This window comes from Tetrao urogallus, assembly GCF_951394365.1.
Source record: "Tetrao urogallus genome assembly, chromosome: 27".
Classification (NCBI taxonomy): domain Eukaryota; kingdom Metazoa; phylum Chordata; class Aves; order Galliformes; family Phasianidae; genus Tetrao; species Tetrao urogallus.
In genome coordinates, this window is record NC_136840.1 from 1,752,866 (window position 1) to 1,809,782 (window position 56,917).

The 56,917-nt window shown below is 46.0% G+C and overlaps 4 protein-coding genes across 5 annotated transcripts; 3 read left to right on the forward strand and 1 right to left on the reverse strand.

Moving 5' to 3' along the window:
* Positions 1 to 10,498: 10,498 nt before the first annotated feature.
* Positions 10,499 to 17,812, forward strand: POLB (DNA polymerase beta; the record flags this gene model as incomplete). Its single annotated transcript, XM_079547399.1, has 14 exons — positions 10,499 to 10,559; positions 10,651 to 10,708; positions 10,830 to 10,896; positions 11,665 to 11,739; positions 12,237 to 12,295; positions 13,447 to 13,496; positions 13,937 to 13,988; positions 14,669 to 14,723; positions 14,811 to 14,883; positions 15,115 to 15,185; positions 15,866 to 15,952; positions 16,446 to 16,510; positions 16,995 to 17,134; positions 17,718 to 17,812. The coding sequence occupies 14 exons, from the start codon at positions 10,499 to 10,501 to the stop codon at positions 17,810 to 17,812; spliced, it is 1,008 nt and encodes a 335-aa protein (XP_079403525.1).
* Positions 17,813 to 21,302: 3,490 nt separating this feature from the next.
* Positions 21,303 to 29,752, forward strand: VDAC3 (voltage dependent anion channel 3; the record flags this gene model as incomplete). Of its 2 annotated transcripts, none has more annotated exons than XM_079547398.1 (8): positions 21,303 to 21,375; positions 21,874 to 21,923; positions 24,847 to 24,999; positions 25,818 to 25,870; positions 27,181 to 27,408; positions 28,233 to 28,383; positions 29,070 to 29,127; positions 29,386 to 29,752. In XM_079547398.1, the coding sequence occupies 8 exons, from the start codon at positions 21,309 to 21,311 to the stop codon at positions 29,475 to 29,477; spliced, it is 852 nt and encodes a 283-aa protein (XP_079403524.1). In that variant the 3' UTR covers positions 29,478 to 29,752. The 2 variants fall into 2 exon arrangements, with proteins under 2 accessions (XP_079403524.1, XP_079403523.1); XM_079547397.1 differs by having other exon boundaries at positions 21,309 to 21,375; positions 28,233 to 28,272.
* Positions 29,753 to 30,632: 880 nt separating this feature from the next.
* On the reverse strand, positions 30,633 to 41,775 carry IKBKB (inhibitor of nuclear factor kappa B kinase subunit beta; the record flags this gene model as incomplete). Its single annotated transcript, XM_079547487.1, has 21 exons — positions 30,633 to 30,701; positions 31,269 to 31,359; positions 32,043 to 32,170; positions 32,361 to 32,508; positions 32,690 to 32,789; positions 33,332 to 33,381; positions 33,632 to 33,741; positions 34,577 to 34,638; positions 34,745 to 34,896; positions 35,153 to 35,276; positions 35,625 to 35,739; positions 35,964 to 36,146; positions 36,584 to 36,713; positions 37,005 to 37,112; positions 37,413 to 37,537; positions 37,917 to 38,006; positions 38,250 to 38,338; positions 39,214 to 39,283; positions 40,308 to 40,425; positions 41,509 to 41,603; positions 41,671 to 41,775. The coding sequence occupies 21 exons, from the start codon at positions 41,773 to 41,775 to the stop codon at positions 30,633 to 30,635; spliced, it is 2,262 nt and encodes a 753-aa protein (XP_079403613.1).
* Positions 41,776 to 45,828: 4,053 nt separating this feature from the next.
* On the forward strand, positions 45,829 to 54,221 carry PLAT (plasminogen activator, tissue type; the record flags this gene model as incomplete). Its single annotated transcript, XM_079547537.1, has 13 exons — positions 45,829 to 45,909; positions 46,655 to 46,694; positions 47,113 to 47,244; positions 47,605 to 47,718; positions 48,583 to 48,757; positions 49,317 to 49,408; positions 49,655 to 49,829; positions 50,166 to 50,251; positions 50,627 to 50,822; positions 51,303 to 51,439; positions 51,531 to 51,671; positions 53,210 to 53,358; positions 54,063 to 54,221. 13 exons carry the CDS (start codon positions 45,829 to 45,831, stop codon positions 54,219 to 54,221), a joined length of 1,677 nt encoding a protein of 558 aa, XP_079403663.1.
* Between the last annotated feature and the right edge of the window lie 2,696 nt (positions 54,222 to 56,917).

The following is a 56,917-nucleotide window of genomic DNA, read 5'->3' on the forward strand; positions in this document are numbered from 1 at the left end:
GGGCTGCAGAGCTGGCGGGGGGGTGTCTGCACTGAGTGCCTGTGGGAAGGCTGTCCTCATCCTTCTGGGGGTGTTCTTGCTTTTTCAGAAGTGGCGAGTCCTCAGGAGGTCCCCCAGCAGAACCAGGACCCTGCTGATACCCAAACAAGGGGGACCGAAGGAACTGACACTGCAGCAGAGGAAGGAGGTCACGATGAGCTGCTGCCTGAACTGGACAGCCAGGAAAGGGAAGAGCTGCTGCGGTGGATCGATGCCACACAGCCACCGAGCCCAGACGTCCCGAGCAGCAGGAAAACACCACCGTTCATCACAGCGCTCCCTGACTTTCCCTGGGCCAGCAGGGAGCGAAACGGAGAGGCAGAGGCAGAGGCCTGGATCAGGAGTGACCTGTTGTGCACACATCCATCGTGCTGCAGGCAGTCCCCCGGGCCGCTGCTCTACATGCCTTTCCTACCGCCCTGCAGCACATCACCAGAGCTGCCCGTGCCGACCCCCCTGGATGTCCCAGCACCTCCTTCACCCAGCACAGCACAGCTGATGGAGGAGGCGCAGCAGATGCAACCCCGGGTGCTTCTCACCCGCCTGGCACTGCCACCCGGCTGCACGTCCTGCCGTGTGCCAGGCAACCACCACCAGGGTGGCACCGAGCCGGCCGAGAGCCCGGCGCCCGCCTGCACCACCAGCGGGCAGCAGCGGCGCACTGGCAGCGGCCCAGCCAAGAAGAGGAAGCTGCCGCACGGCCAGGACGCTCCAGGGCAGAAACGCCGGCGCTAGGCGAAGCTGGGTGGGCTCGGCACAAACGGGAGCGTCTGCAGAAACCGGCCCACGTGCTGCAGCAGGAGGCAACCAACGGCCAACAGTTCAGGCTACCTGTAGCTCTGGGCTCTTCGCCGGCCCCGCGGCACACAGAGCAGCAGCAGCAGTGCTCCAGGGGCACCAGCACCGGCCCCAGCCCTACCTCTCCAAACCTGGGCTGTCCAACAACACCACCTTGGACTGGGACAACGTGGGACTATTAGATTTCATTCGTTATAATATTTTATGATATTCCATCTTCAATTACATTAAATAACATCACATCACTCAATGTTTTGTATTCACTTTGCTACATCTCTGCCTGCAGTCGTTCATGCAGCCCAAAGCCTCCCAGACCAAAGGCCCACCTTATTTGGGTGTACATGGCCGGGCTGGGGGGCTGGCGGGCTGCACCGGGGGCAGCCGAGCAGGGCCACTCTTGGGCCTGGGCAGCAGTGATGTGCTGGGGATCCGCAGCACCTGGCCCACATGGAGGCCACTGGTGCCGAGACCATCTGTCCTCTCGGCTGTGTCGGGCTGTCTGTCTGTCTGTCCTCATGTGCTCAGCGATCCTGGACAGCAGAACGGGCCTTGGCAGATTCCATGAGGCGCCTGCAGAGACAGGAACTGCTGAGGGCCCGGGGAGCCCCCCGCTCTCCTTCCTCCCGGCACCGCACAGAGCAGTGGGAATAAAGAGCTGGGATGGGGATGGGGGAGCAACTCACTGTTGTTTCTTCCGCCGCCGCCAGATGCAAATGCAGCACACAATTACCAGGATCAGAATGGGAACAAACACACCAATAGCACCTTTCAAGCAGAACATGGGGACGTCCTTAATGTAGATGCCCTTGGTGGCTTCTTCACCTCCGGCACCTGAAGGAACAATTGTGGTCACTGCTGCGCCTCGTGCCTACCTGGCGATCTCACCAGAGCTCTGACATTGCCATGAAATGCTCCAGGAGGCCACAGACACAAAACACAACAACAGAACCTCCAAGCGTCAGCCACAGAGCTCTGGGCAGGCCTCTACCTGGAGCGCCAGCTGCTGGCACGTCCTCTGTGCCTTCACGGGAGATGGGCAGTGTGTGGCTGCTGCCCTCCTGAAGCACGGCCTCGTCCACAGGCTCTCCATCTATCTCTAGAGAAAGAAGGCAGCAAAGTGGGAGGACTGTAAATGTCTGCTCTTGTCAGGAGGATGACATCCTCAGCAGGCGTTACTTCTCCAAAGACAGCAGCATTTTCTCCATATCTTTGTAGAACGCCAGATTCCCGAGTCTCCTGGTGAGCAGACAGAAATGTACCCACCAGGCACCATCTCCCCACAAAAAGTTCATCTCCTTCCTGTTTAGCATCTCCCTTGAAGCAGTGGGAGGCTGCAATGAGGTCTCCCCACAGCCCTCTGCCGTCTGGGCTCAACAGACGAAAGAACGGAAGGAATCAGAGATCAAGAACCAAAAATCACCCGATGTGCTCTTTCCCTTTGGGTTCCTTGCCAGGGGATCGCCCTGAGCTTCACAGCGCAGATCTGGCCGGGACCTGGCGAGCCTTCTGATCGTCTCTGTGGCGCTCCTCTGAAGCCTCTCTAACAGCTCCCTGTCTTTCTTGTGTTGTTGGCCCCACACCTGGGCACAGTCCTCCAGGTAGGGCCTCACCAGGGCAGAGTGACAATCTCCTCCCTGTCCCTGCTGGCCACCCCTTTTCTCATTTAGCCCAGCATACCCTTTGCTTTCCAAGCTGCAGGAACACACTGCTGGCTCTGTGGGAATACAAGAAAAACTGCTCAGGGCTGCAGAATGCTCTGCTGCCATGTAAAGCTGGATGGGAAGGTTGTGGGGCCAGATGGGACAGCTAGAAAGAGAAAACTTGTGGAGGCACTTGTGTGATGTGAGAACTCATCATAAACGATTTGGGTCGTTCACATCTGAGCCCGTGCACCAGGCGTGCAGCAAATGAAGCCGAGGCTGAGCGAGCCCGGCCCGCCAGCGCCGCCCACTGAACTGCGGAGAGATTGTTGGGCGCCCGCAGCGCTCTGCAGACAGAAGGCGAGCAGTCGGGAACTGCGGGCAGTTCGCTAACGGACGAGCAGCAAGGAAATCTGGCAGCGTTACGGTTATTTTTAACGTTTCGGAACCAGCCTGTATCTACCTCAGCGTTAGTTCCTTTTCTCGAAGGGATAAGCAACAATGTGCCCGAGTCCTCCGAAAATCCTCCGAGGTTCTCTCTGGATGGAGAGCTTTAGCACAAAAGTGGCGCGAAACTCCGGGAGGCTGCTATTACTGAGACAGAACGGCTGCTCAACTTTTACCTGGTCGGCACCAAATCGCGGAAGGGCTTAAACGCATTCGACAAGGAACAATTCCTTCCGACTATTCCCCGTCGCCCCCCCTGCCGCCCCCCTTCGGTGCAGAAAGCAGCCCAGCTCCGCATTCGACCCGCGGCTCCGACCCCACCGCCGCCCGCGGACAGGAGAAATCGCAACCCCCCATTCCCCCCCCGCCCCGCGCTGCTGCTCTCGGCTCCGTCCCCGGCGCTCGTCCCGCTCCCGCCGCGCCGCTCCCTGAGAGAACTGCTTCTTCCTTATGTCCAACCTAAACCTCCTCTGCTACAACTTGCGGCCATTTCCCCGTGTCCTGCTCGTTGCCTGGGAGAAGAGGCCAAAGCTCTCCTCATCACAACCTCCCTTCAGGAAGCTGTGGAGTGCAGTGAGGTCTCCCCTGAGCCTCCTCTTCTCCACACTGAACAACCCCAGCTCCCTCAGCCGCTCCTCATAGGACTTGTGCTCCAGACCCCTCACCAGTTTCGTTGCCCTTCTCTGGACACGTTCCAGGACCTCAACATCCTTCCTGTAGTGAGGGGCCCAAAACTGAACACAGCACTCGAGGTGCGGCCTCACCAGTGCTGAGTACAGGGGATGATCACCTCCCTGCTCCTGCTGGCCACACTATTGCTAATGCAGGCCAGGGAATATTGGCATGGAGGAACTCATGGGGAGGGGGTCCAGGCAACACCTCAGTCCCAGGCACAGATGGATAGGCAACAGCCCAACCAGAGTGCCCGAATTTTATGTTTTGAAGGGCCTGATGGTCGCATTGCTCACCCTGCTCCTCACATCTTGCCAGTTCCCTGGACTTTCTGGGGTCGTGATCTTTTAAGTCAATGGGGCATGATTTGGCAGACAAATTTTCAAGAAGGGCCGTTGATCGGCAGCAGCCTATAGCCGTAGCTTGGAAAACAGAACTACCTGTTTGGGTAGATCAGTGGCTCTTACCACAGGACCAGTTGCTGCATTACATGAGCTGGTTCAAGAACAGCGAGCTGCTGCTCACACAGTGCCTAGGACCAGCCGCTGTAATACTCCAGTCCTTGCTGTCCTGCAGAAGAGTGGGAAATGGAGGCTTTCACAGGACCTGCGCGCTGTCAATGCAGTAATTGAGCCCACAGGGGCGTTGCAGCCTGGTCTTCCTTCCCCTTCAGTGTTACCTTCAAATTGGCCTATAGCAGTTATTCATCTAAAAGACTGCTTTTTACCATTCGACTTCACCCAAAAGACGCAGCACAATTCCCTTTCTCAGGGCCCTCTGTCAACCAACAAAGCCCTGCTCAGTGGTATCACTGGACTGTGTGACCACGAGGAATGCTTAATAGTCCAGTTAGAGATGAACACAGAACAGGACCTTCAGGGAGTTATTTCCAGGTTGCAGAAACTTGAGTTGCAAACACATGTTTGTGCTTTTTAGTAGGCTAACAGGATTTCTTGTCATTAGGCTATGTTTGTCTTGTCTCCTTTCTCACATTTAGGGTATAGTCAGTCAGGGCCTCGATTGAGTTATAATGATTATGTTACTAATCTAATTAGTGTTATTATTTTATAGTACGGTAGTAGTTTGCAAATAAATAAAAAAGGGGAATTGTGGGAATACAAGACAAACTGTTCAGAACAGAAGCTGTCGTCTCCAGCCCCAGGGAGACTGCGACCCTCCCCTGTAGGATGGGGGTGATGGCGGTGCCCAGCGGGGCTGGGGGCTTCTGGGCTTATTCCTGGTGTACATGGCCGGGCTGGGGGGCTGGCAGGCCGCACCGGGGGCAGCCAAGCCGGGGCAAACATGGAGCCCTCTGGTGCCGAAACTGTGTGTGTTCATGTGCTGATTGTCCACGGGCAGCAGACCGGGCCTTGGCAGATTCCATGACGTGCCAGCAGAGACAGGAACTGCTGTCATCAGCCACGTCCCTCCCTTCGTCTCCACTCACTGCAATGGGAGCTGAGTTGGCTGCACCCGCAGGGATGCAGGGGCACCCGCAACCTCTCTGGGCAGCAGTGCCAGGGCCTCAGCTCCCCCTCTGTGAACAACTTCCCTGACATCTGAACCAAATCTCCCCTCCTTTACGTCCAAACCATTCCTCTTTGTCCCTATCACCATCTCCCTTGTGGAGCGGGGGCTCCCTGCAGCCTTCTCTTCTCCGCGCTGAACGCCCCCGGCTCCCTCAGCCTTTCTCCATAGCAGAGGCGCTGCAGCCTCTGAGCGAAGCACCCAGAGAAAAAGCTTTTCTTTTCTCATTTGGGATCGCTGTAGGGCACACAAGAGGCAAATTCCCCATCTGAACGCACAGCCTTGGCTTTGCTGAACCTCCACCCCACAGCCTGTCCTTTGCACCCATCTCTGTCTGGCTCAGAGGGAAGGAAGCGGTGTGGGACCACTTGGAAGGCCTTGCACAACTCCAGGGAGATGACATCAGTTGCCCTCCCGTTGCCCATCACTGCCATCACAGCATCAAAAAAGCCACCAGATGGGCCAGGCACCATCTGCCCTGGGTGCCGCCGTGCTGGCTGGCACAGATCACTTCTCCATCCCTCAGCTGCCTCAACATCTCTTCCAGGAAGATCTGCTCCAAATACACCCCAAAAACACGAGGTCTCCAAGACTTAAGCGTTACACAGGTGTTGCGTGGAAACCTCTTACCCTGAACAGAAGCCAACGTAAAGACTGCGGGGATTTTCCCCCCTGTTTCCTGCACGGATCAAGCAAGCTCTCACACAGTTAGGAATAATGTTGTTATTTATTGATGTTCTGCTGTAACAGAAAGCCACTGTTGATAGAAGCAGATATGGGACGTGGTGCCGTGGGCCCCAAGGAGACTGCTACCATCCCCTGCAGGATGGGGGTGGTGGCAGTCCGCAGCGGGGCTGGGGGCTTCTGGGCTTATTCCCTGTGTAGACGGCCAGGCTGGAATGCTGCATCGGGGGCAGCTAAGCCGCAGCACAGCAACATGCTGGGGCTCCACAGCACCTGGGCAGGACGTCCAGGCACACGTGGAGCCCACTGGCATAGAGACTGTCAGCCACCTGGGAGAGGAGGCGCTGATGTCCTGTGGCTCAGCTGCACCCTGGCAGGCCGGATTGACACACAGGGAGGCTGCTGGTGCTGAGACCATCTGCGCTCACGTGCTGAGCGTGAGAGTGAAACCACAGCACGGGAGGAAAACGTGCCTGGCTCTTCCCTAAGGCTGGGGGCTGAGGGGACGCTGTGTTGGAAATGGGTCCTGGCCACCTTCCCCTGCCCAGCACGTCCCCCATGCAAGGACAGCCCCAGGGCAGCCTGCCATCTGGCCGTGGGGACGCAACCTGACTTCTTGCCACTGTGCTGCTCACTTTTCCTCACCTGCTCCTGGTGCTGCCAACAGAACAGCACCGACCTTGCAGGAAGTTACAGCCATCAGGAGGAGTATGAGATGGGCCATAGCTCCCCACACTCGTCCCATGCTGTCACCACCACGACTGTGGCCACTGCAAGTGCTGGTGACGGGGCGGGCACAGAGCAATGCCTGTGCCACCACGGGACTGTGTCACAGAGGGGCACTGTAACCTCAGGGCAGAGGGGCAGACCCCAGCGGTCACGGAACCCCCCGCTGCCACTGTCGAGCTACTATGGCAAGTAAGGCAGCAGGCTGCTCTGCTCCTGGCACTAGGGCTGGGGGACCGGATCAGGGGCCGTGCTGGGGGCAGCCAAGTCGGGGCACTCCTGGGCCGGCAAGGTGGTGACGTGCTGGGGCTCTGCAGCACTCGGGCAGGATGTCCTGGCCCACATGGAGCCCGCTGATGCCAAGACGGTGTGTGCTCATGTGCTGAGTGTTCGTGGGCAGCAGAACGAGCTTTGGCAGATCCCGTGAGGCGCCTGCAGAGACAGAAACTGCTGAGGGCCAGGGGAGCCCCCCACTCTCCGTCCTCCCAACACCGCACAGAGCAGTGTGGGAATAAAGAGCTGGGTTGGGGAAGCAATTCACTGTTATGTCTGCCTCTGCCGTCGAATGCAAATGCAGCACAAAATTACCATCAGAAGAAACACAGCAATAGGACCTTTCAAGCAGAACATGGGGACGTCCTTAATGTAGATGCCCTTGATGGGTTCTCCATCAGCTGCACCTGCAACTCCCTCGGAGCCAGCCATTACGAAGCGCGTTACAAAGCAGCATCCCTTCTCTTCATCTCTTCCTGTGGTGTACAGCCGGTACGAAGGAGCTTCGGCTCGCAGCCCGTCCTTGCGTGACACAGGCAGAGATTTCCCAGTCGGAACGCGCACTGAGCCGCCTGGGAGACGGCATCGCACCTCCGCAGTTCTGGACGCGCTGCTCTGCATCACGGCCTCACGGCAGGGCGAGAACGGAGCCCGAGCTCGTGCTGCCTCGCATCTGGAGAGGAACTGGGATTTGCAGAGGGAGACGTCGCGTCCTCTCCTCGTCACTGACGCGGGTCACGGAGGCTTGTCTGCAGTGCTGCAAGCCGTGGCTTTAGGTGAAAAGCGAGGCTGATAATGCAGCAAGGTTGCAGTCCGTGGACTCACAGAGGTTCGGATGGAAGGCTCCTCAGTCAGGCTGCCCAGAGCCCCTCCAGCCCGGCCGGGCACCCGCAGGGATGGGGCACCCACAGCCGCTCCGGGCAGCAGTGCCAGCGCCTCAGCTCTCCCTCTGAACAACGTCTAAACCAAGTCTCCCCTCCTTTACGTCAGAACCGTTCCTCTTTGTCCTATCACCAGCTCCCCGCATGGAAACTTCGTTTCCCTCCTGTTAATCCTTGAAATAACGGAAAATCTGCTCCATCAACCCAAATTCACATGAGGTCTCCATGAGTTAAGTGCTACGCAGGTGTAGCGTGGAAACCTCTTACCCTGAACAGAAGCCAAAGTGGGGACTGGGGGCATTTTCCACCCTGTGTCCTGCACGGACCAAGCAAGGTCTCGCACAGTTGGGAAATGATGTTGTTATTTATTGATGTTTTGCTACAAGAGAAATGTGGACAGCCACAGTGGATGGCAGCAGCGACTGTCCAGGTGTGGGACATGGTGCCCGGCCCCAGGGAGACTGCTACCATCTCCTGTAGGACGGGGGTGGTGGCGGTGGTGGTGCCCGGCGGGGCTGGGGCTTATTCCTGGTGTACATGGCCGGGCTGGGGGGCCGCGGGGGCCGCGCCGGGGGCAGCCGAGTCGGGGCACTCTTGGGCCTGGGGGGCGGCGATGGGCTGGAGCTCCGCAGCACCCGGGCAGGACGTCCTGGCACCCGTGGAGCCCGCTGGTGCCGAGACCGTCTGTGCTCATGTGCTGATTGTCCACGGGCAGCAAACCGGGCCTTGGCAGATTCCATGAGGCGCCTGCAGAGACAGGAACTGCTGAGGGCCCAGGGAGCCCCCCGCTCTCCTTCCTCCCGGCACCGCACAGAGCAGCGGGAATAAAGAGCTGGGATGGGGATGGGGGAGCAACTCACTTGTTCCTGCTTCCGCCGCTGGAAGCAAATGCAGCAAACAATTATTAGCAGCAGAACAGGAACAAACACACCAATAGCACCTTTCAAGCAGAACATGGGGACGTCCTTAATGTAGATGCCCTTGGTGGGTTCTTCACCACCTGCACCTGAAGTAACAACTGCGGTCACTGCTGCGCCTCGTGCCTAACTCACCAGAGCTCTGACATTGCCATGAAATGCTCCAGGAGCCCAGAGCTACTGGTAGCCTTATTTGTTGGCCATGGCCATGTCTCCTGCTACAGAACTTGGGCTGGTTTCTGCAGAGGCTCCTGTTTGTGCTGAGCCCACCCTGCTTCACTTAGCGCCAGCATTTCGGCCTTGGAGTGTCCTGGCCCAGGGGCAGCTTCCTCTTTGTGACTTGGATGCTGCCAGTGCGCTGCTTGTGCCCACTTGTGCAGGCGGGCGCCAGGTCTCATCCAGCTCAGTGCTGTCCCTGTGGTGGTTGTCCAGCACAGAGCAGTGTATGCAGCTGGGTGAAAACCAGTGTGAACTGAAGTGAACCCATGCAGAATTTTACAAACTCCATGCAGACTTCAAGGAACCCCAGCAAAGACTAAATCCTGTGCAGTCTTCAGCAATCTCAAGTGGAACTTAAGCAATGCAGGGCAAAGACTGGTGAACCTGGAAAGAAGAGTAAGCAAAAATCACAATAACTGCAAAGAATATACAAAGCAAGTGATGTGCAATGCAATTGCTCACCACCCACTGATGAATGCCCAGCTGATTCCTGAGCAGCAGCAGACTGCTGGCCATCTCCCCCCAGTAGGTTGTGACTACAGCAAGTATGAGACATCCCTTTGGTCAGCATCGTCCCACTTCTGTCCCCTCACTGACAAGGCTGGGGAGGAGCCCAGCTTCTATAGCTGCTCAGGGTGGATGGTGATGCACGGACGATTCGGCCACTCTACATGAGCATTTGCTGCCCCTGTCACCAATTCTGCAGGACCTCTTATGACTGTGAAGAGGAAAGGGACCTGGGGGTGCTGATTGATGCTCAGCTGAACATGAGCCAGCAGTGTGCCCAGGTGGCCAAGAGGGTCAATGGTATCCTGGCCTGCATTAGAAATAGTGCAGCCAGCAGGAGCAGGGAGGTGAGCATCCCTCTGTACTCAGCACTTGAGGCTGCATCTCAAGTACTGTGTTCAGTTTTGGGCCCCTCACTGCAAGAAAGGCATTGAGGCTCTGGAACGTGTCCAGAGAAAGGCAGGGAAACTGGTGAAGGATCTGCAGCACAAGTCTTATGAGGAGCGGCTGAGGGAGCTGGGGTTGTTCAGCCTGGAGAAGACGAGGCTCAGGGGAGACCTCACTGCACTCCACAGCTTCCTGAAGGGAGGCTGTGATGAAGAGGAGTTTGGCCTCTTCTCCCAGGCAACAACCAGGACCCGAGGAAACGGCCGCAAGTTGTAGCAGAGGAGGTTTAGGTTGGACATAAGGAAGAACTTTTTCTCTCAGGCACTGCAATGGCTGCCCAGGGAGGTGGTGGAGTCGCCGTCCCTGGCAGCGTTCAATAGGCGCCTGGATGAGGAGCTGCGAGATCTGGTTTAGTGCTGGTGGTAGCAGTGGTGATGGGAGGGCGGTTGCACAGGATGGTCTTGCAGGTTCCAACCTTGTGATTCTATGGTTCTATGATTCTGTGTTTCTATGGTTCTATGCTTCTGTGGTTCCATGGTTCCGTTGTTCTGTGGTTCCGTGGTTCTACGGTTCCATAGCTCTATGACTCTTCGCAGTCAGCCGCGTCTCCTCGGCGCAGGCTGAACGCAGAGCCCCGCCCCGCCCCGCTGGAGCCGCAGCGCAGCGGCTGCGCGATTCGCGCGTTCCTCATTGCGCGCCGCAGCCTGTCGCGGTCTGATGACGTCACCGCCAGACGTGCTGCCGGGTGATTTTCCGGTGTCGGTCGCTTCTGCCGCCCGCAATGAGCAAGAGGAAGGCGCCGCAGGAGAGCCTCAACCAGGGCATCACGGACTTCCTCATGGGTACGGGGAGCTCGAGCGGGGAGGGGGGGGATGGTGTAGGGCGATGTTCTGGGATCCGGCTCGACTGCTCCGACTGTGTTTCTCCCCGTAGAGCTAGCGAATTACGAGCGCAACGTGAACCGAGCCATCCACAAGTACAACGCCTACAGGTACCGCCTCCTTCCTCAGGGCTGCCTTTTTTTTTTCCCCGCTCCCTTCTCTCGGGGGCCCGGCCTCGCCGCAGGGCTGAGCGCTGCTCGGTTCTGGGTGCTGACCGACATCGTTTTGCAGGAAAGCGGCCTCTGTCATCTCCCGGTACCCCAGCAGAATACAGAATGGAGCGGAAGCTAAGAAGCTGGTAGGTCCCGGGGCGAGTTTGGGCTTCTCAGAGTGGAGGAGCTGTGTTAGGATGGTACTGAGGTTTCCGGTCAGCTTCTGCTGGCAGCCGGCTTAAGGAGGGGGGAGTGTAGCATATGAGCTGCAGGGATTTTGTAGGTGGAACTGGGGACTCCAGCTGGGTCTCCTCGGTAAAAGGCTTCTGCTGTGACAGGTTTCCCCTTCACACAGAATCACAGAATGGCCAGGGTTAGAAGGGACCTCAAGGATCATGAAGCTCCAACCCCCTGCCACACGCAGGGCCGCCAAACTCCACGTTTCATACCAGCCCAGGCTGCCCAGGGCCCCATCCAACCTGGCCTTGAACACCTCCAGGGATGGACGGGGCATCACAGCCTCTCTGGGCAGCTGTTCCAACACCTCACTGCTCTCATAGCAAAGAACTTCCCCCTGACATCCAACCTCAGTCTCCCCTCCCTCAGCTTCAAACCGTTTCCCCTTGTCCTGCTGTTATCTGCTCTTTCCAAGAGTTGTAAATTGAATTGGAGTTGTAGGAATCAAAACCTGGTTTAAAGTATCTGTTTTCAGGGGACTTGTAATACAGCACTTAAAGTACTGTGTTTGTGCTACTGGTGCTGTACCCTTCAATGCTCTTGATCTCTTTTAGACCAATGTTTTAAATGGTTTCTGTGACTTCACGGTTCTTTTTGTTGAGCTTTATTTTTCTTAGATATAATGACTGTATGTGACCTTGAAATTGACTTGTATTTCATCCTTCCTCAATGTTTAGGATGGAGTAGGTGCTAAAATAGCTGAGAAGATAGATGAGTTTTTATCTACTGGAAAGCTTCGCAAATTAGAAAAGGTGTGTTTCTTTCCCTTGTGCTTTATTTCTCAGTAGTTGTTTTTCTTTGTACTTTGTGAAGCAGTCTGCTTTGTGCAGTTTCTGTTGCTCACTGTGGAGAGACTGATGTTGAGCAGAAGAATGGTGGGCTCTGTGCAAAGTAAAAAGTGGGGAACAAGAAGCTTAGCCAAAGCCTCGGAACTGTTTACTTATGAAAATATTTAGATTGTCTAATAGGTTCATGAATGTCTTCCGTGGAAAGTGGAGTTCTGACTCTGAAAGGCTGTGGAATTGAGTTTGAACCACGCTGTTTACTTTAGTATGGGCAGTTAAGATAATTAATGTGCACGAATGGTACATATGGCACTGTTCTAATGCACAGTATTACTGTTAGCACTGGTTTGTTCTGATTTACAGTAGCTCTCCGAAGCAGAATCTGACCGAGTTGTTTTATAAACTTTCTTCATGTACTGAAATGGAGTAAAGAAGAGTTTGTTCGCATTATTATGTTTTTGCAGATTCGACAAGATGACACAAGTGCTTCCATCAACTTCCTGACACGAGTTACTGGCATTGGGTAAAGATTAGTTGTTATTTGTTACTGTGTGTGGGGGGGAGGTTGTTGTTGTTGGAGTTGTGGAGCTGTCAGTTACAGATTTTGCAGTGGAGGAGTGGAAGTAGAAAGCTCCTGTGTGCAAGCTGAGAGGGGAAGGAGAGAGGTGATCAAAAACTGCATCAAAAGATTGAGAAGAGTAGAATCAAGATTGAGAAAAGAAGAATCAAGAAGACAGGTTAGGAGCCTATGAGATTATGGTGCAAAATCTGATTAAGGAGAATAGTATTTGTGCCATGTTTGCAAAAGGAGATCCAGAGCCCTGCCAACTCCTTGAAAACAGGGCTTTTCAGAAGGGTGATATGAGGAGGTCTTAAGCCTCTACTTGTTCCTATTCTGTGCATGGGGAAATTCTGGCAGCAAAGAGCTCAGTCTACAGACAGGCACTGAACTTAGCATGTGCACAGGAGCAGAAGTGCATATCTGGAGTGAGAAGGGCTGTGATACTGCTTGCCCAGAACAGGATTGGCTAAATACAGAATGTCTGTGCTTAAAAACAGAACAGAGTGGAATGCTGTGGGGAAGAGGAGGGAAAAGCAATATTGAAACCCCTTGAGACTGAAGGCAGGGAATGCAGAGGTTCTGAAGTAATTCTGAAGAAAGATTTGCTGCAAGTTTGTGGGTGTTTGTGTTGTGCTTATGATAAACCCTTCAGCCAAGTTGCTTTTCTGTACTGTAGGTTGCAAGCTAGAGTCTTGTGTGGATTTTTGTTTGTTTTCTTGTAAGTTCTATTCTAAAGGCACCTGCATTGTTGCCTTAAGCTGGCTCAGAGGCTGCTTGTAGTTAATGTAGCTCTTGTGCCTTCAGTTACATATCAGTATTGGCTAAAGCTGCATTGGCTTTGGTGAGATTTTTTTTGTTTCCTTTTTAAAATCATAAAATCAGTATATAGTTCCATCAGTACTAAAAAATGTGTGGGCCAAGCTTTGAATAGTTGTTTCTGTTGCTTGAAAATACAAATCAAAAATGTGCATGACAAAAGGATGGGAAGCATTATAAGCAACTTCAATCCTGACCTTGAAGAATCTAGGCAGCAGGAGTGAATTCTGATGTCCTTTGCAGCCTTGTAAGATTCCTGCTGTTCCTAACTGCGTGTTGCTTTGCCCTTTTTGCAGTCCTGCTGCTGCTAGGAAGTTTGTTGAGGAAGGAATCAAGACTTTAGAAGGTGAGTACGAGTGTAGCTTTGGGTCCTTGGTTTATTCTCCAGTAGTGTTTCTTTTGTCACGTTGCTTGTTTCACAGTGATGCTGTAACAGCAGATAAGCCTTCAGTTTGAGGAAACTGTATTGACCAAATAACAACAAGAAGCTAGTCTAAATGTGGTGCACAGGCTAGAGGCACTATATACATACATGCAGTAGGGTATTTATAGATTAAATAACATCATTTTTGTGTTTAAAATTAATAGTCCATTGAAGTCTGTATCAGGAAGGTGTGCTGGGCATTCCTACTCATACTGTCAGCTGCTGAGCAACCTGTTTAAAATCTCTTCGTTGTGTTTGAAGTTGCTATTTGCTTGTTAGATATTCTTCATTTGTATCATCTTTTTGTTGAAAACTCACTGTAAGAATTTTGCTCTTAAGAAACTTTCTTTTTAATCTTTTAGATCTAAGAAAAAATGAGCACAAGCTGACCCATCACCAGCGAATTGGGTTGAAGTAAGATTTTTTTGGCTGCTTGTGGTTGGCTTTCCTAATAACTGCTTAAGACACCAGAATGTAATGTAAGGTTATGGAGGCCATGTAAGGTCCTGTCCTCTCTGCATGCTCTATGTGCAGGGACAGCTTTGGTGTACCTGAATCAGTGACAGGGATTCAGGGTTTGTGGCCTCTAGAGAGTGAGAAGTGTTATGCAGCTCTTTATTTACTCATTCATTTTCCCCACTGCTCACCTGAGCTCCATGCTTGCTATGCATCTTTACATGTGTGAGTATTCACAGGAAAATACTGCTAAGGAAGGGAGTGTAAGATTACCCACCTGACCCGTGGGTGTTTCCTACATGTTTTTAGCTTGTGTATCGTCCTCGGCTCTGCTTCTGCACTGTGCTCAGATGTTACTCTAGTGCTGAACAGTAGGAATAGTTTTCAGCTCTCTGCAGGCTTCCTTTTGACCCTAGTTGCACTTTAACCCACCTGAAGTGGGATTGGAGGAAAGTCCTACATCTATGAGTTGTCTGAAGATGCAGGGATTGGGCTGCTTCTCTGGGCTGAGAATGGGGAACTTCCGGTGATGCGATATGAAAATTCTATTGTTTCTTCTGATACCACTTTTAACTGACTAAAATTTCAAGGTGCTACCCATAGCCCTCTTTCAGATGCTTTTACTCTTCTGTACACAGATATTTTGAAGATTTTGAGAAGAGAATCCCGAGGGAAGAAATGCTGCAAATGCAGGTCAGAAAGTCTTTGTCAAAGACTTGAGGCATTGAAGGCCAGTGAATAACAGGCATCTTGAAACATTCATCTTTCCTCTTGTCATAGGACATTGTGCTGAAAGAGGTAAAGAACGTGGACCCAAATTATATTGCTACAGTCTGTGGCAGTTTTAGGCGAGGTTGGTACACTGTGATCTTGCTGGATTTTATTTTGGGCAAATAAGCAAACACAATAATGCATGTTTTTCTAGAGAGCAAGTTTATGCTACAAATGCTGTTTCTGGAAAACCCGCTGACTATTATTTATAAGAAATGTGTGTTTTTCAGAAGAGGTTAGAAGCATTTTCATCAGTGTTCGTATACTTCTCATCTTATGTAGGAGGGATTTTCTTTGCTTCTTACTCACCTAGGTGCAGAGTCGAGTGGTGACATGGATGTTCTCTTAACCCATCCGACTTTCACATCTGAATCATCCAAACAGGTGTGCTTCTCTGCTACTGTGTTTAGTACTGAGCAGTATTTCCAGAAGGCTGTTTTACATTTGGATCACATGTAGTGTCAGACTTGCATTTCAGTTTCCTGCATCTTTTTGTAGCTGTTTGATCACCATTTTTAGTTGGAGGAGGTAAAATGTGGATCTGAGAAGCAATTTCACGCTGTGTTCTCAGCACAGCGTCTTTGCTCTCATCCTTCCCTCAGTCGTCTTCCTTCATTCCTCCTAAATTCATATGCTGAACAAAGTAGAATTGCAACAACTATGTGAATAAAGCAGGGATTAAAGTATCTGCTGATGTGGCCTCTTTCTTTTGGGGGTGAAGCAGATGCCCTGCTGCCCTTACAGTCTTTTGTGGCAGTCCTAACAATAATCCATTTTTTTCATGTTGCTTCTGTAGATTAATTGCTTCGAGGTTGAGAACTCAAACCAAGAGGCAAGTTTTGTCACTCTAAATGAAAACAATCTGACAGGGTTTCACTTGGAAACTTTCCTCATGTTTCAACATTGTAATTCTATTAGCTTTTTCTCAGTGTTGCTCTGATCCTTTTTCTCTTGGTCAGATTTCATGTTGGTAACATACGTAATTGTGTGATGTCCTGCAGCTAGACTGCTAAGATATTCTTGCTGCAAGTGAAGTAATTTCTTCTTGTTGTCACTATTCCTAGTCAAAGCTTCTGCATCAAGTTGTAGAACAACTGGAAAAAGTCCACTTTGTCACTGATGTGCTGTCTAAAGGTGACACCAAATTCATGGTAAGACCTTTCAGAGGAAGGGGGGATGTGGTAGGGATTGCCTCTCATGACAAAAGCTAGGATACGTACAAAAATGTTGTTTAGACTGCTGCTGTTGTGGGATTTTTTCATATTTTTTTTCTCTTAAAAGCTTTTTGCAGTTGTGGCTTAGTGAATCTCTTGTTAAAATGGAAAATAATTCCTGTTGTCTTCCTGCTGTGTAACTTAAGAAGTAATGATGTGCTATGTTGAATTACAGTCCTCTTAGCAGCAGTTCCCAGTGCTGGTGATGTCCAGCTGTTCTAATAAAATATTTGATCAGTTCGGTAAGAACTTAATTTTACTCTCCAAGATAATTGATGACCAAACCAGAGCTGTGTGCATTTGGAACTGTGTATTTTAAAAGTTGCTTTAGCACTGGGGTAGTCAAGAACAGTCAAGCCCTATAATGTAAGTCTATCTCAGACCTGTTTAATGTAATTTTTAATTTCTTGCTTCCTTTGCTTTCTCCCAGGGTGTCTGCCAGCTGCCAGATAAAGATGATGGAACATCGTATCCACACAGGAGAATTGATATTCGGTATTCTTTCCAATACATAAAGAATTTAGCTATCTGCTCTATTATAGACATTTGTCTCAAGTTCTGCATCCAAATCTCTATTTACGTGTTTAGAAGAAGGCATTTACTAGGTTTCTAGTTGCCTTGTATGGAAACCACTGTGTAAGTGCCCATGCTTAGAACAGGTTATTAGCAAGAGTACTGCATTTGAAATCATGGCTTTGTCTCCAGTTTCAGAATTGTGACCTCCTTGATGGTGCTGTTTTGCCATGAGTTCTTGGCAGCAATCAAAGCATCGTAACAATAAGTTATGAGTCAGGTTGGATGTGTTGAACCTTTCTTTGATAGGAATTGGGCACCTGGAAGAATCAAATGTGCAGAATTCCAGAATGTGTGTGCTTGAACACTGTTCTAGATTTGCTCCCTTTTTAAGTGGCTGAATTCCAAATGGCTTGTAGCTTCAGATTTGTCCTAAATATATATTTCTCTTCTGTTTTTATTCTAGGCTTATCCCTAAGGATCAGTATTACTGTGGTGTGCTGTATTTCACAGGCAGTGATATATTCAATAAGAACATGAGGGCCCACGCTCTGGAAATGGGCTTCACAATCAACGAGTATACAATCCGTCCCTTGGGTGTCACTGGTCAGTCTGGGCTTTTAAACAGTATTCTTTCCAGTTGTGTGTTTTGTGCGATCCTCTCCTTTAATCATTTTCTCAATTGGAAATCTTGGCAAATACTGTAATTAACAAAATGCTTCACTCTGTCCTTCTTGGAACCAGAGGGAAGCAAGCTACTAATGTATAGATAGCATTGTGGAACAAAATAAGCACATCAGGGCACCTAATCTACTTGGTCTTAACTGAACTGCAGTTTGGATTTGCTGTGCAATGCACAGCACGTATTTTCTTATTCTTTTCATGTGATTTATGTCTTCCAATTGTTTCCCATTGGGGGGCTGACTGCAAATTGTGGAGCATTATAGCTCCACAGTTAATTGTTTTATTTCTCCTTACACTGAGAATGAATGCCTAAATATTGTGTGAAAAGCTCTGTGGGTGGTGTTTGTGCAGGTGGCTTTTTTCCTGTGTGTTTTTTGGGTGCTTATCATTTCACTTGCAAATACGTTTTGCTTACAGTGGATTTTCTTGATCTTGCAATGCATTTGACAGTCCAGGATTATATGGAATTTCCACCTTTGAAATTGTATCTGTAATATGCTTGCAGGAGTTGCTGGGGAGGCCCTACCAGTAGAATGTGAGAAGGACATCTTTGACTACATCCAGTGGAAATACCGAGAGCCAAAGGATCGGAGTGAATAACCGTCTGCATTTGTGACTTAGAAAGGCGTTTTCATAGCTTTCTGTGAACATTTGTGTAGAAAACATGCATGTTCTTTAGACTTTACTGCAAAAAATGTGCATTGCTGGTATTTAAAAGGAGGGTATGTGTAGTGAAGTTTTAAATCCTTTCTGTACTTTAGAGAAAGTGGATGAGAACCCAGTGTGAAACAGCACTCCCTGAAGAGGTGCTTGTAGTCTGCCTTCTGATGTGCTCGTCCTGGTAGTCTATAATACTTTCTGCTGGTTTAAGCTATAACTCTTCCCCCCCCCCCCCCCCCCCCCTTAAATATGATATTTTACTGTTTTTTGTCTAATGTTTCCATATTTTAAAATGTAATTTGCTTCTTTCTAGTCTTTCTCTTCTTTCTGTTCCTTTGTTCAGTCCTAACATCATCGTGCCGCTCTCTATCTGTCCAGTTCCTTTCTTTGCACTGAAGCCTGTAGAGATGTTTGTGGAGGGTTTGAAGTGGATGAAATAAATAATTAATTAACCTTAAAGGAGAAATAAACGTTTATTTCATTCCTTTGCTGCTGTTCTTAAATGGTGGGAGATCCATTCCTACATAAACTTCTAAGGACAGATGTACTCGTCCTTGCTGAAGGTTGCAGGTGCTGTACCCACGAGCCTTCTGCGCATGCGTACCCCCCTCGACAAGCTCTGCGCCTGTCTACGCCCAACCCTGTGCGCATGCGTAATCCCGACTACTCTGCGCAGGCGACTAAGCCACCGCACTGCGCGTGCGTACCCCTCCCCCACTAGCCCTCTATTTATGCGTACTCTCCAGCCCTCTGCGCATGCGAACTAAAGCACGGCTCTGCTTATGCGTGCACCCCTCACTAGCCCTCTGCGCATGCATACGCCCCCAACTAGCACCGCGCACTCGGACTAAACCACTGCTCTGCGCATGCCTATCCACTGACTTCTGCGCATGCGTACCCCTCCCACACTAGCCTTCTACACATGCGTACTCCCTATTTACCTCACTGTCCTTCTGCGCATGCGTTCTCTCCACTCGCATTCTGCCAAGCCTTCTGCGCACTCTCCCCCACTAGCCCTCCGCGCATGCGTACCTCCGGCTAGCATTCTGCGCATGCGAACTAAACCACCGCTCTGCGCGTGCGTACCCTCGACACGCCCTCTGCGCATGCGTACTCCACTAGCCCTTCGCACATGCGGACCATACCGGCGCTCTGCGCATGCGCACCTCCTCACACATTCCCCACCTCTCCCTCCCTGCCCGCGCTCTCTGCGCATGCGGACCCAGCAGCGTTCAGGCCGCGCCCCGCAGACCTTCCCGCAGAGCGACAGGGCCGGCAGGTAGCGGTGGGGCTGCGGGCGTCTGGGTGGGGCTGCCCTCTCGGCTCACCCTGCATCGGGGCGGTGTCGTTGCGGCGGCCGTGTCGCCGTTATCGGGCTGGCTGAGGGAGCTCCGCTGTGGGGCGGGAAGCGGGGATTTTTGGTCTGTAGGAATGAGGTTTTTTATCTGTGGGGAACGGCGTGGAAATGCGTGGGGAGAGAAAGGTTATTCGCGAAGGGCGGTGGGCTGAGAACGGGATTCGTAAGGACAGCCGGTGTGAGGAAGGTTGAGACACCGCTGTCAGACATTGGGTTTGGATTTTGGAACTTCTTAACTGAGGAGAAAAAAAAAAAAGGTGGTTTTGTATGAGGAAAAATAAACTGTGCCCCGCAGCTGTGGAAAGTGTTCCGTTATGAATTAAAACCATGCTGTGGTAAAAGTCCGTGTTCAGTTTGTCATCAGTTTAGTGAGTCAACGATTTTAACTTATCCTCTCGTTTTTGACAGGTCAGAAGCCATTTTGCACTGTGATTTTTGCTAAGTGCTCATCTTAATACCTCAGTGTCACATAAGGAAACTGCAGTTTTGTTTTAGATCCTCCAGACCCAAAGCCTATTAGACGTGTAGTGCAGGTTAGAACAGAAGAGCATTCCTCAGTGTGGGATGCAAATTGTGTGAGAGTTTCGTTTTAGGAAGGAGCCAGCTGTCCAAACGGAGCTTAATTGCTTAATACAGGTATTGTTGAACTTGTATTTTGCAAATCTGTTTGTATTTTGATTACTTGCGTTTTTGGAATTCAGAAGCTGCTGGAGAAACAGATTTCTGGTTACGTTCAAGGTCCAAGTAATGCTTGTTACATTTTTGCTAGAAGTTTGAATAAAGAACAGAGCACTGACAGCAAGAACTGAATCACAGAATCACAGAACAGCCAGGGCTGGAAGGGACCTCAGGGATCACGGAGCTCCAACCCCCTGCCGCACGCAGGGCCACCAACCTCCACATTTCACACCAGCCCAGGCTGCCCAGGGCCCCATCCAACCTGGCCTCCAACACCTCCAGGGATGGACAGGGCATCACAGCCTCTCTGGCAGCTGTTCAGCCCCTCCCCGCTCTCACAGCACAGAACTTCCCCTGACATCCAACCTCCAGCTGCCGTCTCTCAACTTAAAGCCATTTCTCCTTGTCCTGTTGGGATTTTAACAGCAGGATGACAGTACAGGGAAAGAAAGTAACTATAATTATGAAAGGAATGTGATGATGTTAAGGATTTTACATGTTTTGCCTGCATTATTATTATTTTCAATCAGTCTTTTGAAATGATAACAAAGGTGGATTTCTGGCGTTTCAGCTGTTGCACAGAAGAATATCAACAAATGAATCAGCTGCAGGAAAGATTAAATGGCAGAGTTATGATCAGAATAAAACACAAACGTCATTTCTAATTGCTTTTCTTTTGTGAAGCAAGTGTGTCTTTCTGCAGTCTTATTCTAGAAGGGGAAAATTAATTTTCTGCCAGAGAAGAGTATTCATACTTTTTCTTTTTTTTTCCCCCTAATCTGGACTTTCTGGTGCAAAATTCCTAATTTGAAAGCTGTAGTTTTACATCTGTCCCTTTGAGTTTTGTTGTCCATTTAAGTTGCACAGAAGATGTGGTTGTTGCTAGTGTAAGGAATAGTCTCACACGGCCACTGGACGCTGTAACAAGTTCTTTTTATGTATTTTCCAAATCCTAAGAAGTTACAAATTCATATGGAAATCAATTGTCTTTTCTTTGGGATCGTTCAGTGATGATGTGGCTTCACTGCTTGGAGCCTCTTTCAGAGTGCTGTAATGAAAGCAGAGCTCAGTGTCTCACAGCAGTGATGAGATGCTTCCCTGAGCTCTTTTTGAGACAGAATGGCAGAATAGCCTAAGCATGTGTTTGACTTTCATATTGATCCCAGGGTTTAGTGATTTCAAAGAGTGAATTTGTTCCCATAACTTCTTTGTATTTGTGTTTGTTTCTGACAAAGCAGCAGTGACACCAGGATGACTTTCAGGGCTCCCAAGGCTTTGTGGTTCCTTGTTGGTGGAGCACATAGAGGGTGCTTGCTCACAGATGTCTGTAAATGTTTTGGACCTGGTTTGGATTCTGTGCTGTTTTAAGGTTTTTAGAACTTCCGTTATGTTTCAGATCCAATGGCTGTCCCACCATCCTACAGTGACCTGGGAAAGGCTGCCAGGGATGTATTCAATAAGGGCTATGGTAAGTAACACGGCTGAGGTTTGATGTCTCTGTATTTTGTCCTAGGCATCTTGAGAACCACAACAAAGTCATTATTATGTCAGAGTTCTGTGGTGGGAATTCAACAGAGGGACAGGGAGAGGAAAATTCCTGCCTTGGAACCAGAGGTTGGAAAGTAAACTTTGTTACTCAGAGGAAATGGTAGCAGTATTGATTGGTCCCCAGATAGCAGAGATACCAAATGATGGGTGACCATTAAACCTGGCCAAAAAACTAAGAACAGGGGTATCCTATGGCATTTACTGGTAAATTCTGTCTGCTACACCCCAAAATTATGAGCCCAACCACTCTGAATTGTCACAACTCCTTCAGTCATTCATCAGAAATACCAGCATTGGTTGGAATTTGGAAATAGCTGGTTTTGGCCAGTGTTCCCCATTTGTTGGACTTTGGCTATGTAGCAAATACGTCTCACTTGTATATTGTAGTGAAATACATGTTGTGTGCTCTTGTTTTCAGGATTCGGAATGGTCAAGTTGGAATTGAAGACCAAGTCTTCAAGTGGGGTGGTAAGTACTGGGGGCTTTTCACATCACCAGCAAGGGCAAATTCCTGATTTGGTGGCAGTAACTTGCTAGCATGTGTTGATTCTGTCTTTTGCTTCTCATTTTAGGATAGCTATCCCTGATTTGTTTCTGCAGTGATATGTAGAATTGATGCAGCTGTACTTTGGTGCACACGAATTACTGCAGAATCACAGAATTTTAAGGACTGGGAGGGAGTTCAGGAGGGAGTTCATCATTTAAACTGAGCCCCTGCTCAAGCAGCTTCCCTAGAGAAGGGATGCAGATGGAAGCATCCAGGCAGGTTTTGAATGTCTGCAGCAGCCTGCTGTTGTGAGCAGCAGCCCTCCTCAAGGCAGGGGTGTGGAAGTGGATGATCTTCAAGTCCCTTCCAGCCCCAGTCGTTCTGTAGTTCTATGATTTCACAGTAAAGCTGGCAAAACAAGAATTTGTGACTTTGGTCTTTACCCACAGACACTGGTATTTCGTACCAGATAAGCCAGTTCCTCTACTGAGTCTCAGTTCTGAGTGCTCTTATTGCTGCTCTCCAGTTGTCAGGCTTGTGCTGCTTTTCAACTTCTTTTAACCACGTTTGCTTTGGCCTCCCTCCTTCTCTTGCATTCTTATCACATAAATGGTGCAAGTCATTTTCATTCCTTCTGTATTATTTCATGATGTCTCACTTAAGCTTTTGATGGATTGCTGGCATCATGAGGCTGAGGATCTACAACTGCTATTAGTTGCTGACACCTCTGTATACATACAGTTTTCCTGCCACAAAGTTATGATTCTCAGATAAATTAGTAACAGTTCCTTTCGCTCTGCATGTGGCAGAACATGCCAACTGTATTAAGTTTTAAAATGGGTTTTTCCTTCTCCATGCAAATTTCATGTTGGATCCTTTTTCAGCTGGTAAGAACGGTGGCTGTTTCGGCATGTTGGCTTTTGCTTCTTTTGTTGTTGACGTTTTTGTGGTGGTTGTTGTTCACCTGCCTGCCTGTTTTTGAGTCTGTGTCTGTGTCATGAAGTTTGCCTCGTGTCCACAGTGCTCCATGTTCTGAATGATGCACGTGTGTGAAGTCGTTTGTGAGCTCTGTCCAGCAATCTGAGATAAGAACACTAAAAACACGAAGAGGAAAATCTGCATAGGTGTGGGATTGGCACACTTGTTGCTGCTAGAGGTTTCATGCTCATTTGTGTTTCTAGCAAGCAAAATAGGGGGGGGTTTCACTGCAAAATAGGGTTTTGAGGATTGAGGGGAGGTACAAAGCGTGGAAGCTAATTCAGACTTGGGTATTTCCATGATCTCTGACTGCTTTCATACATAAATGTTCTGTTGGTTTTTCTTCCATGTGGGTGTTGACAGCACCACTGTTGTTTTCTGTTGATTAGAATTGTTTCACAGACCACAACTGCTGGGCTGTGCTAAGTGCATCGTGTTCTCGAGGAAAGCAGCCACTGTGAACTAAAAGTCAATGAGAAGCTGAGCTGGATTGCTGAGTCAGACCAGAATGTGATACAGAGCCAGAATGAGTTTGGTTTTCAGCTCCAGATAATCCAAGTAACGCTTCCATGCAATGGCCTGATAAGAAGGCTGGTGTAGAAAGTTGAGGACTGGTGGCAGTAGATGTTAACTGTGTGCGTTCTGCTTTCAGAAACAGATCCAGTTGTGGCAGCTGGTTGTCCTTTAGATGTTAAGGAAAAAAAAAAAGACTTTTACAACCTTCCATTTGCTTGATCAGAGAATCACATAAAATCTTAATCAGTCATCCACACTAAGATCAGAAGGAGGTCAGTTCTGAAGTCTGGTGCAGATTCTTCACGTTGAGTTTGTGGAAGTGATATTAGAATGCTTTGCAGTGAGTGCATCTTCAGGGATGGTCTGCACTGCATCCTGACTCACATTCTGTATTTTCACAAGGTAGCCAGAGAGGCAGTGAAATTGCTGTGCTGTTGTAGCAGTGCATTAACTGGAGTAAATGCCACCTTTTTTCCATGGTGAGCCAGGAATGTTACCTGGCTGCATTGCCCTGGCAATTCAGAACCATTGAAAGATTTTAAGTGCGCCCTGAGAAATGCTAAATTTTGAAAGTAATTTGTTGGCACCTAGAAATCCTGTCCTGGAATGAGCCAGAAAGTCAGGGTTCTAAAACTAAGATGTGTTGATGGTGGATACTTTAAATATTTAAACTTCAAAACAGAGGTGACTTGGAAATGCAATGGCAGATTGATTAGGGAAAATATTTGAGATGAGGACAACAGAAATCAGCTGCGTTCTCAGATGCTTTTTTAAATTAAGGTGGTATCCTTTGGACTTACTGCAAAAATTGCTTTATACCCTGTACATCAAACACTGAGCAGGCTACCTTAAAGTTAATGTATTTATTGGGGTTTCACGGCCCTTAGTGAAAGCTCTGATATGTGAGGAGCTGCTCAAACAGCAAAGGACAGCGTGCTTAAAAACAGCATGGGGAATTTTAGGAAGAAAAATCATAGGATACGAGCAGCTTTGTGTTTCAGATGGATGTCTTGTATGTGGCTGAGGGACAGAGAACCTGTGTGAAGCACAAACAAGTCCAAGGATGATGGAATAGCAGTTGCTGAGGTGGAATGTTGGTGAATAACTTAGGAAAAAAGGTAACAAAGGTTCAAGGAGGGGGACAGGGGAATGAAGCGCCAAGCCTTTGTGTGTTAGGGCCTAAGAAAGTCCCAGGGCTGCATCAGCACGTCTGAGTAAAGGCCATATCCAGAATGGAGGTGCTAAAAGGAGTTTTGCACTTTGAGATGCAAAAATAATTGTTTTACTGGTGGAGAGGAGGAGAGCTCTGTTGAAAGGTCTGAAGCCGGCGAGTGTTTGAGTGCAAGCATTTGACAAGTGGATAAACTGAAAGTATCTGGAGGGATGAAACTCATGTTGTCCTCTTGGCAGGAATTTACTGCAGCTGGTTCTTCTAATACAGACACAGGCAAGGCTTTGGGTAATCTAGAAACCAAGTATAAGATCAAAGACTATGGACTTACATTCGTTCAGAAGTGGAACACAGACAACACGTTGGGAACAGAAGTTTCCATGGAGGATCAGGTAAGAAGTCAATTCTCTAAAAATGTTTCTGCAGTTGTTACGAGACAGAAGTACTGAGTTGAACAGAAGGAACACAAAACTGAAGCACTGAAAAGAAAAAAGTGATGCTGCGTTTGCAGTGTCCAGACTGAGAGGCAGCATCATGAATTTGGAGGGGTGGGAGGTGTGAGCATCCTCACAGCAAAGTGCTGCGCTGTGATCCAGAAGTACTGAATGCCTGCTGATGCAGGCTGGCCACAGCAGCTGGTGGAATGAATATCACTGTTAATTAAGCAGCTTTTGTTTGAAGATCAGGTGCAGCTATGTAGTGCTGTCACTGCTGCATTCATAAAAGAAAACCAAAGAGGAGTCTCTCCGTTTTAATGTTTGAATGCAGAAAGCTGGAAGTTTGTCTGCCTTCAGACTGGAAGTGTTTCGTGAGGTTGAAGGGAAAGATCAACCTGTAATCACAGCCTGGCGTTGCTTAAGCAAAGGGTTTCTATATAACACTCTTAAAATAAGTAGCTGCTTTTCAAAGTCAGTAGCTTTATGCTTTTTACAGCAGAAGGCAACAGTGCCAGAGGTAATGAAAGCTTGTGGTGCCCTCTGCTGTGTGTCCATCACCTTCTGTACTTTAACCAGTGCTTTAACGTGGAAAATGCTGCTCAAAATGAGGCAGGGCAGCTCTTACCATGCAGCATGTACAGATTTCATTGTAAAAATGTGTGAGAGATTTTCCCTTCGTGTTGTGTCATCTCCTAAGACCTGAAGTAGTGCCATAGTACTAGAAACCACATTTTGACAGAGCTGTGAGCAGACTTCTCTGTTTTTCTTAACAGTTGGCTGAAGGATTGAAGGTTGCTCTTGACACTATATTTGTACCAAACACAGGGTAAATATTTTCTGTTACTTTAACCTGGGAAGCCCTCGAATTGTCTTTACCTTTTGACTAGAAATCCTTGTACTGTTCACTGTGTAAATGCTCAAAATGCACTGTCGCTGAACGGCCATATTCAAATACTGCAACAGGAAATTCCTGCCCTGCACTGTCGAGTATTTGGAAGGCAGTGGGCTCTGAAGAATGTGCTAAAATGGATTTTTTGGCTTTTTGGCCACTGAAAATTTTCACTGTGGAGTAGACATGATGTTTCTCTGTCCTCTTCTGCAGTTTCACATTCACTACTGCATTTGCACTGTGATGGTGTTTGTGGTCCATCTGCTGACCACTCGCTGCCTTAGGAAACACTGAGCAAAGTACTTTTTCCCTCAAGCCTGTGGGCTTATGGCTGTGCACAACTGAATGGCATTTTAATTACAATAAGCACTGCAGTAGCATATTTTTGTCTTCTCTTATTATTGATTTCTTTTGGTTAACAGCAGAGCAGAGGGGAGGAGTACATACAGGGTACACATGTCTACAGATGAAGCTTGAGACTTCATAAATAATTACTGCTTTTGTCTGTCATTGGAGTCAGCATAATGAAAGAATTGTTGTTGAAGGTATTAATTGAATATAAGGAAATGGAAAAGGAGTTTAAGAATGAGCCCCTAGGTCAGGTTTGACAGCGTCCTGCTGCGCCTGCAGGAAGAAATATAAACAAGGTTGGGGTGAGGATGAGGGAGGTGATGGATTATTTTTTGTGGTTATGTTAACTATGGAGTGATGGCACGGTGAGCAGAAAGACACTGAGAGGAAGAAATGCTTCTCCAGAAGGCTGGCTGACAAATGGAAGATGAGGAAACTTGTTTTCAGTAGAGCAGAGTGGGATCCTGCAGTGAGGAAGGAAGGAAAGCAGGCACTGCATGTGAAAGAGGGAACTGACCAGTGAAGGAAGGAACGTGGGAGGGATATGAATAGCCAAAGCCAACAAAAGACAGTAAGGCCAGCTACCAGTGTGAGATGGCCCAGCTGACACCGTGCTACACTGCACTTGTTTGTGAAGAACAAGATTTGAAAACTGATGGTTTCTGAGAGACTGAAAAGAAATAAATAAATAAAAATTCCCTTATTTATTTCCTGTGAAATTGTTGATGATTTCAAGGATTTTGAGATGGTGGCAGAAGCACCACCAAAAAGCATATCAGTGATACCTGTTTGAATAGGCATTAGCATCGTTTAATTAACTAGCCTTGAGGATGTGCATATGGGACTAAAACTCCTGTGGTACACCAGCAGGAATAAAATGGCCTGTTTCTCTTCAGGAAGAAGAGTGGAAAATTGAAGACTTCCTACAAAAGAGAATACGTAAACCTAGGCTGCAATATAGACATTGATCTCTCTGGACCAACCATCTATGGCTGGGCAGTGCTGGGTTATGAAGGCTGGCTTGCTGGCTATCAGATGGCTTTTGATACAGCCAAATCTAAGCTTTCACAAAACAACTTTGCCTTGGGATATAAGGCAGGAGACTTTCAGCTGCACACTAACGTGTAAGTACTGATCTACACTTAGAAAAGCATTCTTGGAGAAACCAAGCTGATGAGTAGTAAGAATTAACGGAGCTAGGTTTAAATAAAGAAGGGGGGGAGGATAAGGGAGGATGCTGATTTGTTGCAAGGTAATTCACGTTCTGTGATTCCATTTTCAGTCCAATTAAAGCAGATGCAGCTTTTCAACTTTCCACTGTCTTTTGCAACAGTGATTCAGGGTAATTTTATTTGTGTCTACACAGGATAGTGGTAAAAAGGCACTTTGTACTGTTAATTTGGAATGAAATCTGTAAACTGCAATGTCTGTATTGACGATAAGAGTCTTCAGTTAAGCTATAATGCTCTTCCCCTTCTGGGAAGAAAATTCGTGTCTCAGAAATAGGAGGAGGTGCCTGCTGCATCATGCTTGATGCTTCCAGCAGTCATCTTAATGTAGTTGTGGCCTTGGCACTCAGATGCTCTGGGAGCCTTTGAATGCAGTGATAACAACTGCCATGGTTGTTTTTGCATTGGTTTTGGTCTCCTCATTCCCACAGCTGCCTCTGTCCCTTCATGCATCATCACAGGCTTTTCTTAAGACACACCAGGTATTTTTATCAGAATTTCAAACCTTGTGTCTTGACTGTCAGAAATCTTGGTCTGGCTCACATTCAGTACTCATGCTTTGAATAACATCAGCTCCAGCTAGGAAGGAGAATGACTCTGGAATGCTGAGTTCATTTAGAGAGAACGATCACACGTCTTGGGAAAGAAAGGGTTAATCTCAAGAGCTCCTTTTTTCTCAGGAAGGCAGCTCTTCACATGCTTCCATCTCTTACAAACAGGAATGATGGCACAGAGTTTGGTGGGTCTATTTATCAGAAGGTTAATAATAAGGTTGAGACATCAGTCAATCTTGCATGGACTGCTGGCAGTAACAACACGCGCTTCGGAATTGCTGCTAAGTACCAGCTGGATGAGAAGACCTCCATTGTGGTAAGGATGTTTATAAGGGAAAAAGTATTTCCAGGTTCTCTTCAATGCTCAAAATTAACAGTGTGAAATTCTTGCTTCAGCTACTTCCTGAGGAATTACTGTGATAACAAATGGTTGCTTCTGTTGTGGTTCAGATCTCAACTGGGACCACAAGTGTTGGCATTAACACCTGCAAAGTTCTGCAGGAACAGCAGGGCCCAAAGAGAGAAACAGAAGGGGGAGCTGAGCACTGGGAAGAGAAGTCAGAGAGAAAACAGGCCCACCAGCAAATAAAAGTAACTGAATACATGGTAACACTGAGCCCTCTGTTAATTAATTCCAGGATAATTTGGCTAGAATTAAACATATGAACAGCTCAAAGTCAGTTTAGAAAAAGTTTCCATATTCGTGTATTTGTTGCTTACTCATTTGTGTGTTAAAAACAAGGTTGGCACTCGATACAGAACCTTTACACATGTCACAATTTAAAGATCAGAGCCATTATTCAAGCCTGTTACAGTTTGAACTCAAGGAATGTAGTGAAATTGAGCAGACTAGAAACTTGGGGGAAAGAAGACTGAAATGTGCCACTGCCAGAGGTCAGCCTGCAAGTAGCTGGACCCACTGCCATGTCAGCTACTTGCTGGGGTACCAGGATGATGATCTGAATATCTGTGTATTGGTGTGATTTCTTTTATTTTCTGCAGGCTAAAGTAAATAATGCCAGCCTGATTGGAGTTGGTTACACTCTTGCTCTTCGACCTGGTACGTAAGTTCGACTGGTAGCATTATTTTAATGTTATTCTGAAATAGAAAAGATAGATGACCAAAAAAAAACCACCTGAGCAAACAAACACCATTACCTAGAAGTCTTACACAGCTCCATAGCAGTGAAGGCTGTGCATGTACATAAGTTCCTACAGCAGCTGAGACACAGCAGTGAGCCTCAGGTACCTGAAGGGGGGCGGATGGACGGACAGATGTTATAAGGGAAGATCAGGATCTCATTACTTGCTTTTGTAGGTGTAAAGCTGACCCTGTCAGGCTTGATTGATGGCAAGAATTTCAGTGCTGGAGGTCACAAAGTTGGGCTAGGATTTGAGCTGGAAGCTTAATGCATTTTTAAGTAAAACAACAGATGGTGCTCTGGAAGATGAAGGTAAAGTGTACCCAGTGTTCTGGCCTTAACATTATACTCAAGTCTCAAGAAGTGTGAACTTTCTACTTCTTCCAAAGTATGCTTTTACCCCAACACTGAAGTCCAGAAAGTACAAGCACCTCTACCAGAAGATACTTGAAAGCATGCATGGAAGCTCTGATGTTTGTGCCACATTTCACTTGTTTATCATATTCTAAATGGGTTCTTAAAAGGAGAAGAATATTCCACCTCTTCCCCTTATTGTACTGTATTGCATGTCCTGTATTTCACTCCCTTTTATAAAAGGTGATCCGTGCTGTTGTGCAAAATTTTGTTTTATGTCAGAATGAAATAAATCAGTCACAGTTGGAAGAAAAAAAACAACAGATTCCATCTTCCTTGCTTACTCCATTCAGGCATTTATATACATCGATCAGATTCACCACTGAGCCTTTCTCTGTTCTAGGCTAAGAAGTGCCTTTTCTCACAGGAGAGGTGCTGCAGTGCTTTAGGATTTTAACTGGAAAAAGTATCCAACAATTTGCTTTTCCATGCTCTTTACCTCACATTTCAGAGGCCTATACAGTAAAATCAGCTCTTTCATTAAAATGCTTTGAGTACATTAAAAAGAACAAACAAAAAGTTCACACTTTAGATAATTTCGTTCCCATACAGGAAACAAGTATTAAGTAATTATAACTGTTACATTTAAGAAAAAAAGTGCAAATCAGCAAAGCCTAAGAAAATGTGTTCACAGTTGAGGTGTATTAGGAAGGTGACATATACCAGTGACAGTGCAAGCTGACTGCCTGCATTGTCCATTTGTCATCAGAAAGCTTGAAAGGCAGAACAACCACACGTGGTGCCTAAGGGAAGAAACATCAAATCATACAGTAAGGATATCTGCTGTCTTAAGGCACTGTTAAGAACTTTTTCCAAGCAGTCAGGATAAGCATTTCCTACTGCATCTTTCAGAAATGAAGTATCTGAGATGTGGATACTGGAAGCTGTGCCACGTATCTCACGTAAGCAGTAGGCAGCAGTAAAAAGAGGCACTTCCCTTCCTAGAGACAGCAGATTATCACAGTTGGCTTACTCAGCTCGCACGTCTTTAGAGGCAGTTGAGGTGATTTTACATATGAGTTTGTTCTGGATTGCTTCTTTCTTCTGCCTGCAGCTGAAGCCAGCTCCAGTCGAGAGCCTGAAGTATAAAGAGTTAGAAATACAGAGTTCAGTGCTGGCTTGTATTTGAGATTGATTTAAAAACTTTACTGCAAACAACTTGGTCAGTATGGTTTCATGATGAACGATGTGATTTATTTAAATGGAAAGACACAGCTTTAAACTCTTCCCTTCTATATTTTACTTGCATGTCAGCATTCTACAGCAGTAAATAAACATCCCTGCACACCAGTGTGTAGCTTCCACAGATCCATCCAATGGGAAAAGTGCACTTTTGCAACATTTCTGCACCACAGACAAGTACTTCCCTCACTTGCCCCTGCCCTTCCAAGAAAGGGAGGCCTGAGTATCCCTGCTGCTTTACAATTTGGCATAACATGGCTGAGAACCCAAAGATGTGGCCCCCGCTCTCAAGCAAGCAGGGAATGTGCCAGCAGTTCAAATGGGAGAGCAAGTGGTTTCGTTTCACACAGCTCCATGTTTCTATTCACCATTTCACTTATCGAGTAGGCAAAAATACACAAACAGAAGTGTTAAGCAATCAGCTTCCCTGGTCCACACTTGCACAGGAATATCAGGCATTTACCATAAAGCTCTGCTCCTGATCCTTCATCGTGTCATGCATCACGTTTTCGAGTTGGCTGCACAGTTTCTGCGATTCCAGCAGTAGCTCCTCACTGAAAGATGAGTGTTTGACAGTTATTTTCCATGCAAGTTTCTCTAGGAAATACTTTGTGAAGGTACACTGCATAACACTGAGGAACATTAACCTTTAGCAATCAGCTTATTAACTTGTTTCGCACCAGGGGAACTCAGTGGCAGACTTAGTGGCATGGGAGAAAAGGAAGCATGTTCAAATTGGATTTGGGTTCTTACATGGAGCCACTGCCACTAGAGGAAACGTTTTAGAGCAGCCTGTAAACTCAAACACGAAGCAATGTACAAATACACAAGCTGAGGTCTCATTTTAATTAGTGAGCCAGTTGCTTTAAACAAGCCAGAACTACAAGTGCTTGGTAGAGCACTCTCTCTTTCCTGACACAGCCCTCCTACCATTCATTACCTTCCACAATAACACAATTCCTGCTGGCAGGGCACTTCAAGAAAGCCCAACAAGCCCAGATAAAACAAACCCTATTCATTGCAGTGGGGGGGCATGCAGTTAAATTCATTTCCAGTTGTTCATAAGGAATATTCACAAACCCCAGAAGAAACAACCAACCAACCAACCAAAAACAGCCACTGGGTAGGTAGGACTACTGACACTGCAACTGAGCACTAAGCATGAAATATAAGAAAGCTTCTGTATCAGTTTGCAGAGCTGACAAAAGCAGTAACAGAAGCCCAGCCTTCAGCTCACCTTTTCCTGACAGATTCTGGTAAAGCATAGGTCCCAGAAGGGACCTGCAGCAGCAGCTGACCAGGGCTGTTAAGACGTGACATGTTCATGCTCTCTGGACTGCCACTAACAGGACCACGTACTTTACTCTAAAGAAAAGACAGCAGATTGAAATTGCAATTCTTTCCACTTATTTCCAATAGCCAGCAACACAAGACAGCCTAGAAACCATCTTTAACCTAACTCAAGGTAATGAAGACAAACAACCATAGGATAAACTCAACTTATCTCAGTTATTGGGTGTGCTGCTATCTTAACAACAGTTTTTATTTTACTTACACAAGCAATTTTCAGTAAGTTCCACAGTTCTTTCTGTCGTTTCTCCTGAAGCCTTACAACTGTTTCTTCATCTTCGCTCATCAGATTCATCACTTTCTCCACTCTGGGGAACAATTCCAGTGCCTTCTGCTTGCAAACAACAGTTTTGCTTTACAGAAACAAAATAATAAATTAGATCACAGATTATCAACTGCAGTAGAGGAAGTTTTTGAAGTTTCTTAAGCCCTATAGCACAGGCAAACCTGTTTCTTACACTGCTAGGACAGAAGCTCTCACTGAAAGAGGAGACGTTTTCTCAACAGTCAATAAAGGCAAACAACAGAGCTCACCTGAGTTGAGCGTAAATGACTCTGACTTTTTTTTCAAAGGTCTGGATTGCCTGTAAGAGCAGCCGTACTATTTCCTGGCTGTCACCACTTGTCCTCTGATCTGGAATAAGAGTCAGAATATTACACAGAGAAGTGGGCTGTTATCACAGTGAGAAGCTTCTTAGTGGTTTGTTTCCACCTTTTCTTCAATCCTGAAACATCCCAAGTATAGAGGACATGCATGTTTGGGTGGGATGAAGAGCACTGCTTTTTAGCCACCAAGAGATGAGAACTGGAAAGCAGAGTTGTAGGCTGGGTTTACTGCCTTAGGGCTGTAGAGCTGCTCAAACAACCAGCTGCATCTTTCATGCTTCCTACACAGAAAATGAAGCAGCAGCACACGCTTGCAGTAACAGCTTGCTCTGAGAAGAGCTCTGAAGTTCCAAGAAAAGCTCAGAAGATGTCAAGGAAGCAAGGCTGGCCTGGTTTAAAATTGAGTCCCTGACTCCCCTCTCCAAAATAGGCAAATCCAGAGGACTCCATGTACAGCTAACATAAGTGAAGGCCTAAAATGCAGAGAAGGTTTTCTCAATGCAGATTATTCCATCTTCAAAGTTACAACCCACAGAAAGCAAGCTGAACTTGACATAAAATATCTTTTACCTCTTGGCTTCTCTCTCAGCCTCCGGTACAACTCTCTGGCTTGTTCTTCTCTAGAAGAAAAAGGCACAGAACACAAAGGATTTCTCTAGGGCCTAAATTATGAACGAGTAATTCAAGAACTCCAATCTCTTATATAACATTCTGCTATTTCAGATCAACAGGTGAGGAGTCAAACTTTTTCTTGTTAGGTTTTAATTTTTTAAGTCCCCCATAATTTAAACTGAAGAGAGCAACTTCATTGTCCTGCAGTGAAACAAGGGATTCAGTTTTGCTAGCAACACTCCTACATCTGACACTTACAAATCCTCCAGTGTTCCTCCTTGCTTACGACCCAGTGGGCTTCTCTGAAGGTCCACAATGTCTGTTTGCAGGGCCATCATTCTCTTTACTAACTGATCCACATCATCCTCCTGAAAGCAGAGCAGAACATAAGCAACAAGGCAGACTCATACTGAGAGACACCACTGCTCACCAACTCTTCCTTTCTCATTCCTATTTCTAAACATGTCAACAAAGCAGCAAACAGTCTTGGGCAAAGATGAGAACATGAGTGAATTCATTTCAAACAAATTAGCTCTGTGCTCTGGAATAAAATAGTTTCTGATTTTTTTTTGTTGATAAATTTGGTCTGTGATGAAGCACCACTGAAGGACCAAGCTTCATAACACGTGTGGCTCTAGATTCCAGGGTGCAATGCTTGCTCCTTATTTATTCACTGCTCCAGATTTCTTCTCTCATCCTACCTATCGTCTCTTCCCCCCTTTCACTTGGCATACAACTGCATCCAGTACTGGCACCCCAAGTTCTGCTTTTCACCAGAACTTGTTCCTATGCAGAAGCTGTCACTTGTCAGACAGTCCTTCTACCACTCCACATTCTTCAGCTAGAGGAGGACCAAGTGTTGGGACAGACTAAGGCTAATCCAGCCAGTTACTTTTCACTCCTCATTTGGGAGAGCCCTTAGCTGTACTGACAGAGATTACACTGTCTTGTGTTCAATCACCTCATCATTTGTTTTACTGTTCAGTTTAACCTATCATCCCAAATCCTTTCAGCTTTCTTGATAAAAATCTACCTCCCTGCAAAAACTGGTGAAAGGAAAAAACAAAAAAGATGCAATGCAAAGCAAGGCAGTGTGATGTGTGGAGTCAGCTCAGACACAGTAAGTTTCTATTGAAAGGAAAACAAAAGGGAATAAAAAACCTCTTTCTTTCTTAGATAAGTGATGAAGATTTAGAAACATACCCGACCGCAAAGCTCCACAGCTTGCTCCATCTCTTTCCAGGCAAAGAGCAGCTTCTCAGAAGCTACAGGAATGAAAAAAGAACAATTGCTTTTCTCAAATTCACACAGGGAAAGGTAAAATACCATATGCGATGTAAAAGACCCCTGTAAGCAAGGTGCTGTACTCACTAATTCCAAATTCAATCTGCTCCTTATACTTCTCAAGATCAATCTGAATGCTTGTTTTGAAGAAGTCCAGTTTTGCTTTCAGCTGCTGGGAAAGGGAGGCCATAGAATTCTTCATCTTTGAGAGAGTACTGTTGTAACGCAACAGATTCATCCTGCGTGGACAAGAACGTCCTGTTATCCTCCCAAGGTAGAAATGCAGGCTTCCACTTAGAACAAAAGCAGATACAACAGAGCGTAGCAGCGAGCACAAAAGCAGCTGTGCTAAAGAACACAATTCTCAGTGTTCCACTAGTTGTTAACAGCTCCACTCATGGGCTTCCCCATTCTAACAGGATGCTATTCCTGCCCTTTGACTTCCACCAGGGAGCAAAGGCAGAAATATGTGTCCCAGTCACACTGGCACCGTACATGGCTGCTCGCTGTCCCTGCTGCAGCCGGTTACAATCCTCTTTCAGCATCCTGATCGTGTGCCAGATCTGACCCCAAACTTTCCGCAGCTGGAAAAAGTGCAGATTCTTCTTTGGATCCTGAACTGGAAACAGAAAAATGGGTGGAGGGAAATCAGTCTGAAGCTTAGAAGTAGTATTCTCACGTGACAAAACAGACTGAAACATCACTCCTTCGAAAGGCATGCAGCCAAACCTCTTGTAAACTTCATAGCTGGCTACCCTCCACGCAGCCTCCCCAGTGTTATTAAACCCTTCCTTTCCTCAGTTGTTTTTAAAAGCTGAATAAATGCTGTGCCAGGCTGTTTTATCGCTGCTCCAGCACCAATATACAAAATCCCTCTCTGCTCTTTGCACATGATACAGACTACAGAACACAGGCAGCCCTCTCAACGTGAACAACCTCTCACATTCATGCTAGACAAAGTCCTTACGGATGTAGTCAACACTTTCCGGATGAGGTCGCAAGGCAACCTGAGCCTCATAGGCAACTTTCTGATTATCAAAGAGGAAGAGGAGGTCTGTGTCTGCAGCTGCAGCATCGTTCACCTGCCGAAGACAGAAGACTCAATGGAGTTCTCTCAAAAAAAGCAAGCCTCAATAACAACACAAAAAAATGCAAGAGAACACAGTGCCTATCCTGCAAGGGATCAGGTCTAAGTGGTTACTATGCCTAAGGCCTGCCAGAACAGCAGGGAGTGCTGTACTCCCAGTGCAAGAGCTGCACTTGCAAATTCACTGAACAGCCAAGGAAGGAGAATATCCAGACTCACCTTGCTATCAGCTGCGTGCTTCTGAGTAAACAATGCAAGACCAGCCTCCTGCAGCAGCTCCTGATCCTGCTCTGGGATTCCAGTGTCTGACTGGATCCTGGCCTTCACTGTTTGCAGGGTCTCTTCCTCTGTCACAGGGTAGGTGTGCACAGTTCCCGTAACCATATTCAAAACATGCAGTAACTAAAAGGAGATCAGTGTGACATGAGAAGGGCTGAAAATGCATAAGTTACGTTTGAGCAGAAACCTCTGGACTGAGACAACGACGACCAATAAACTGTTTCAAAGCACTTGCAAAGTTCAAGAAGTCACTTTGCAGCTACCTCATAACATTATACGCTCAAGACCTCACCCTTCATCAGCTGGAAGAGAAGTCACGTGTCAATTAAAGAGCTTTTTCAGTAGAAACCTTTGCCAGAATACAGGACCAAGAACATACAGAAGCTATTTGCTACTCCCATCAAGATCAGCTTCTCCAAAAAGCACGAGGAAAGCACACTCCTAAGTAGGATTCTGTGCTGCTCCTCCTCCTAGGCTCATGACTCAAGGCTCTTCTCTCGTGGACTAGATTCAACTGCTCTCTGGAAAAGTTTTCAAAGTAATCCAGGTGTATTGCTCACCTTCAAGTTCAAGATGTCATCCAAAGCTTTGAAACACCCATTGGGCCCATACACAGGATCCGTACCTCTCTGCCGTGGGTGCCACATTAACATGAGTTGCAGCCATTTCTCCAGTTTCCCAGCCAAAACGCTGAAGGACCAAAGCAAGAATGGGATCAGAAAAGGAAATGCATCTGCAGTCCTCACCTGGCCAAGTCTCTGCAGAACTGACAACCAATTTTCTTTTCCCGAGTGTAAATGCAGTATTTAGAAGGCAGAAATGGGGACTCACCTACACGTCTGATCAGGAACACAAGCATTGTTTGTGTCAAGCACTCAACTTATTTACAGAAAGGCATATAAAATAAACGTGGTCCATGCACAGAGTAAGAAGCTCATTTCAGTATGGCACAGCAGATCACAATAGATTTCTAGTCCTCACCTGTTTAGATTGTTTGGGCAGGGCAAACTGCTGGAAAATTTGACTTCTCCAGATAAGTCTTCTGAAACAACAATATCCAGCTCACTCTTCTGTCGCACTTTCGTATGCCTGATGAATTCCAAGCAAGCACAACAGTGAAGTTATCACTTGCCTTTCCCAGCAAACTTTTACAGTTAAAACAAAGACACTGCTTGAGTCTTTGCTACTTGCCCTGCAGAAGTCAGCCTTGATTCCAAAGAGAAATCTAAGGAATGCTCAACTAGCTCAAGTAAAAGAAGTCAATCTCTATAAGGGTATGGAATACAGGGATATTACCCTAAAGAATCAAGGGACCACACCTCTACTTCCCACAGACAGGACAGTGGCACTGCATGCATTCTTTTTATCACCTGGGCCAAGGTCACTCACCATTGCACTGGCTGCCAGTTGGGTAGGAATGGTCTGAAGCCTGTAATGCATTCAAAAGCCAGCGTGCCAAAGCTCCAGTAATCCACTGTAACTGTGTACTTCTGCTGTTCCAGCAGCTCTGGAGCCTGAGACAGTTTACACATGCAAAAGTCAAAGCCATCCATCTCCCAGCTCTCTCTGCTCCTTAAGAGCTCAGGAACATTTGCATCACATTAATGGCTGTGCTGAAACACTGCCTCTCACGAGCTTTGAGATCTCACAGAACACTCCTGCTTCTTATAAATGCAATACACTGTGTTATCATAGACACTGTGATAATCCAGTGGGGGTGGGAGGCAGCAGAAGGAAACAAGGCAGCAGAAGGAAGCTTCTCTTTGTCAGCTGCAGCACTCCAAATGCACCCCATATCAAGACAATTCCTTCACCCCAGACCAAACTTGAATTACACTGTTAATTCTGTCCCACAAAGTGAGAGGTGCCCATCTGGCTGAATTTCTTCCTTACCAAGTACTGTAGTGTCCCAACAAAGGATGTGCATAGGCTTCCCTGATCCAACTCCTTAGCATATCCAAGGTCAATGATTTTGTGTATTAACTGAAACATAAAAGAGAAAAAAAAACACGAGGTAAGTTTTGCTGCACACATACAGCAGAAAAACACAGTTCAGCACTTCAAAGATATGCAGGAAGGCTGCTCAATGACAAACAGATCTGACAGAGCCGTTACCCTAGGTTGACTGCTTCTGCATGTTCACCTCTGTAACTGCAGCAAGCACACACACATTCTCCACTTACATTTATTTGTCTGTGTAGGCAGAGACACCACGTTACTGCTTACCCTTTGCTCTCCTTGCTGCAGCACAATGTTCTCTGGTTTCAAGTCTCTGTGGATGATCCTGTTCTCATGAAGGTACCTGAGAGCAGAGGCTGAGACACAAAGAGCCACTTGCTAAGAATGTCAAAGTACCCAGTATGAGCTTGCTAAGGTTTCACTTCTACGTGGTACAAAAGCATGATGTTTGAGTTGAATCTTGCACAAAGGACAAGAGAACTGACTGAAAAATAAAATCCCAAGCGCAAGAGGAAGAAGTCAGCATCCAACACTTCTGGACACAAACTTGTTCTCTTGGCAGTGATATTTTTAAAAGTTACCATAGATTTCTTTCTCTTCTAATCGTTTTCTGAACCCATTCCCAAGTACTAAAGGTTAAAAAAAAAAAATTGTAACAGCTGGTAGAAGTAAAAAGCATCTCTGCAACAGATAAATGCCTCTACTCAGCTCCTCTTTGCCCATTTCTTCAACAGTTTTAAATCCGGATCCAAAAGCCACACGTCTTGTTAGGTTCTGTCCATAAAGTGGTGCCCTCCCCATTTCACCTGCAAAATTCTTCAGATTCACAAGAATTTTCCAAATTTTCACACAGAGCCACTGCCACCCCAAAACCAGGAAATTCCATCTAAACAAGATAAAAATCTGATCTTAAGAACACACCACAGTCAGAATAAACGCCCTTTATTTTCCACACTTGCTCAAAGTTATACTTTACAATGCCTCTTTTTTTTTTTCCTGGATAAAATTTAAAAGTGTGTTGCAAGGAAAAACCAGAAAAACAGAAACTTGATATCAGTTCCAGGGTGTTTTTTCCAGGCGGAAAGTGTCAAGAAAAAACCAATTAAGAAAACCTCAAAGGCTCACCCTCTTACAAAGTGGGTCAGCAAAGCAAGAACGATGGTTAAAGTCACTGCTGCAGTGATTCAACACTTCTGCAGCTCAGGCTTGTGAAGATATTGCCATCACTTACCAATATCAGACAGTAAGATGAGAATAGCTTCTTCCCGCAACCCACAGCAATTCTCCAGCTGATTCAGGTACTGCAAGAAAGCATCACAAATGACAGCTTCTCCACACCACATGCTATAGCTTCCCCACCCTATGTCCCACTGGAGGATCTCAGTCCCACAGATTGTTAAAACACAAGATGTTTAAGCATGAACAACTGAATTTTTTACAGACAAAACTGTGGAACTGGGACCCCTCATAGCTATAATTAGAGCTTTACACCTAAATTATCCATGGGATAAGAAAGGTTGGGTGGAAGAAGCCTGTGTTACTGCAACTTTGCTGTGTCCTTCATAAGCATTTCCCCTGGAGCCTGGCAATGTCAGCTGCACTGTCAGCTGTAAGTTACAGGTCTCACCTACGGGCAGGTTATAGCAAAGTTTAAGACAAATAGTAAGATAAGAACCAGCATTAGTAATTGTATCTTTTTCCTGTAATAGATAGGGACTGCACCTTGAGCTACAATGGTGTTGGACACACTCCAGATCCTACTGCATATCCCTCACACAGGCTCTCATCTTCTACATGCAAAATGGCTGTATCCTTTTCTCTAACTCAGTAAAGAGTTTTTTATCTCAACCTACAAGTCCTTTGCAACCTTTCAGTACCTAAAGAGAGCCTACAAACAGGAGGGGAGTCAACTCTTGGAAAGGGTAGAAAACAGCAGGACAAGGGGAAATGGTTTGAAGTTGAGGGAGGGAAGATTGAGGTTGGATGTCAGGGGAAGTTCTGTGCTGTGAGAGCAGGGAGGGGCTGGAACAGCTGCCCAGAGAGGCTGTGATGCCCCGTCCATCCCTGGAGGTGTTGGAGGCCAGGTTGGATGGGGCCCTGGGCAGCCTGGGCTGGTGTGAAATGTGGAGGTTGGTGGCCCTGCGTGTGGCAGGGGGTTGGAGCTTCGTGATCCTTGAGGTCCCTTCCAACCCTGGCCATTCTGTGAAGTCCTAGTTTTTATTTATTTGTTTCAATTCTCTCCCCCATCTCACTGGGAAGGAAACAACAGTGAGGGAATGGCTGCCACCAGCCAGGTTCAACCACAGGACACACTGGTGACCCCACCTTGCGGAGGTCTCCGCCCTGGCAATACTCCATGGCCAGCAATGGTAAATCATTTGGTGCAAGCTTCTGCATTCCCTCAGGAACATCACGGGCAGCCACCACGTTTGGATGATTCAGCCTGAGAAACAGAAACAAGGGAAGTACACACCATCATCAGAACCTGGGAAAACACCTTCTTGAATAGGTGCACGGTCTCACAAGTTCGTGGTTGTCATGTTAAGTCCTACAAGGCCATTAATGCTTTTAGGAACTGAAACAGCCAGTTCTAAAGGCCTGCAATTCATCCTTCCTTCCCTCCCTCACAGGCCTACAGACTCATCCCAGCTCTATGCGCAGCCAGTGCTTTCCATGAACACATCCACAACAGGTGTGCATAGAACTACTAGAACTACACTTAAAGCTCAATGCTGACAGCCTGCTCTCACCTCCCAGCAGGACCCCAGCTGGGGGTCCAAAGCACCACCCAGCACGTGCTTGAACACAGCATAACCATTTTAACACCAAAGACACCAGCAGAACAGCTGAACAAGAAAGCTGTGAGGAATAACAAAGCAAGATCTTCCTCAGCATGTTCAGAGTACTGTGTTCAGTTTGGGGCCCCTCACTACAAAAAGACAAGAGAAGGGCAATGAAATTGATGAGGGGTCTGCAGCACAAGTCTTATGAGGAGCAGCTGAGGGAGCTGGGGTTGTTCAGCCTGGAGAAGACGAGGCTCAGGGGAGACCTCACTGCACTCCACAGCTTCCTGAAGGGAGGCTGCGATGAGGAGGGCTTTGGCCTCTTCTCCCAGGCAACAACCAGGACCCGAGGAAACGGCTGCAAGTTGTAGCAGAGGAGGTTTAGGTTGGACATAAGGAAGAACTTTTTCTCTCAGGTACTGCAATGGCTGCCCAGGGAGGTGGTGGAGTCGCCGTCCCTGGCAGCATTCAATAGGCGCCTGGATGAGGAGCTGCGAGATCTGGTTTAGTGCTGGTGGTAGCAGTGGTGATGGGAGGGCGGTTGGACAGGATGATCTTGCAGGTCCTTTCCAACCTTATGATGCTACATGGTTCTATATGACCCTATGGTTCTATACGATTCTCCCGCCCTTCCCTTATCGCAACCATCACAACACATCTCGCAGGGCCAGGCCCGGCGAACTGGCGGCGTTCAGCCTCGCTCAGCCCGGCCGTAGCGCCAGGCCCCGCTCCCGCCCGCTCACCTCTTCATGATCTGTATCTCCAGCGCCCAGCGGTCGCGGTTGCGCGGGCTCAGCTCCTGCCGGCACTGTTTGATGGCCACCTGTTCGCCGGTCTCCTGCGGACACAGCGCGGCTGAGCGCGGGTCGGGTCGGGCCCGGAGGAGCGGGCCGGCCGCCTCTTACCTTGTTGTGCCAACGGATGACGTTGCCGAAGCCGCCGGTACCCAGGCGCTCCTTCATCTCCCAGGGACCGCAGGTCTGCGCCTGCAGAGCCGGCGGCCGGCTCATGGCTGGGCCGCGGCGCTTCGACTCCGCGGGACCTCGGCCGACTCCGCGGGCACTTCCGGTTCCGGAGGCACGTGGTACGAGGCGGCCCTTAAAGGGGCCGCAACCGCCTTCCTGCGTCCGTCACACCGGCGTTACAAAGGCGATGAAGGAAGCGGAGCGGTTCTACGATGAAGAAATTCTGAGACTTGGGACCGTTCTGGCTGCAGTAGAGATGCGTTCCATGGCTGGTATTTATTGTAAAAATGATATGGTTCTTACCAGGCAACGTAAAGCCTGAACCCAAGTTCCTTCAGCCTTTTGTGTTTCCTGCAATTTGCATCTGGTGTGGAAATGAAAGCAGGGGCTCCACGCAGCACCTGAACAGCTGCCTTACAGCTGAGGCGTATCCAGACATCGTGTAGGGATGCACTCTAACTCAGCAGTCTTGAAGAAGCCCTATCCTGATACAGAATAGAGAAGGTACTATTACTGCTGGCTTTCCTAAAAAAGCTTTTCCTAAAGCACAGTAAGAAGTGCGCATAGCACCCACAGCACTCTTAGCTACAGTTGTCCTTAAGCTGCAAAAAACTAGGAAATAACTTCTGAAATCTTCCCTGAAAGCTATTACTACATTAGAATCTTTAATCTAGAATCACAGAATGGCCAGGGTTGGAAGGGACCTCAAGGATCATGAAGCTCCAACACACAGGGCCACCAACCTCCACATTTCACACCAGCCCAGGCTGCCCAGGGCCCCATCCAACCTGGCCTCCAACACCTCCACGGATGGACGGGGCATCACAGCCTCTCTGGCAGCTGTTCAGCCCCTCACTGCTCTCACAGCACAGAACTTCCCCCTGACATCCAACCTCAATCTTCCCTCCCTCAGCTTAAAACCATTTCCCCTTGTCCTGCTGCCATCTCCCCTTGCACAGAGCTGACTCCCCTCCTGCCTGCAGGCTCCCTTCAGGCACTGCAGGCTGCACTGAGGTCACCCTGCAGCCTTCTTTTCTCCATGCTGAACAAGCCCAGCTCCCTCAGCCTGTCTTCGTGGTGGAGGTGCTGCAGCCCCTGCTCATCTCTGTGGCTCCTCTGCACCCTCTCCAGCAGCTCCCTGTCTTTCTTGTACTGGGGGCTCCAGCCCTGGATGCAGTGCTGCAGAAGCAACTCCAGTAGCAAAAAAAAATATCATCTTTAAAAGAAATAGAAGTGAACCCATTTGTTCAGCAGTGCCCAACCATCCTTTCTCAATACAGACTCCTCTGGAAACAGTCAATTCCAACTGTTCCTAAAGCAGATTTATAGCATTTACATTAACACCTGCAGTGTTACTCAGATACGTATGACAATCTTGACACAGATTTCCATATAGAGAAGACCTAAACATTCAAGAGAAATAGCTTCCTCTTTGCCAATGTGCAAAATGACCCTTAACATGTTTGCTGACAGGATTCTGTGCACTTACTTCCTGAAAATGGGAGCCCCTCATATGCTATTTCTGTCTGTGCTCGCACTAAATTTTATCAGAAACCAATTTCTAGAGAACCAATTCCTAAAAGTCTGCACACACCTATTACTGTAACGACTGTATCATCAATAGTTTTCATAACCCAGTTCTAAACTCGCTTCTAAAATTCCTCATTTGGCTTTGGCTGCTGCACTTTCATAACGTGGTACTTCGTGACTGTTGGTTTTTTGACTCTGGCTGAGAAGTTTCATTTTCTGGGACATTACCAGTGAACATTTAGCTCTGGTCCTTAACACGTCTTCCTTATTTCTACCTACAGGTCCTAACATTTCTTCATGGTTATCAGTTAACTCTGGAGTTCTTTCTTCTTCCAGCACAATGAGGCATGTTGTGACACAAGGTCTCTGTGCCCAAGATTCTGAGGGATGTCAGTCCAGTACAGCACACTGCTCCAGCTCAAAGCAGGAGTTTCTCAGCATTACTGCTAAGCCTGCAGCCTCTGGTCATGTTGGAAACGACAGCCCCGTGCATTCACTTGAGGTGCTCCTACTCCATTCCTCCCTCACATTCCTAGAAGCACAATGAAACAAGACAGCTCTTTGTGGCTCTTTGTACCATTCTCAGTCTCGCCGAAGTTTAAGGTGTCTAATGCAGAAAAGTTTGTTTTGAAGGCTGCATCTGCTCTCCGATTGAATGAACAAAGCAAACTGGCTGCAAAATCCAGTATGTAAAATCCACAAGTCAGCTCTCCTCCTGTCCCATGCAGAAGCCTCACAGTTTGGACGCATGCTGCTCTGTCCCAGACCATCCCAAGATCTTGGCTGCTGTTTTTCTCTCGGAGGAGTGGGAAGCACACCCTCCTGCCCTCCTCAGGCTCCACCCCTTGCAGTGCAGTTTTAAGTAGGACGGAGCTTTTCAGAGATTGTAACAGAGATGTGGAAAACATAAAAACAGACCGGTCTGGGAAGCCAATCAGCAGCAGAAAACAAGAGAGGAAAAGCAAAAAAAAGGTATGTGCTACTCTGTACCCATTTCAAAAACTGCATTTTCTGTTTTCGACATGATTGGCATTATCATCAAATGCTTTCAATAAATTCTACTAAAATACCATGGCAGTTAACCAACTGAGCTATTGCCTTTCAGTTTCTGGAGACATACAATGCTGGATAAGACTTCTAGCTTCCAGTTGCTTCAAGCCTCAGCAAGCTGTTCCAGTAAAAAGGCAAACAGCCTGAGGCTGCAACAGCAGGGAGTTCTCCTGGTTCTCTAGGTTACTGAGGGGTAAACAGAAGAGGGAGCTACTTTCAATCACTACCAATGACTTTTTGTTTGACCTTTTAAGCTGTATTTAATAAGAAAAAAAAATTGAGGTGTTATGCCATATCTGTAAGATTGTACTAAGAGAGTGAGTATTACTCAGCTTGTTAACAAACTATAATAGAAGTGTGTAATTTAAAGCATTACTGATAATGATGCTTCAGCAAAACCAGTACATCTGCAGCATTCTTTAGGTCAATGCAAGGTCTGTGTCTGCTTAAGAGAACTTTACCAGAAAGCACACTGCTGGCAGGTTTCCACTTGGAGTTTTGTAAACACAGTATTTTTCAAACAGCTATGTGGTTTCAGTTTGATAGGCTTATCACTCAGAACATTCCAATCTACTGGCATATACTGTACCTTTCTCAAGACTGAAAAGCATCTGCTAAAATGTGTTAACAGTTTTGCATGTATAGCAGGACACCAATCATCCATGGTTGGAAAGGCATAGGAGAAGGGAAGAAGAAAAGAAAGGGTGTAGCACCATAATATAAACCAGCTGGAACAGGAAAAAAACAAAAAGGAAAAAAAGGATGCAGTAGAGCAAAAGACTGCAGGCCATTTACACATATTAGACCATCTGCATTTTTATGACATGAGAATGAGATAAGAAATGCCATTTTGGCCAGCAAAGGAGAGAATATGTATTGCTTAGTTTCACCAATAACATTTCCATGTACCCAGGACTGACACTGCTGTGAAGATGTCCCCTGATGCTCACAATGTGTTCTCTGTCCAGTGAGCACTCAAAACCAGGCAGCACTCAGACAATATTTCTTAGCCTCAGTGAAAGAAACCATCTGCCTCCTTTGTTAGGAAACAAACTGGGTGAAGAGAACCGAGTTCAAGACTGTGACATATCCGTCCCCTGCAGCTACAGAAGCTACAGAATCCCAAATTCATGCTTCTGCCAAGAAACTTCCCATTCAAAGCCAATACCTGTATGTATTTTGCAACAATAACATGAAATACAGCAGGATCACAGTATCCAAACGTCCTACCTGTAATTATTTGTAACCAGATCTTTGCAGGAATTTTTCCAGGGAAAAGTTAATTTCTAATGAGGGAAGAAGCAGATTTTCAAAGCAAATGAGATGAGTGGAGGCAAAGATCCGTATTCACAACTAGACTGAATTGCAGAGAGCTGCAGAGTAAAAAGTGGATTTTAATGTAAAAAGCATTCTCATTATTTAAACTTGAAGCTTTGAAAGTCATTCATGCTGTAAAACATCCTTTTCAACAGTTTATTTTTTCTTTTACCTCCACAGACAACTTGAGCTCTGGAGGTGATGTGGAAAACACTCAGAATGAAAGGCATGCTCCTAAGTCTCCTTCTGCTGGTGGGAGCAATCAAGACTGCCCAGTGCCAGGTAAGAGGGTGACACATCAGGTCATGTTCTTGCCATCCAGACACTTAACCTAGTTTTTAGCAGTTCTTCTTACCATTGGCTCCAGCTGTATGTATCAGACAAAGGAAGGATCCAGTTCTACTGCTAGAAATGAGGAAGAAAAATAATTGGCTGCAGGATATGCATCTGTACCTTTCTGCTCCTTCCTCCCAGTCCACTTTCAGTATTTAAATATGATGGGTAGCAAGTGAAAGTCTCGCACTGAAGGATCACACTTCATTGCATACGCATCCAGTCCATGCTGAGCTCTTGTTGTGACTAATCTTATTAACACATGCTCTGAAAAATGAAAGTTAATCAAAGTACTCACAGGGGAACTGCAAGCAAAAGCTGCCAAGCAAAAACAACTGCTTGTTCACATTTACACATTTGCAAATTATTTTCATGGATCTCCTGCAAATAGCAGAAAGCTGACAAGCTTTAGTTAGCAGGTGGAGTGCTCCACCAGCACATAAATACTTCACAAATGATGCAAGTACAACACACCACCGAGTTCACATCACTCAAGTGACGAGCAGTAACCTGATAATCTGTGCTAATTAAATTATTTGCTGTTCTTCAGTACCCATGTTGAAATACTTAACACAGTTCTCACTGTTTCCTGATTTTCAAGACCTCGAGAAGAGGTGTGGCTTCTTGAAGGCACTTGTTCTCTCAGTTTTCTAAGAGAGCAGTTACTCACAGAATTCACCTTCTCTGTTCACAGGGCTTGCACATGCGTTACAAACGGGGAGCCAGATCTAGAGGTAAGCCAGGCAAACTACAGCTGCATGACCCAGAGGCTTTAAAAACAGGGAAGAGGAAAGGAAATGACACTGAAGGAATGGAGCCTGAAAGTTGTTTTCCATGGCTGAGGGGCAACCCTGAGAATAGCAGATTCGGAAGACAAAATAGTGGAGTATTACCATCCACACCTGAAAGAGCAATGTTCTCTCTCTCTGTTCTTCAGAGTCATAATGAGGATGGTCATTAGCAGAACAGAACATTCAGCAGCATAACAGCGACAGAGATGTGATAGCTTGGGTCTGGGAATAAGAAAGAGTGGCCTGTTAGACTGATTTATCCCTTTGTGGATACTTTTTACCCTAGCAAAAGAGAGTTATTTTGCTCAGCAAGGTCTTTTCCATGAATCTCTAAAGGAAGCTTCCCTTTCTCCAATTACAGCTATTTGCACAGACTATTCATCTGGACAAATATACCAGCACAGGGGGAGCTGGCTGAGACTCTCAGGGAGCAGAGTAGAATATTGTAGGTGTGACAGCGGTCGGAGTTACTGCCACACTGTGCCCATCAGAGGTGAGTATGAAGAAGAAAAAGAATGGAAAGGGTGGGAGATGACAAATATCCATCTAATCATCCTAAAGAAAAACTCCATTGTCAGGGAGGGAGTTATCACAGAAAATTTGGCTTGAAATGAAAGCATCATTGTACGCTGACTCAGACAGAACTAAGGAGGAAAGGGCAAGAGGCTGAGAAAAGCTTATGATACTGTTAATGGAGAGAATGGAGCAAAGGAAGAGTCTAACACTGCATACACACGTTAGGGGAAAGTAGAACAGGCTAAAGGAGACTGACAGGAGGAGGACAGGTGGGCATGTTGCCAGCTGCTTACTTCTGTGAATTTAAATAATGTCCTGGCTTTTGCTTATTCCACAGCCTGCACTAGAAATAAATGCTACAACGGCGGCCAGTGTTCACAGGCATATTACTCACCACAGCTCTTTATCTGCCTCTGTCACCATGGTTTCTCTGGGAAGCAGTGTGAAATAGGTAAGCATGCTGCTCCAGTTACTGTGAACGATGCTGCTGGCTTTAGCTATGCAGTGCAGAAGGATTATGCACTCAGAAACTGCTGCTGTACAGGGGTCTCTGCACTAAGTTGCCTCTTTTTGTGGTACAGCTAATGCTTCAAACAACTTTAGAAAAGGACACATGGGTTTCTCTGTGTCTCATGAGGCCTCAGGTGGAATACTGCATCCAGATGTGCGGCCCCAGCACTATAATGGTGTAGAACTGTTGGAGTGAGTCCAGAGGAGGGACCACAAAGATGATTAGAGGGCTGGAGCACCTCCCTAAAAATATAAGATAAGAGCATTGAGCTTGTTCAGCCTGGAGAAGAGGAGGCTCCATGGACACCTCATTACAGCCTTTCAGTACTTCATGGAAGCTTCCAGTACTAACAGAAGGGAGACAGACTTTTTATACTAATAGCAATAGGGCAAGGAAGAATGGTTTTAAACTAACAGAGAGGAGGTTTAGATTAGATATTAGGGGGATATTTTTCACTCAGAGAGTGGTGAGGTGCTGGAATAGGTTGCCTAGAGAAAGTGTGCATGCTCCATCAATGGAGATATTTAAGGCCAAGCTGTATGAGGCCTGTGCAGCCTGATCAAGTGCTTGATTCAGTGGCTGACAACCCTGCCCACATCAGTGGGGCTGGAACTAGATGATCTTTAAGGTCCCTTCCAACTCAAGCTACTCTATGATTCTCTGGCCTCTTGATAAAATACTAATTTTTGAAGACAAAGACATTTGTGTATATGTAGAACTTGCTTGGAACGATGCTTCACTGACTTAGAGACAAGTCAGAGGAAACAGAATTTGTGATGCTGTTTTTTGTTCCCTCTCGCTCAGATACTGAAGTTAAGTGCTACAAAAATACTGGAGTAACATACAGGGGTACGTGGAGTGTAACAGAGAGTGGGGCTGAATGCCTGAATTGGAATATCAATGGCTTGATGGACCGTAAATACAGCGGCCGAAGAAAGGATGCTGCTGAGCTGGGATTGGGCAATCACAACTATTGCAGGTGAGGGACTCAGAACACATTAAAGCTGTAAGAATCTGATTATTCTGAGAGCTTAGGGCAAAAAAGGCTATTTGCAACAGCCTGGTACCAACCATAGAACACTGTGAATAGGTGCAAACATGGTGCAGTCCAACAGCAGCAACTGATAGATTTCTGTTTCTGAATCATCTGAGAGGATGTTTGGTAGACTACAAAATGCATGCCTCTCTCACTTCATAGTCTTTCCCTTGTGCCCATTGCTGCCTTCTTAGTGTTAAAAACCCCCTTTGCAAGCCAGTTTCTTATCATGTTTGCCTGCAAATCTAGACACTCCTCAGAACTCTACAATGTAATACTTCATGCACATGATCTAAACTGCACAAACAAGCTATTTACTCTTGCTACTGGCTGTCTCATCCTCACCTCCATGCTTTTATAATTAAAATAAGAATACAGATGACTTCTGCAGGTTCACTTCATCCCTTCACTGCTAAGCACAATCAAGTTACTGAACTATATGGCACAGATGAGATTAGTAATTATAGCTTTGTAACGATGCATAATGTCATAACTCTTTCAGAAACCCAGATGAGGACTCCAGACCTTGGTGCTATGTCTACAAAGGGGGAAAGTACACCTGGGAACACTGCAGTGTGCCCTCCTGTTCAAAAGGTACATGCAGAAGTGCAGAGAATGGGCTTTAGATAAATAGCAAGTCATGGCAGCTCTAAGAGTTCTCCATAGCCTTGTGATAATTAATGGTTAAGATATTCTCACGTTAAATCACGTTTTAGGTTTTAATATTTATTACAGAGCCTGAGATAAGTATAGCTAATATATAGAAGCCTTGACAGAAATCACAATTGGAACAGCTGATGGTTCACGTGCAGCATTTAACATGCAGCTTTCTTATTTAAGCTGGAAACATCAATTGCAAAACTGGAAGAGGCACAGATTACCGAGGTAGTCACAGTGTTACCAGTTCTGGAGCCACCTGTTTGAGGTGGAATTCTCAAATCGTTGTCAGCAAGTTATATAATGCTTGGAGAAGAGATGCTTACCAGCTAGGCCTTGGCAGTCACAATTTCTGCAGGTATGTATTCAGTAATGCAATGAACTGAAAAACAAGTTTCCTTGTGGTAAAGTTGAGGCAGGGTCCAGTTGTTATGAGTTATCAAAGCAGAGTAGGGATGCTACGGCTGGGAATCAAACTCACTGCCTATGGTCATTTGCATTCCACTTGGTCTGCCTCTACTTCTCTAACACCTCAGTCCATAAATGAAAATTTAACATGGCCTTGTGCCCCGTGTCTTTAAAAAGATCAAAAAGAATACACTCAGAACCCCATCTGCTGTCCTTAAGTGTCTCCTTCTCCCTAAACTCTGCAGATCTGGTGATACAAGTTTTTCTTCTCCTTCCTGTACTGCAGGAATCCTGACAATGACAGCAAGCCCTGGTGCCATGTACTGAAAGGAAAACAGCTCACATGGGAGTACTGCGATGTGCCTACTTGCTGTAAGGATCCTAACACTCCTGATTCTTCTCTTTCTCCACAGCATTACTGTACTGCATGTTGCAAGCCTCTTATAGTAAAACAAGAGATGAGGAAAAGCTCCTTAGGATATAAAGGGATTCTATGCCTCAGCTGTCACAGAAATACCTCCTCTGCCAGATGAGATGATCACAGAACGAGGAAATAGGAAAGACAGGGTTTCTTTCCTGTGTTTTTTCAAATCAGTACAAGTTTCCTAGGAAACAGGAATGAGTCAGATACTGAACAGTTCGTGTCAGGCCGCCTCAGTATGCACTGACAACCAACAGACTCTTGAACCCTGGCTCGCTGCAGGAGTCCCTGAACAAAAAACCTATTTCTGTGTTTGTCATCTACAGCCAGCTGTGGTCTACGGCAGCACAGAGCGCGCCAGTACCGGATTAAAGTTGGCTCCTATGCAGACATTGAAGCTCACCCGTGGCAAGCTGCCATCTTTGTGAAGTATCGCCGAGCACCCGGAGAACATTTCCTCTGCGGAGGAATTCTGATCAGTTCCTGCTGGGTTTTGTCAGCTGCTCACTGTTTTGAGGAAGGGTGAGTTGAGGATTTGGTACTTTTTGGGAAATCATGATATTTAAAAAAAAAAAAAAAAGTCTGGAAAATTGAAGCATCCTGTATTAGCCTTACTGGAAGAGTGAAAGACTTGAAAAAGACATTTACTCCACTAAGCCATTCTACAGTAATGAAGTACAGTTATATGTGATCAGTACTACAGACAGGCATTTGCTGGGCAAACTAGTTAGCACTGAGGTACCACAGCAGAATATCAAACAGCTGAAGAACAAAGCTGTCAGCACAGAATGCAGAGCCATCTAATAGCAAGAGGAGCTTTGCCATGGTGGCTCTAAGCAATTAGTGCAAGAACTAAAGCAAACAGAACATCTGAGATCAAACTGCCTGATTGATGAAGTAGTAATAACACTAAAATAAGGGAAGCTCCAACAGCACATCTTCAAGGTAAGGTTCTACTCCAGTTAACAATGGAAGAAAGTAAATACGCTTTCATTTTTAAAGCTTTAGTACTAATCAGCTGAAGATTGTGCTGGGCAGGACTTCTCGAGCAACTCCAGAGGAGAAGGAACAAAAGTTTCAGGTGAAGAATTACATTGTACATGAGAGATACGACTCAGAGAATTACAACAATGATATTGGTAAGGATTTCTTTTTGATGGGTTGTGATTTGCTAAAGCTTGATGTTAGTCAAGTGGTGATTCTTGTTCTTTTTATCACCCCGCTGTTCAGCTTTGCTGCAGCTGAACTCAGACACAGAAGACTGTGCTATTGAAACAGATACTGTTCGAGCAGCCTGCCTCCCAACACCAGACCTGCAGCTGCCTGACTGGACTGAATGTGAGATCTCTGGTTATGGTAGAAATGAAGAATGTAAGTAGAAGATGCCAAATGATGTGTAATTAGAAGTAGAATGTAAGTAGAAGTAGAATGTAAGTAGAAGATACCAAAGAAGTGGCCAAATCTAGGTCCTCTGCCCCAAAGAATTCAAGCCTTTAGCACTGTTTAATCTGTGACTCCTGAATTATTCCATGGAATTATATTTGCACCCCAAAATACACCTGTATGTGGAACATACATAAGAACAAGTTTGGGTTTATTTCATTCATCTGAGATCTGTCAGCTGCCTGGGTTAGCAGAGTTTTCCTTGAAACTCTCAAACAGTAGAAACACAGAAAATGGCACGATGAATGAGACAAAGTTTGTCAGTGAAGGCTCCCACATTTCTGCTGTACTATTTATTGTATCTAATTATTAACTTAGAGATTGTCATTCTCACAGAAATCCATTTCTGTCAAGATTTAATATACCACGCAGTTGTGGGTAGTTGCATTAATCAAAAACATACACTGACTGTACAGCAATTAGCAAAAAATAATAATAATAATAATCTAAGGGTGTAAAAGTCCTGGATATATGTTAAAAGGTCAGCCAAATTAATCAGAACACTTCAATTGGGCAGTACCTACAAAAGTCATGAAGTCCAACTGCCTGGCTGCTTCAGGGCTAACCAAAAGTTCAATCACAGTATTCTGATTATGCCCTCAATACCTCGTGAACTCTGACAGGCATGCAGTATCAACCCCCTCACCAGGAATGGTTTTGAAACAGAGCTACTTTAAAAACCAGAGCCAAGAAAAAGCCTGGAATAAAACCTGTCTGGAAGTACATCTAGACTAACCTGTGAAGCATCCATCGTAACAAGGACAAATCATGATTTGAGCTATTAAGGCTTTTGGAACAGACTTAGCATACAACTTGAACAGACAAGCGTATCACAAAATGTCTTAGAAGAGCTAAAGCTAGTCCTTAGCTTTTTCCATAGAGAGAACAGTTAGCTCTTTCAGAGCAAAAGGACAATGCAATTGTAATTTAAAACCAGACTGAAAAACAGCCCTGCCAATTTTCAGCTTCGTGCAGTTGCAACTATGCAGAAGAATAAAACCAACATGCAAGGCAGAAATAAATCAATTCCATTCCAAGATAACATGAGTGTGCATTCCTATCTAGTTATTCAGTATTTGGTACAAGACATCTGTTTTTAACTAATCCAAATCTAATACAGGATCCCTTTTCATACATGTAGTGATTATTAGATGCACTTCGCTTACATTGATGCCACTCATGCAAAGACAACCCCCTAAGACACCTAGCAATGTGCACCCTGTAAAAATCTCTAACTTCTAAGCTTGCTGAAGCAGCAAAATTGTCTTTCAACTGTATTTAAATTGTTCTCAGTGGCAAAGCAGAACCTCCATAATTTAAAAAAGACTCCTGGCAAGGAAATATTAGCTTTGCCACCCTCCTCTCCTGCCACTGGTTACTGTACTCTCTCCCAAACTGCAGAAACCGAACTGCAAAGTTATATAAAATGTTTTTCCTGTATTCATATATATTCACATCCCTTTCAGTTTCTCCCTTTTATTCAGAGCACCTGAAGGAAGGCCACGTCAGACTATTTCCAGCCAGTCGGTGCACCACAAAGCATCTACACAACAGGACAGTTACAGACAATATGTTATGTGCAGGAGACACAAGGCACCTTGATGATGCTTGTAAGGTAAACCCAGTTTTATCCCTTTTTTTTTCCCCCCCTAGGTCTATTCTTGATAATTAACTAAACAGAAATTTTCATAAAAAGCATTTAAAGAAGTCCTGCATCTGACTACATGGAAATTCTAGAGAACTTTCGTTTAACAGAACTTATCTGTTGGGTCTTCTTTTGTAATTCCCTCTCCATCTTTTCCTCATAATTAGGAATGCAAGCTACATTCAGTCAAGCAAACCAGAATACAGACTGAAAATTCTAAATACAGGAAATACCACAAAACTGAACAGGAAACCCCACCTCAGCAGTTTCCTATTATTTTCTATTCTGTGAGCAAGCATACCTAAATAAAAATCAGCACCTTTTCAGTTTCACTATCTGTTCAATAATCACACGTTACTCACGATAGCATAAAGCAGCCTGGAGTTTGAACAAATGTTTCTTGTCTCATTCTTAACAAAAATGCCTCATGTCTCTCCTCTGATACGAGAGGAGCACTAAAGAATTCTGTCTGAAACACAGAAGGTACTTATGTGAAAGTGCTGTAACTGAGAGCACTGGAAGCATGGTGTGCTGATTTGTCAGTATGCTACAGAGTATTTAAGGAGACATGAGAGATGGCATCTAGTGTACCATTACAGCCACTGAATAGGGAAACAACACAAAACACACACACAAAAAAAGGAGGTTCTTACTAACCTGGTACTTTTCTGCAGGGTGACTCTGGAGGGCCTTTGGTCTGCATGAAGGACGACCGCATGCATCTAATAGGAATCATCAGCTGGGGAATTGGCTGCGGCCGCAAAGACATACCTGGTGTTTATACAAACGTGAACCGTTATCTCAGCTGGATTCAGAACAACATGAAATCCTGAGCAAGAAAGTAACTATCCACAATCCCATGAGTGTGCCCTTACTCTGCTGCTTAACTTACTTAAGCTGCTCTGAGGTGTTTTAAGGATACTGACAGGGCATCCTACCTGTCCAGATGCTTGTGACTTTCAGTAGAAAAGGAACACACACTGCTGTGTGTGGTACGGGCAGTTTCTCAGTACTCCACGTTTCTCACTGCAGGTTATCACAGCTCTTGCTCTTTTCCCTTGCACCTCTAAGTTTTCTCCTTCCATCAAATCACACGGGCAGAACTAAAACTAAATTTTGGCTTGCAAAATGTGAGCTATGATGTTTTGGGAATAGAGGTGAACTTAAGGCAACTGAGACCGATTTCACTTCCTGATGCTTTCATCTCCCTCTTTAGATCACCAAGACTCAAGAGGCACACAGACACGTGTCTTCTCTAACATGGCCCTAGGGCATACCTAAAAACAATTTCCTTTGTGAAATATGTTCATTATTCAAATTTACTCCCACAAACCCCTTCCTCACCCCTCCTCTTTAGAGGAATATTCTTTTCTAGCTTTTAAGCCACGAGACAAATACCTCCCTACAAACAATGGGCCAGACCAGAAAGTCTCACAACTCATATGAAAAAACATCCTTAAAAAAAGAGGTGCAATGGAAATACAGATACTTTCTTACTCAAAATACAACTGCCTGCAGCAAGGTGAATCAAAGAAGGGTTGAGCTTGAGCCTTTACTCTACATAGATTTCTTCTGGCTTGGGTTATTCCCATTTGGGTCTCACATAGCAAAAATAACACACTGTGCACTGTCCCCTTCAAAAAACACACTGCTGTAACACTTGTGTGTGGGGGGAGAAGAGGGGAGAATAAGTCTTTCAGTGTACTCTTCTTTACAATTCCAAAGGTGTGCTTTTTGGGTTTTGTTGTTGTTGAAATACCATGCAGGTATTTTAAGTTATTCTGTACTTGTCTGGCTTAACAGTAAAATTTCCACCACTGTAAGAAGAACCAACAGGTCTAAACTTGTCCAGCAAAACAATAATCCACACTTAGCTCCACTGAATTTACAACTGCAGTCTTCGTAACACAGTATTAACAATGGATTTGTAAATAAAAATGCTAATTCTTATTTGGATGCATATTAGAATAATTCTGGTTAGGATTAAGCTCTGTCCTTATGATGTTTTACTCTGGTTATTTAAGCTGGTTTCCGACTCCAATAGAAATAACAAATGTTTAGGCATGTGCTGCTTACTTCCTTATCAATGTACCACTTGCTTTTTCAGTTTGGAACAAATTTATTAGCAGTGACTAAGCTTAAGCTATCTGAACAAAACCAGAATGGCATGCTTGTTAGGACACTCTGTTCTTGCTGTTGCTTTTCCTCCCTACAGGAGCCAAATATACAAACAAATAAATAATAGGTAAAAATTGTAACACAGTCTTACCTGTCACAGAATCAACACTCAATTTTGACTACATAATTTCCATGCATTACCATCCATTACCAAAGCAAAAGGATAAGTCTAACTGTAGCCTCTTCAAGTGCTTGCTAGGCATACATCTATCTAAAAGTAAAGATCATATCACACAAAGGCTGCATTTATCCTTCAACAGAAAACAGGATGAGTTTAACAATGACATCACAAAGCAGAATCTTGGTAATTAACACTAAGCAAACATTACTTGCACTCCAATTGCCATGCAATACATTGCAATGCAATGCTAAGTGGTGTCAGTGTACTTCCTAACAGTTAAGGTTCTTTAACAGATGCCTTCTAAAACTTCAGCTGTGTATCTTGTAAAGCCCACACAAACCACTCTGAAATGACACGGGTGAGAAGTAGAAATTAATTTTATTTATGCTTTTGTTGAAGTTTATGTTTGCAATGAACATGCTCCCAATCTGAGGTCACCTGCTGTGGCATTCATCAGTTGCACTTGAAAATGCAATTCCAAAAGCAAAATGCCACTCATCCACTGCTAGTTTCCATCACAGGAAAAACAGAGAGCACATTATTCTTTATTTGGGGTCATGCTGTTCTGTTCACAAGCATGGACTACACATGCTGGATTGCACAGCCACCTGATAAATGCTGTAATCACACGTACAGCGGTTTATGAACCAGTTCTGTCATCAAGAAATTAACACATTGGCATCTAGTGGCCAAAGAGCACACTGCAAACAATACAAAACTGTTCATATGCCTCTCATTTCATGTTTAAGCTTTACAGAGAGATGCAGCACAGACTGGGATGGGCATATGTAGCAACAACTCTCGCAGAGGAGATAGTCTCAGTGAGAAATCAGGCTTGAACCCACCAATTATCACAGCAGCTAATTGAGACTGGAACTGGAATGAAGTACAGTCAGGAATATTACAATGGTACCAGGACATAATTATTTGAGATAATGACACCAGTGAGCAGGGAAACAGCAGTATCACCTTCATTTGTAATAGGGAAGCAGAAAGAAAAAGAGATTCCAACATGCTACAGGATAGTGACCATCATCACTTTGCTGCAGTTTCAATTTAGAAGGGCTTCCATCAGAGTGCTACATCTCCACACAAATTCCTTCCCTGCCTCTGCCCCAAAGAAACTTGGAAAAAATTACCTCTAAATACTGAGGACATAAGAATAGAAACAAACTACATTCAGATATCACTGCCCATTGGTTACAAGCTAAGTGCTACAGTCAGCTCTCC